The 51,886-nt window shown below is 42.0% G+C and overlaps 1 protein-coding gene and 1 long non-coding RNA gene across 2 annotated transcripts; one reads left to right on the top strand and one right to left on the bottom strand.

The window, feature by feature from the left end:
- The first annotated feature begins 23,093 nt into the window (after positions 1–23,093).
- Positions 23,094–24,282, top strand: LOC109200447 (uncharacterized). The gene is made up of 3 exons (XR_003220029.1): positions 23,094–23,344; positions 23,552–23,657; positions 24,268–24,282. It is a non-coding gene; the product is annotated as an uncharacterized LOC109200447 (long non-coding RNA).
- A 3,258-nt stretch (positions 24,283–27,540) lies between these two features.
- LOC100693669 (G2/M phase-specific E3 ubiquitin-protein ligase) lies at positions 27,541–49,942 on the bottom strand. Its single transcript, XM_019355999.2, has 14 exons — positions 49,820–49,942; positions 49,382–49,508; positions 48,937–49,037; positions 48,536–48,845; positions 48,344–48,426; positions 48,128–48,171; positions 47,940–47,973; positions 44,436–44,497; positions 29,912–29,995; positions 29,318–29,529; positions 28,960–29,141; positions 28,568–28,740; positions 28,077–28,291; positions 27,541–27,960 (listed from the first exon to the last, which is right to left on the bottom strand). The coding sequence occupies exons 2-14, from the start codon at positions 49,500–49,502 to the stop codon at positions 27,725–27,727; spliced, it is 1,857 nt and encodes a 618-aa protein (XP_019211544.1). The 5' UTR covers positions 49,503–49,508; positions 49,820–49,942; the 3' UTR covers positions 27,541–27,724.
- Positions 49,943–51,886: the final 1,944 nt, after the last annotated feature.

The following is a 51,886-nucleotide window of genomic DNA, read 5'->3' as shown; positions in this document are numbered from 1 at the left end:
CGTGACTTTCATTCTCCGAGCAGATGCTGGAGCAGATCCAGGCAGCACAGACCCTTCAGGTCAAAAAGCTCAAAGTGACAAATGTGCCCACAAAGCATCGACCAACATCGAGTCCCAGGAGAGAGGAAGAAGGTGGTGTTTGAGGAGGGGACATTTGTTCCTCCACCTGTACTCATTCTCCAGCTTCAAAGAAGGCATTAGCCACTCCCCAAACTGTGTGCTCCAGCCAATCACAGAACAGACTGTGTTCTGAATAAAGCTGTCCCAGTTTGTACATATGTACACATTATGAATCCAGAATCCAGCGCACAAACAATCCTGGATGTTCAAACAGAAAAAAGGTATTAGCTGAGAGCTTCCAAATCTGAGAGCTTTCAATACTTCTGGGATCCTCAGGCTGGAAATTCCAGTCATGATGTGTGGAGCACAAAGGCCGGATCGACTTTAGTGACTAAATCAGTCTTTGGGAGCACTAACGAGGCCACGGCAGAAGGTCTGAGGCAGCGAGCGGCTCATGTAGTCTGCGTCTGTGATACAGGCAGGAGCCTGTATCACAGATGCAGGGCTTTTAGAGATACGTCTTTACTTGGATATCAATGAAAAATCCTCATCAATACAAAGCAGCAGACATCAGCAGCATCAAATGAATGCTGCAGTGTTTGATGTCAAAGGTTATATAGAAGCAGCACGTCAGCTCGAGGGACTCTTTGGTCCAAATGTTTGGGAGCAGAAACTCTCAGCTTTGCCCTCAGTGTTACTGATGTGTCACTTTAACCTGCTGCTAAATGAAAACAACACATTTATGTCTATGATTCAAAGGCAGCTTTGCTTCCTGTGCTGCTGCTGTGCTCCTGGATAATGCACATGTGGATCTGAATGCTTCTCAGACTAAAGCTCAGTTTGGATCACAGTTCAGTCACTAGTCTGACAAATTCTTGCTTTGGCCAAGTGCCACAGTTTCATCATCACTTTTAAAGAGGGAACTTCATCTGACACATTTTTACACCTTTGAAGTGGAAATGATTGAAGTGATGAACAGATCAGTCCTGTGTTTACTGCCATGGAGCTGACACGTGTCACACAACTCTGAGTCCTCTTGTTCTCCACTCGCTGCTTTGAAGCCGCTAGTTTGGAGCCACAGGCTGGATGCACTTTCAGCCAAACAACTGAGACGACCAAACAATACAGAAGCTTTGAAGCTGGCTGTTGTTAAAAATTGGGTTCAAATATTGAGGGAGAGCACAAAATCAACAACTGGTCCAGAAGAGTCGGTCAAACAATAATTTTAATGAACACACGCGTGGGAGATGTACACTGCAACATCAGCCGTAAATCTCGCCCCAAAACTGCACAATAATTTTTTTTTTATAACATCAGGGCAATTTTTAGTGACGCCCCCTCATGCGTCAAGAAGATACAGTACATACATGAGTTTCAAAAACACACATGTCCTGTTGACAACTTTTGACACATTTAAAAAGACATCTTCTTCTTCCCGAGGCCAGGTCCTTCCCGGTAATCTTCTAACTCTGCTTATCCCCTAGACAAACTGTCTCTACTGCAGTACATAATCTTACAGCTACAAGGTTTTGCAAACTATCATTTGAATATTTGAACTCTTACCTAAACATGAGTCTAACTACTGTCTGTGTGTGCATGTGTGTGTTTGTGTGTGCGTGTGTGTCTCGACCTCAGCATCCACTCGGCCTCCCTCCGCCCGTTGATGCCTCTGACCTTTTGCCGGACAGAAGCTCTCTGTGATATGTGTAATAATCTTAACTAAGAACATATTGTAACGTTCTCAAGAAGCAGACGTTTTGGTCTCACTTTGTCCGTTTATTCGGTGACAGGCAAACAGGCCGTTAACTCCGGGGAGAGTGCTCTCATACAACACCTCACTTCAGCCCCGCACAGTCACACACAACAACAAAGACCCCCCTCCCCTTCCTGCACGCATTAACTCCCTTTTTCCTGCAGCACAACCAAACATGTATCTTAAAGAAATAACAACAGTGTGCAGAGATAACCAACATGTCACTGTAAAATAACATTTAACCATCGTTACACTGCCCCCCCAGCAATAAGTTCCTCGTCCCCGAGGGAACAACACAGTCTCTGAGGCGGGGTGGTAGCCTACGTTCCCTCCTTGACCTCCTGAGCCCCTGGGGTGTACACGGAGCTTCGGGGCTTTGAGGTGGAGAGTACGAGGGAGGGGAACGCAGCTCCGGCCGGGGGTCCCTCTGTGCAGGGTCATGGGAGCTCTGTACACGTCCCTCAGGGAAGGAGGGGAGGGACTGCCCTCTATAGGGGGCCATCCGGTCTCTGTGCAGCGCCACTTTCCTCCCTCTAGGAGGCAACTGCACCCTGTAAACAACTTCCCCCACTCGCTCCAGGACGCTGCAGGGCCCCACCCAGCTGCTATCCAGTTTAGGACACCCTCCTTTCTTTCTCTTTGGGCTGTAGACCCACACCAGCTCCCCAGCACGGAAGTGCCTCCCCTTAGTGGTGATGTCATAATTCCTCTTTTGGCGCAGGCCTGCCTTCGCCAGCTGCTCCCGGGCATAGGAATGTGCAGAATCCAGCCGGTCCTGCAGCCTCCTTGCGTAGTCCCGGCCTGGTGGTGCCTCTGGCGCGTACGGGGGCTTCCCAAAAGCCAACTCTGCGGGAGTTCTCAGCTCTCTCCCTAACATGAGCAGGGCAGGTGTACATTGGGTGGAGTCTTGCACTGCCGACCTGTAGGCCATGAGGATAAGGGGAAGATGGTAGTCCCAGTCCTGTTGGTGTTCTGAGGTAAGGATGGCTAGCTGCTGGGCCAGCGTCCTGTTAAACCTTTCCACCAGTCCATCGCTTTGGGGGTGAAGTGGGGTGGTGCGGGTCTTCTTAATCACCAGGCGTTCGCACATGGCAGCAAATACCTTGGACTCAAAGTTACGCCCCTGGTCACTGTGGAGGGTCTCTGCTGTTCCAAAGCGGCTGAACATCCCCTCCACTAATACATCAGCCACAGTCTCAGCCTCCTGATCTGGGATGGCATATGCTTCCAGCCACTTGGTAATGGTGTGAATTTTCTCCTCCAAAGTGCCGATGCCCTCCTGACCCAGCTTGTGGCCCAGAAACTCCACCTCCCTCCTCATGAAGTGGCACTTGTCGGGGTGCAGCTTCAGGCCTGCAGCTGCCACCCTCCCCAACACTTGTCTCAGAGCATCCAGGGCAGCATCAAAGGAGCTCCCGTGTACTAGAAGGTCATCCAGGCGTGGGACACCAGCCAGCACACTGTCCATCAGCCTCTCAAAGGTAGCAGGAGCGTTACACAGACCAAAGCTCAGGACTTTGAACTGCCATAGTCCCCTGTTGGTGCAGAAGGCTGTCTTCGGTCTGAACTCAGGGGACAGTGGCACCTGCCAGTAGCCACTCCGCAGGTCAAGGGTGGAGAACCAGGAGGATCCGGCTACTAAATCGAGAGACTCGTCAATCCTGGGAAGGGGGTAAGAGTCCTTTTTTGTCACTTTGTTGAGTGGTCTGTAGTCCACACAGAAACGCATCCTTGGGCTGTTTTTCTTAGGCACCATCACCACAGCGGAGGCCCACGGGCTATCAGATGGCTCTATGATGCCCGCCTTCATCATTTCACACAACTCTCTGTCAGCAGCCTCCTGATGAGCCAGGGGCAGGCGGCGGGGGCGCACTTTAATAGGCTGGGCATCCCCGGTCTCAATGACGTGCTCTACCAAGTGTGTCAAGCCAACATCACTTTCTTTCAGGGCAAAAATGTCACTAAACTCTCTTAGTACCTGCCATAGACTCTCTTGCTGCTGTGGAGTCAGCCCCTCACAGTTCTTTGACCAGATGCTCCTCACTGCTGAGAGCCTCTCCTCCTCCCCCGCTTGCTGTTCTGCTGGCGGGTCTGCGGGGGTCTCCGAGGTGGAGGTGGATGCTGCGGCAGATGCTGGGCAGACCGGAGGAATAAGCTGCACCTTCTTCCCATCAGGGAGTATGAGGAAGCCTTTGCCCAAGTCCACTACACCGCCAATGGCTCGCAAAAAATCCAGCCCAAGGATGCAGGCGTCCTGCACATCAGCCACCCAGGCAGCATAAGGCACACCGAGGTCCCCCACCTTAAACTGGAACACTCCCCTCCCTCTAATTGGGGCCAGATCCCCGGTCACCGTCTTAAGTCGCACATTAGTCGGTTGCACAGCAGCTCCGGTTGGGACGACATCGGGTCGGACCAGCGTTGCATTGGACCCCGTGTCCAGAAGGGCCGTACAGGAAACCCCCGCAATCATCACTGGAACATGGCAAAAGTCGCCAACCTGGGTCCAGCCCACAGCGATGACCGCACTGGGTGGAAATGGCGGTGGTGTGGGGATGTCGTTCTCCCTGGCCCGTGTACTCCCACCTACACGGGCCCGTGGGCGTTTCCCTGAACCACTGCAAGCTTGGGGCACTGCCTGATGAGGTGTCCGACTTGTCCACATCCCCAGCAGCTCTGTGGTCGGCGACGTGGGCCAGCCCGAGGGGAAGGCGACTGCAGAGAAGCCATCTGAACCAAACTGCACGGGCCCGCTGGCATCTCCATCTGCTCCGCAGGTGCTGACATAGCCCTCACCACATGTGTGTCATCAGCGCCCCCAGAGGATCCTGCAAGCATCTCCCTCTCCAACGCTAGCTCCAGGGCCACACTGAGCGTGGCTGGTCGAGCAAGCTGAGTTTGCATACGGAGCTCTTTAGGGCTCAGGGCCTGCAGGAACTGGTCCCGAGCTAACTCCGCCTGCACTGATGGTGGCATGCTGTCATACGCCCTCCGGCAAAGACACTCGACTTCATGGGCCAAAATGCGAAGGGGCTCTCCTGGCAATCTGCGTCTGTTGTGGAACTCCGACCTCAGCAGCACCGGTTGGTTATACTGCCCGAAACGTCTCTGAAGTGCCCCAACCAGAGCATTATAATCCCCCCTTTGCTCCTCGGTCAGCAGCAGCAGGCATGCAGCTGCATCCTCACACAGGCACAAAGCCAATTGGAGAGCTTTATGTTCCTCAGACCAGCCAGCTGCAACAGCTAACAGCTCAAACTGTGCAATAAACACTTCCCATGGCGTCTTGCCGCCGAACTTAGGCGTTTTTATGTTCGCGGCAGCTTGCTGGGCGCCGCCATGTTTGTTTACATCACGTGATGGCGCGCCAAGCGAGGTCGACTCCCCCCACCGGAATCGCGGCCACGGTGTGAAAATGTCCCGAGCCTAGTCAAACCTGGAGAAAATCCAGCCTCAGCAGACAGCCGCAGCGCCGTTTCCCTCACTCTATGGGCAGGCGAGCGCGGACGAACCTCCCTCTCCTCCCTCTCCTCCGTCTCCCTCTTAATCTTGTCCGGCAACATCCTCTGGTCTCGTGACGGTCAGCGTCGCCAGCAACAGGGTGTCGGGCGTTTCGGGCGAACGTTCTTCACTTCTGACACCAGTGTAACGTTCTCAAGAAGCAGACATTTTGGTCTCAGTTTGTCCGTTTATTCGGTGACAGGCAAACAGGCCGTTAACTCCGGGGAGAGTGCTCTCATACAACACCTCACTTCAGCCCCGCACAGTCACACACAACAACAAAGACCCCCCTTCCCTTCCTGCACACATTAACTCCCTTTTTCCTGCTGCACAACCAAACATGTATCTTAAAGAAATAACAACAGTGTGCAGAGATAACCAACATGTCACTGTAAAATAACATTTAACCATTGTTACAATATGTAATCTATTGAATAAATGCTTTACCAAAATGCCCCTACTCAAAGCTTAATATAAAGGATATAAATGAATAAAGAAATGCTAATGGATAACCTGATATATGTGTTGTGTAAGCGTGTTCTCTCCATAGCTCAAAGTCCTTGACACAAGATTGTCTGGACGTAACGCCAAACAAAGCTTCCGACCCTCCACTAGTTGACTGAGCTTCCCTCTTTAGCAAGCACAAAAAATACAATGCGTGTATATAAAAAAGGATTATCACTGCACCTGTAATAGAAAATGTTAATATAGGATTATGACAATGCCTGTGATACAAGTTGTAACATAAGGCCAACAGCTTAAAGAAATGCTTTAATGAAATGATAATTAATGCAATGGTAATGATGATGATTAAATGAAATAATGATTAATGATGATGATTATAAACAGTAGCAGGAAAATATTTATCTAAACTCCACACTGTTCAAAACGCCGCCATTGTGCGCTCGTTTGAAGCTTTGAGTATTGTTGCTGCTTCATGTGGGCGCTCATTGGTTTCATTGGTTTGACAGCTTTGACTCGTTGCTGCTGAACTATACATGTGTAGCCCTCGATAAAGTCATTCATGTCTTTTGATGACTGAATAATTCATCAGAGTTCATGATGTGTTTAAATGTTCAAACATGCACATTAATGGTTCAAATACAGAGAGAAACAATTTAAAATGTGTTCAAATATTTAAAGTTATCCACAGTATTTCTGAGTTCACGCAATTACCCCTGATTCATAGCGGAAGATATTTTTTTACTTCCACTTGTTCTGTTGTTGACAGTTGTGTGTTACACCTTCACTGTTGATAAAGATTTCTCTCACTGCAGTTTCTTTTACCTTGTCTAAATGGCAAAACATCGAAGGTGGATACACAGTTGAGATGTTTTAAAAATCGGCGAGGACAGTTCAGTAGCAGTGCCTCACCCCTCACTTCTCACTGACGGGGTAGATGACATGAAACTATGGCCCAATGTTAGCTACATCCACATTATTAACTAACTTGTATTTTCTGAAGGCGTTGATGGTGAAGAATTGCGTAATTACAAGAGCACCGAGGCATATAATTACCTGCACAACAACAAAAAATTATAAAGTACTGCTCAACAAACAAGGTGACTTTATTTTTCTTAAAGCAGCCGTAAAGCCAGAGCGCTAACCAAGCTAAACACTTAGCATGGCTAATGCTAAGAGGAATTGGAGTAGTGGAGACAGTTGGCTGTTCCTGTATCGCTGGATTAGAGAAATCATGTAGCCATGTGGCTGCTGATCTGTGGAAGGTTCATCACTTATCTGGATATCACAATGTTTAAATGACTGAAACAGAAACACTGGACTGGTCGAAGGCTGTGATTGGGGAGTCACGCTACTGCCGTATAGCTAACTATTACATGGAGCTCTGTTTACTGTTTACATGTGAAAGCCAGTGGTTAACTTTGTGTGGGCTGTATGCTGTACAATCACACAAAGATTAAAATAATATTTAAAAAAATAAGAGACGATACATTAAGGGTAAATTTACAAGACAAGAAAAAAATGCAGTTATAAGAAGATATGACACAGGGTAGTATATATACGCACACACACTATGTTGAAAAAGATTAGACTGTTGATGTATATTTCTGCATCAAAAAGCAACTGACTATTAATATGAAATGGAAAATATGGGTGACCTTGCCAGTGTTTTTATTTCAGTGTGTTAGATATGATTCAGGTGTGATGACCCAGGGTTATGTCTAGGGGTGGGTACCGGTTCTGACATAAACGGTAGTAACCAGACCGAAAAGCAGCGCACATTTTGGTGCTTTATTTCGGTGCTTTTTTTCCCTGGGATGTCATACACTTTGGATTCTAGCCAATCATTTGATTCAGCCATGAGGCAGTCTCCAACATCGGCTGCAGACTCACCCACCCCCACTGCTGCTGTTCCACCTCAGACACTTCACACCTCCTCTATTCACCCTGCTCACTCCTCCCCACCCCCAACAACAGCATCCAATACACACTCAACACAAGGCTCCAGCCTGTCTCTCTCAACCACCCAGGTTAGGAGGGAACTGAGGAGGATTAAAGCCAAGAAGGCAGCGGGTCCAGATGGAATCAGCTCGAGGGTCGTCAGGTCCTGTGCGGACCAACTGTGTGGGGTGATGGAGCACCTCTTCAACCTGAGCCTGAGGCTGGGAAGAGTCCCACAGCTCTGGAAAACCTCCTGTGCTGTACCAGTGCCAAAGACTTCACGCCCCAAGGACCTCAACAGCTATAGGCCGGTGGCTCTGACATCCCACCTGATGAAGACCCTGGAGCGGTTGGTCCTGGCTCAGCTTCGGCCCCTTGTGATCTCATCACTGGACCCACTTCAGTTTGCCTACCAACCTGGCATTGGAGCGGATGATGCCGTCATTCACCTCCTACATCGTTCCCTCGCTCACCTGGAGACCACTGGGAGCACTGTGAGAATCATGTTCTTTGATTTCTCCAGTGCCTTCAACACTATTCTTCCCTCGGTTCTGAATGACAAGCTGGAGAACTCAGGAGTGGACCATCACCTCACTACCTGGATTTTGGACTACCTCACCGACCGACCACAGTATGTAAGGCTCAGGGCTGTGTGTCGGACAGGGTCATCTGCAGTACGGGGCCCCACAGGGAACGGTTCTGGCACCGTTCCTCTTCACCATCTACACTGCAGACTTCTCCCACAACTCCACCCAGTGTGATGGGTTTAGATTTTATTATTGTCATTTGTATTAAGAAATATTTAACCATATATGCTTAGAGGTATATAATCAATTGTGTAGTGATAGGATGTGTGATCTTCAGTAGGCTGTAAAAGGCTTTGTGTGCATTCCAGGGTGTTCTGGTATTCAAACCCACATCCTGGGAGCATGGGAGAGGTCGTACCTTGTTTTATTGTTTTATGGTAGGATAAACGTATCTATGTCTGTTTTAGGCTAAGTGCATTTTGTTTAGATGAACTGCTGGACTTCCAGGCCAGTAGGTTTAGGAAGTCATTAATGGGTTCACACACACACACATACACTCATACACACACACACACACACACACTGTATTCTTTGTTCACATCCATACCTATGTTATATGTTAATGACCCTATGCATATTCAAGTAACCACAATAAAAGGAGTGCTATGGGGAACCTGGCTGAGAGTCTGACGGAGGTCAAGTGGGTGGAACGACACTTGGCTCCAGACAGGCCTCCCCGTGCACGGAAACATAAGAACTTTGCCTACTTGTGTCTTGTTCTTTGCTGTGTAGCAAATTGTCCTGAACGTTCCAGCGAGTAGGTTTATGCTATGAACCTATCACAGTGCTTCCTGCAGAAGTTCTCTGATGACTCTGCAATAGTCAGCCTCATCACTGATGGGGACGACAAGGAGTACAGAGGACTGACCCAAGACTTTGTGGACTGGTGCCAGCTGAACTACCTCCAGATCAATGCCAGTAAAACCAAGGAGCTGGTGGTAGACTTCCGCAGGCACAAACATCCTCCACTGCAACCACTGAACATCCAAGGTATGGACATTGAGGCTGTGGACAGCTACAGGTGCCTTGGTGTTCATCTGAACAACAAACTGGACTGGACTCATAACTCAGACACCCTCTACAGGAAAGGGCAGAGCTGTACCTGCTGCGGAGACTCAGGTCGTTTGGAGTAAAGGGCCCACTCCTGAAGACCTTCTATGACTCTGTGGTGGCCTCAGCCATCTTCTATGCACTCAGAAAAATTATGGTTCTTAAATGGTTCTTCAGATGTCTTCATGGTTCTTTAAAGAACCATCATACGTCAAAGAACCTTTTTATTTTGTCCATGGTTCTTTAGCTATTACAAATGGTTCTTTAAAGAACAAAAGGTTCTTCATCCTTAGCTATCTAAGTTTGATGGTGTAAAATGGCATAAATATTTATTCACTATAATGAGGCTGTGAATTATACTGTGTGTTTTGTTTGTGTGCATTTGTGTGCGAAGGGGGAGGGCGGGTTACCTGGCAATTACCTAAGAGCAGATGGTAGGAAACTGAATATTCAAATAAAAGTTAGAAATACTTGCTTAAAAATATACTGGTGGCAGGGGTGGGGGCCAAAGCCTAAAGACCCCACCCCCCACATCCCTAACCCCGCAAACCCACTGATCACAAATAATGTGGTAATAGAATATGGAATTTATTATTAAGATGTTTATGAATATGGTGAGTTAACAAACAGTAGAATGTCGGTGAAGGTTCTCAGTCATCCAGGTCATCATAGTCAAAGGAGTTTGCAAAGAAAAGCGTCTGGACTTCTTTGAGTTGCTTGAAGACGTTTCACCTCTCATCCGAGAAGCTTCTTCAGTTCTAAGGTCAAATGGCCGAGAGTCCCAGATTTAAACCCAGTGGGAGTATCCCCCCAAGGAGGGACAAAGGACCCCCTGGTGATCCTCTAATCACATGCGCCAAGGTGTGAAAGCGGGTGTGGGACCTAATCAGCCAGGGTTTCGGGTGAGCCCATTGTGAAACCTGGCCCCACCCTATCATGTGATTTCCTGAGGTCAGATGGCCCAGGATGTGAGTGGGCGTTAAGGCGTCTGGGGAGGGAACTCAAAACTGGATTATAGATGGCAGACAGTTGGTGTCGTAAACCACCGCCTCTGTTCAAAGATGGTCGCTCACAGTGGACATAGATGGCCTCTTTCACTCCTCTTTCAAACCATCTGTCCTCTCTGTCCAATATGTGAGATGCAGCAGTCCACCTGCATCTTAAGGATAAAGGTCACTCTTTCGAGGATGCCAATGTTCACATATTGGACAGAGAGGACAGATGGTTTGAAAGAGGAGTGAAAGAGGCCATCTATGTCCACTGTGAGCGACCATCTTTGAACAGAGGCGGTGGTTTACGACACCAACTGTCTGCCATCTATAATCCAGTTTTGAGTTCCCTCCCCAGACGCCTTAACGCCCACTCACATCCTGGGCCATCTGACCTCAGGAAATCACATGATAGGGTGGGGCCAGGTTTCACAATGGGCTCACCCGAAACCCTGGCTGATTAGGTCCCACACCCGCTTTCACACCTTGGCGCATGTGATTAGAGGATCACCAGGGGGTCCTTTGTCCCTCCTTGGGGGGATACTCCCACTGGGTTTAAATCTGGGACTCTCGACCATTTGACCTTAGAACTGAAGAAGCTTCTCGGATGAGAGGTGAAACGTCTTCAAGCAACTCAAAGAAGTCCAGACGCTTTTCTTTGCAAACTCCTTTGACAACAAACAGTAGACACAATACACACATCCAAATACTGTACTTCAGTTTTAAATTTGAATAAAGTATTACTATTTTCTGCTTCAAGGTATTACTTTTGAGATTATTATATATATTAGAAAATATAGCATAATGAAAATACTAGTTATTGTAAACTTTACAAACCACCCAGCAGTATGTAAAGTCAAATTATAAAATACTAATAAATAACAATTGCACAACAGAATCTCAGTGTAATGAACATACTTATGTGTTCATTACAGACACACTTAGTTTTGACAAAGCACACTGCTTAGGTAAATGAGCTCAGTAGTTGTTTATCACTGAGCAATTTATGTGTTTCGAGCCAAATAAATGACAGTGAGAGAGAGAGAGTCAGTCGTTGGGTTGCGCATGCGCAGACAGATTGCGCGACCGGCGGGCCTTGAACTTTTTAAGGGAAAAAACACTTTCTCACGGACGGTGACAGCGAAACGGATAACAGTCTCGAGTACCTGCTGGTCTTTGAAGCTCTGGATTCTGGGACTGTTGGAAAAGGTAAAACGTTTTCATTAAAACCTTTTTACTGTTTTGTTTTTGTTACTCGTCATTGTAGCTTGCTGTTAATGCTGTGCTAACAATAACAGTTAGCTATGTTAGCTACGTTAGCCGTTGACGTTAACGCAATTTAGTATCGGTATACAGAACTGTTTTCCTAACAAAACCACTGTTATAAGTGAAGGTGCTCCCAACTAATTGGCTTCTAAAATATGTGGTTCTATTGCATGCTGTGTACATAACGTAATGTCAGCTAGACTGATTAAAATTTATAATATTGTTAATGTCACTAAAATGGCACCTGAAGCCTGTTGTGATGTGAGCTCTGTGTCTGCTCTAGAAACTCTGAAATTCAGTAGATCTGAGCCGTACATTAAATACTCACATCAGCCTGTACTTTGAATTCTGTAAGAGCTGTATAAAACACAGCAATGCATAAGTGTTTTGAATGAATAGAAATGTGACACATTAGAAGATGTGTCTGTGACTGTTCCTGTGTAACTAATTTTCGGACTAGTTGACAAGTTATGCTCCGGCCATTTGATGTTACCAAGATAGATGTCCTTTTGTAATATAGTTAAATTTTCTTTGTACGTAGAGCTGGGCGATAGAACGATAACGATATGTACTGCGAAATAACTTTTTCTCGATAGAAAAATTAAACTATTGCGATAGGCCTCATCTCTCTTGTCCTCTTAAAAAAAAAAAAAAAGAACAGCCAATCCAAATTAAGTAGCGCAGGGCCGAACCAATCACAGCCGCAGCGTCACGTCACGTGACTTGTTACGTACAGCACAAGCGCCAAGGCGCACATGTGTATTTGTTTTTGCAGCCGTGCAGCCCGGGTAATGAATGAAAGGAGTTTGCCGACTAGAGAAAAATCAACCGAGAGCGTGAGCGAAGGTTACCGAAGAAAAAACAGATGATGGTTCCAATGCGGGAGAGCTTGTCGAACGGAAGGGCCACAGAAGTTCCGTAGTGTGAAGGTATTTCGGCTATTTCAAGTCAGACAAAAAACAGAGTAGCGCGCACTGTAAATTGTGCCGGAAGCAAGTCTGGAAATACAATAAAGCGGTGCATGCTCAATCTCTGACTGAAAGCGCTAATTCGTCATTCGGCTTTTGTCAGACTAAAGTAACTGTTAAAACTGTTTGAAAAGCTAAGCTATACAACAAGGAGAGATTGAGAATTTCCTTTTAGTTCTCAGTTTATTTGATATTGAGAAAAGTTAGTCAATTTTGTCTGTTCTTCTGTAAAACGACCTAATATTTATTTTTAGAATTAATATTTTCTTTCTAAGTGGAATTGACAATTTAGTGGTCTGTTTTGTTTGTTCTATTTTGAAACTTAAACGCTTTAGCGGCTGCCTTTTGTGTAGTTTGCAATATTTGCCTTTATTTATCTGAAACTGAAGTCTCATGTTCCTTAAGTACATCTGCCCTGTTGAACTTATTATGGGAAATAAATATTTTAATTAAAACAAGCTGCTAATTATTTCACATTTTACTTGTGAGCAACGGCACATTTAAATCTTACAAATATAGTTATTTGGCTTATATCGTGATATATATCGTTATCGCCTGAAATGAAAAAAACATATCGTGATATGAAAAAATCGTATATCGCCCAGCTCTAGGTAGGATGTTTAGATGGCCAAATCACTCTATCAAAACATGCTTCCTGCTTGGTTTTATTTAGGTAGGATGTTTAGATGGCCAAATCACACTATCAAAACATGCTTCCTGCTTGGATTTCTTTAGGTAGGATGTTTAGGTGGCCAAATCACACTATCAAAACATGCTTCCTGCTTGGATTTCTTTAGGTAGGATGTTTAGGTGGCCAAATCACACTATCAAAACATGCTTCCTGCTTGGTTTTATTTAGGTAGGATGTTTAGATGGCCAAATCACTCTATCAAAACATGCTTCCTGCTTGGTTTTATTTAGGTAGGATGTTTAGATGGCCAAATCACACTATCAAAACATGCTTCCTGCTTGGTTTTATTTAGGTAGGATGTTTAGGTGGCCAAATCACACTATCAAAACATGCTTCCTGCTTGGATTTCTTTAGGTAGGATGTTTAGGTGGCCAAATCACTCTATCAAAACATGCTTCCTGCTTGGATTTCTTTAGGTAGGATGTTTAGATGGCCAAATCACACTATCAAAACATGCTTCCTGCTTGGTTTTATTTAGGTAGGATGTTTAGGTGGCCAAATCACACTATCAAAACATGCTTCCTGCTTGGTTTTATTTAGGTAGGATGTTTAGATGGCCAAATCACACTATCAAAACATGCTTCCTGCTTGGTTTTATTTAGGTAGGATGTTTAGGTGGCCAAATCACACTATCAAAACATGCTTCCTGCTTGGATTTCTTTAGGTAGGATGTTTAGGTGGCCAAATCACTCTATCAAAACATGCTTCCTGCTTGGATTTCTTTAGGTAGGATGTTTAGATGGCCAAATCACACTATCAAAACATGCTTCCTGCTTGGTTTTATTTAGGTAGGATGTTTAGGTGGCCAAATCACACTATCAAAACATGCTTCCTGCTTGGTTTTATTTAGGTAGGATGTTTAGATGGCCAAATCACACTATCAAAACATGCTTCCTGCTTGGTTTTATTTAGGTAGGATGTTTAGATGGCCAAATCACACTATCAAAACATGCTTCCTGCTTGGATTTCTTTAGGTAGGATGTTTAGGTGGCCAAATCACACTATCAAAACATGCTTCCTGCTTGGATTTCTTTATGTAGGATGTTTAGGTGGCCAAATCACTCTATCAAAACATGCTTCCTGCTTGGATTTCTTTAGGTAGGATGTTTAGATGGCCAAATCACACTATCAAAACATGCTTCCTGCTTGGTTTTATTTAGGTAGGATGTTTAGATGGCCAAATCACACTATCAAAACATGCTTCCTGCTTGGTTTTATTTAGGTAGGATGTTTAGATGGCCAAATCACACTATCAAAACATGCTTCCTGCTTGGTTTTATTTAGGTAGGATGTTTAGATGGCCAAATCACACTATCAAAACATGCTTCCTGCTTGGTTTTATTTAGGTAGGATGTTTAGATGGCCAAATCACACTATCAAAACATGCTTCCTGCTTGGATTTCTTTAGGTAGGATGTTTAGGTGGCCAAATCACACTATCAAAACATGCTTCCTGCTTGGATTTCTTTAGGTAGGATGTTTAGGTGGCCAAATCACTCTATCAAAACATGCTTCCTGCTTGGATTTCTTTAGGTAGGATGTTTAGATGGCCAAATCACACTATCAAAACATGCTTCCTGCTTGGTTTTATTTAGGTAGGATGTTTAGGTGGCCAAATCACACTATCAAAACATGCTTCCTGCTTGGATTTCTTTAGGTAGGATGTTTAGGTGGCCAAATCACACTATCAAAACATGCTTCCTGCTTGGATTTCTTTAGGTAGGATGTTTAGATGGCCAAATCACTCTATCAAAACATGCTTCCTGCTTGGATTTATTTAGGTAGGATGTTTAGGTGGCCAAATCACACTATCAAAACATGCTTCCTGCTTGGATTTCTTTAGGTAGGATGTTTAGGTGGCCAAATCACTCTATCAAAACATGCTTCCTGCTTGGTTTTATTTAGGTAGGATGTTTAGATGGCCAAATCACACTATCAAAACATGCTTCCTGCTTGGATTTCTTTAGGTAGGATGTTTAGGTGGCCAAATCACTCTATCAAAACATGCTTCCTGCTTGGATTTCTTTAGGTAGGATGTTTAGATGGCCAAATCACACTATCAAAACATGCTTCCTGCTTGGTTTTATTTAGGTAGGATGTTTAGGTGGCCAAATCACACTATCAAACATGCTTCCTGCTTGGATTTCTTTAGGTAGGATGTTTAGGTGGCCAAATCACACTATCAAAACATGCTTCCTGCTTGGATTTCTTTAGGTAGGATGTTTAGATGGCCAAATCACTCTATCAAAACATGCTTCCTGCTTGGATTTATTTAGGTAGGATGTTTAGGTGGCCAAATCACTCTATCAAAACATGCTTCCTGCTTGGTTTTCTTTAGGTAGGATGTTTAGGTGGCCAAATCACACTATCAAAACATGCTTCCTGCTTGGGTTTATTTAGGTAGGATGTTTAGATGGCCAAATCACACTATCAAAACATGCTTCCTGCTTGGATTTCTTTAGGTAGGATGTTTAGATGGCCAAATCACTCTATCAAAACATGCTTCCTGCTTGGATTTATTTAGGTAGGATGTTTAGGTGGCCAAATCACTCTATCAAAACATGCTTCCTGCTTGGTTTTATTTAGGTAGGATGTTTAGATGGCCAAATCACACTATCAAAACATGCTTCCTGCTTGGGTTTATTTAGGTAGGATGTTTAGATGGCCAAATCACACTATCAAAACATGCTTCCTGCTTGGATTTCTTTAGGTAGGATGTTTAGATGGCCAAATCACACTATCAAAACATGCTTCCTGCTTGGATTTCTTTAGGTAGGATGTTTAGATGGCCAAATCACTCTATCAAAACATGCTTCCTGCTTGGATTTCTTTAGGTAGGATGTTTAGATGGCCAAATCACACTATCAAAACATGCTTCCTGCTTGGATTTCTTTAGGTAGGATGTTTAGATGGCCAAATCACACTATCAAAACATGCTTCCTGCTTGGATTTCTTTAGGTAGGATGTTTAGATGGCCAAATCACACTATCAAAACATGCTTCCTGCTTGGATTTCTTTAGGTAGGATGTTTAGATGGCCAAATCACTCTATCAAAACATGCTTCCTGCTTGGATTTCTTTAGGTAGGATGTTTAGGTGGCCAAATCACACTATCAAAACATGCTTCCTGCTTGGTTTTATTTAGGTAGGATGTTTAGATGGCCAAATCACTCTATCAAAACATGCTTCCTGCTTGGATTTCTTTAGGTAGGATGTTTAGATGGCCAAATCACACTATCAAAACATGCTTCCTGCTTGGATTTCTTTAGGTAGGATGTTTAGATGGCCAAATCACACTATCAAAACATGCTTCCTGCTTGGATTTCTTTAGGTAGGATGTTTAGGTGGCCAAATCACACTATCAAAACATGCTTCCTGCTTGGTTTTATTTAGGTAGGATGTTTAGATGGCCAAATCACACTATCAAAACATGCTTCCTGCTTGGATTTCTTTAGGTAGGATGTTTAGATGGCCAAATCACACTATCAAAACATGCTTCCTGCTTGGATTTCTTTAGGTAGGATGTTTAGGTGGCCAAATCACACTATCAAAACATGCTTCCTGCTTGGATTTCTTTAGGTAGGATGTTTAGGTGGCCAAATCACACTATCAAAACATGCTTCCTGCTTGGATTTCTTTAGGTAGCATGTTTAGATGGCCAAATCACTCTATCAAAACATGCTTCCTGCTTGGATTTCTTTAGGTAGGATGTTTAGGTGGCCAAATCACACTATCAAAACATGCTTCCTGCTTGGATTTCTTTAGGTAGGATGTTTAGATGGCCAAATCACTCTATCAAAACATGCTTCCTGCTTGGTTTTATTTGGGTAGGATGTTTAGGTGGCCAAATCACACTATCAAAACATGCTTCCTGCTTGGATTTCTTTAGGTAGGATGTTTAGATGGCCAAATCACACTATCAAAACATGCTTCCTGCTTGGATTTCTTTAGGTAGGATGTTTAGATGGCCAAATCACACTATCAAAACATGCTTCCTGCTTGGATTTCTTTAGGTAGGATGTTTAGGTGGCCAAATCACTCTATCAAAACATGCTTCCTGCTTGGATTTCTTTAGGTAGGATGTTTAGGTGGCCAAATCACTCTATCAAAACATGCTTCCTGCTTGGATTTCTTTATGTAGGATGTTTAGATGGCCAAATCACTCTATCAAAACATGCTTCCTGCTTGGTTTTATTTAGGTAGGATGTTTAGGTGGCCAAATCACTCTATCAAAACATGCTTCCTGCTTGGTTTTATTTAGGTAGGATGTTTAGGTGGCCAAATCACTCTATCAAAACATGCTTCCTGCTTGGATTTCTTTAGGTAGGATGTTTAGGTGGCCAAATCACTCTATCAAAACATGCTTCCTGCTTGGTTTTATTTAGGTAGGATGTTTAGGTGGCCAAATCACTCTATCAAAACATGCTTCCTGCTTGGATTTCTTTAGGTAGGATGTTTAGGTGGCCAAATCACTCTATCAAAACATGCTTCCTGCTTGGTTTTATTTAGGTAGGATGTTTAGGTGGCCAAATCACTCTATCAAAACATGCTTCCTGCTTGGATTTCTTTAGGTAGGATGTTTAGGTGGCCAAATCACTCTATCAAAACATGCTTCCTGCTTGGTTTTATTTAGGTAGGATGTTTAGGTGGCCAAATCACTCTATCAAAACATGCTTCCTGCTTGGATTTCTTTAGGTAGGATGTTTAGATGGCCAAATCACACTATCAAAACATGCTTCCTGCTTGGTTTTATTTAGGTAGGATGTTTAGATGGCCAAATCACACTATCAAAACATGCTTCCTGCTTGGATTTCTTTAGGTAGGATGTTTAGATGGCCAAATCACTCTATCAAAACATGCTTCCTGCTTGGATTTCTTTAGGTAGGATGTTTAGATGGCCAAATCACTCTATCAAAACATGCTTCCTGCTTGGATTTCTTTAGGTAGGATGTTTAGATGGCCAAATCACTCTATCAAAACATGCTTCCTGCTTGGATTTCTTTAGGTAGGATGTTTAGGTGGCCAAATCACTCTATCAAAACATGCTTCCTGCTTGGTTTTATTTAGGTAGGATGTTTAGGTGGCCAAATCACTCTATCAAAACATGCTTCCTGCTTGGTTTTATTTAGGTAGGATGTTTAGGTGGCCAAATCACTCTATCAAAACATGCTTCCTGCTTGGATTTCTTTAGGTAGGATGTTTAGGTGGCCAAATCACTCTATCAAAACATGCTTCCTGCTTGGATTTCTTTAGGTAGGATGTTTAGATGGCCAAATCACACTATCAAAACATGCTTCCTGCTTGGATTTCTTTAGGTAGGATGTTTAGATGGCCAAATCACACTATCAAAACATGCTTCCTGCTTGGTTTTATTTGGGTAGGATGTTTAGATGGCCAAATCACACTATCAAAACATGCTTCCTGCTTGGTTTTATTTAGGTAGGATGTTTAGATGGCCAAATCACACTATCAAAACATGCTTCCTGCTTGGATTTCTTTAGGTAGGATGTTTAGGTGGCCAAATCACTCTATCAAAACATGCTTCCTGCTTGGATTTCTTTAGGTAGGATGTTTAGATGGCCAAATCACTCTATCAAAACATGCTTCCTGCTTGGATTTCTTTAGGTAGGATGTTTAGGTGGCCAAATCACTCTATCAAAACATGCTTCCTGCTTGGTTTTATTTAGGTAGGATGTTTAGGTGGCCAAATCACTCTATCAAAACATGCTTCCTGCTTGGTTTTATTTAGGTAGGATGTTTAGGTGGCCAAATCACTCTATCAAAACATGCTTCCTGCTTGGATTTCTTTAGGTAGGATGTTTAGGTGGCCAAATCACTCTATCAAAACATGCTTCCTGCTTGGATTTCTTTAGGTAGGATGTTTAGATGGCCAAATCACACTATCAAAACATGCTTCCTGCTTGGATTTCTTTAGGTAGGATGTTTAGATGGCCAAATCACACTATCAAAACATGCTTCCTGCTTGGTTTTATTTGGGTAGGATGTTTAGATGGCCAAATCACTCTATCAAAACATGCTTCCTGCTTGGATTTCTTTATGTAGGATGTTTAGATGGCCAAATCACTCTATCAAAACATGCTTCCTGCTTGGATTTCTTTAGGTAGGATGTTTAGGTGGCCAAATCACTCTATCAAAACATGCTTCCTGCTTGGATTTCTTTATGTAGGATGTTTAGATGGCCAAATCACTCTATCAAAACATGCTTCCTGCTTGGTTTTATTTAGGTAGGATGTTTAGGTGGCCAAATCACTCTATCAAAACATGCTTCCTGCTTGGTTTTATTTAGGTAGGATGTTTAGGTGGCCAAATCACTCTATCAAAACATGCTTCCTGCTTGGATTTCTTTAGGTAGGATGTTTAGGTGGCCAAATCACTCTATCAAAACATGCTTCCTGCTTGGTTTTATTTAGGTAGGATGTTTAGGTGGCCAAATCACTCTATCAAAACATGCTTCCTGCTTGGATTTCTTTAGGTAGGATGTTTAGGTGGCCAAATCACTCTATCAAAACATGCTTCCTGCTTGGTTTTATTTAGGTAGGATGTTTAGATGGCCAAATCACTCTATCAAAACATGCTTCCTGCTTGGATTTCTTTAGGTAGGATGTTTAGATGGCCAAATCACTCTATCAAAACATGCTTCCTGCTTGGTTTTATTTAGGTAGGATGTTTAGATGGCCAAATCACACTATCAAAACATGCTTCCTGCTTGGTTTTATTTAGGTAGGATGTTTAGATGGCCAAATCACTCTATCAAAACATGCTTCCTGCTTGGTTTTATTTAGGTAGGATGTTTAGGTGGCCAAATCACTCTATCAAAACATGCTTCCTGCTTGGATTTCTTTAGGTAGGATGTTTAGATGGCCAAATCACTCTATCAAAACATGCTTCCTGCTTGGTTTTATTTAGGTAGGATGTTTAGATGGCCAAATCACTCTATCAAAACATGCTTCCTGCTTGGTTTTATTTAGGTAGGATGTTTAGGTGGCCAAATCACTCTATCAACACATGCTTCCTGCTTGGATTTCTTTAGGTAGGATGTTTAGATGGCCAAATCACTCTATCAAAACATGCTTCCTGCTTGGATTTCTTTAGGTAGGATGTTTAGGTGGCCAAATCACTCTATCAAAACATGCTTCCTGCTTGGATTTATTTAGGTAGGATGTTCAGATGGCCAAATCACTCTATCAAAACATGCTTCCTGCATGGTTTTATTTAGGTAGCATGTTCAGATGGCCAAATCACTCTATCAAAACATGCTTCCTGCATGGTTTTATTTAGGTAGCATGTTCAGATGGCCAAATCACTCTATCAAAACATGCTTCCTGCTTGGATTTCTTTAGGTAGGATGTTTAGGTGGCCAAATCACACTATCAAAACATGCTTCCTGCTTGGATTTCTTTAGGTAGGATGTTTAGATGGCCAAATCACTCTATCAAAACATGCTTCCTGCTTGGATTTCTTTAGGTAGGATGTTTAGGTGGCCAAATCACTCTATCAAAACATGCTTCCTGCTTGGATTTCTTTAGGTAGGATGTTTAGGTGGCCAAATCACTCTATCAAAACATGCTTCCTGCTTGGATTTATTTAGGTAGGATGTTCAGATGGCCAAATCACTCTATCAAAACATGCTTCCTGCATGGTTTTATTTAGGTAGCATGTTCAGATGGCCAAATCACTCTATCAAAACATGCTTCCTGCATGGTTTTATTTAGGTAGCATGTTCAGATGGCCAAATCACTCTATCAAAACATGCTTCCTGCTTGGATTTCTTTAGGTAGGATGTTTAGGTGGCCAAATCACACTATCAAAACATGCTTCCTGCTTGGATTTCTTTAGGTAGGATGTTTAGGTGGCCAAATCACACTATCAAAACATGCTTCCTGCTTGGTTTTATTTAGTGTTAGTGAATAGTTAAACATTTGTCATTTTTATGTTTACCATTTGTCCATTGTTTTAACTCTGTGAAAGGAATTCTTTCTTTCCTCCCATCCCCAGATTCTCGAGGTTCTGGGTGCGAGGTTGAAGTGTTTTATCACAGGAACATCCTTTTGAAGGTCTCTTTGATGTTTGGTGGAACTTCCTGCCCTTTGTATGGTTTCACTGTGTTACCTATGTTAAACCATACATTGGGTGTGGGGGAGACTACCCTCTTTAGGACCAAGGATGTTTCTCCTGCTTTTATGTTTTATGACCCTTTTGATCAGCAGGAGAACACACACACACACACACACACACCCACATTCTTGTATATACATTTACATACAGTGCCTTGTCTTTGTAACCAAAGGGGGTTGCGAGGGGAGGTGTTTTGTAAACTATTGTTTGAAGTTTGTCAATAAAAGCCAGCGAGAGGAGGCCCTCATCGGGGTCATTTTCGTGCTGGACACAGAGGAGGCCTCCCTTGCGCAAGTAATCGATCGAACACTGTTGCCTTGTTTTTCTTTCATGGGAATAAGTCCTGGATACAGCGGGGTCTGAGTTTAGACCTAACATTTAGGTAGGATGTTTAGATGGCCAAATCACTCTATCAAAACTTGCTTCCTGCTTGGATTTCTTTAGGTAGGATGTTTAGATGGCCAAATCACACTATCAAAACGTGCCTCCAGCACACAATCATCTAATGTTGACAAAGAATGCAAAGAGACATGGAGGGGAAAAGACAGCTGTTTTTATTAGAAGTTGTAATGTGTTTTCCTTACATTTTTTGCATTTATATTCTTGGTTGCTGTCTTTATATTTTGCACATGCAAAATGTGCCCATCTTTGGCAAGATTCACACTGCACCTGGAAAGGAAAAATATATAGCTCATATTATGTTTGGTGAATACTATTAGTCAACATTTTAAACATGATTAGCAAGTAATGATACTAAGACTTATGTTTTTCTTTTGTTTTGTTTTACCATTTCAATCATGCTGCGGTCAGCGTCAGCATCTAACATAGAGCAAACAATGCAGTAATCCTCAGTGTTTCCTGAAACACATTCATGGTTAGGTTTTAATCAAACATTATTGATTAATTAAAAAATAATAGTAAATTTTTTCCACAAATACTTCATGGCAAATTAGTCCCCTGAATTTTTTTAATTAGACTTAAAGATGGGTACTGTGCTGTTTAAAAAGCACTATTTAAATTGGAAGTACACACTCTAATGTGATAAGGACTTTACTGGACTTACCTCGATGTTCAAGTAGGGTGCAAGCTATCTGCATTCGCTCCAGCACAACTGCTTCTGTAGTGGTTAACACCTCACTGACCTCTCCAAAAGCAAGGTACTGTTCTGCAAACTGTGAGATTTCTCATTGTTATAATGTAAAGTCCTAATTGTAGCTAACAATAAATGGAATCATTTGAATAAGGGTTACCTTTAACAGCAAAACTCCGCAACTGCTAGAATCCTGTTGCTTGTTGTGTTGCATAGTCTGTAACTGCCACTCCATGGTGTCTTCATGCCCTCTCATCCTCAGAAAATTCCTAGTTGAAGAAAAATGTTTGTAATGAAACAAGAAATGTTTTATCTAAGAACAATACCTCAGTATCATACATACCTCCAGTTGCGCAGAATTTTCCTGTCATAAACACCTTCATTCCCCATGGTACAGTGGCCCTGAGAGGCCAAACGGACTGCAACTTCAGAAAACACTTGCAAAAAGAAAAATGCTGCAAAAAGGAAAACGCTGCAAAAAGAAAAACGCTGCACTGCAACTTCAAGAAAAACGCTGCACTGCAACTTCAGAAAACACCTGCAAAAAGAAAAATGCTGCAAAAAGAAAAACGCTGCAAAAAGAAAAGCGCTGCAAAAAGAAAAACACCTGCAAAAAGAAAAGCGCTGCAAAAAGAAAAAATGCTGCAAAAAGAAAAACGCTGCAAAAGCACACAAAGCACAACGCAAATAGGAAAAGACACAACGGAAATAGGAAAAGACACAACGGAAACAGGAAACGACACAACGGAAATGTTCCTGGGGAGACAATAAACCGACGGACCAGTTGCACGAACCAAAACATGCTAGCCAGTGCGCTGGGACTGCGAGACACTTCAAAGAAGTGGAGGAGAGGTAAATGTGTTTTAATCTCATGATTCTAATAATACTACAGATATCTGGAATATACATTCAAAGATAATTCTAACAAAGATAATGTTTAATGTAGCCTTAGAAATTAAGCTTTTTTAAACTCGAGAACAAATACTAATAAGTCAAAGTCATTAAGGAGTGTTGCAGTCAATGTGTTCAGGTTTTAATTTGGCATTGTGTCTTCATCAGGCAATGTATTGTCCATATTGTGGAATCCAGCTAGTGGGGCAAATTGGAGTTTTTTGTGGGTCCTGTGGAACTAACATTCAAGTTTTAGCACCTTTTATAGAGAATGGTAAGCACTTCACTTTCCTAAGTTCTAGTATTTATTGCTCACCTTTTAATTGCTTCATAACGACTGATATACACCACAGTAGCTTCAGTAGTGCGTGTTAAACTTTTTTGGGGGGGGGGCGGGGATTATTATTCATGTGCCATTCCAAAAGTACTATATTCATTTCCTTATTCTAAGGTTTTTGTATTGTTAAAGACTCTGTATGCAAAGATAAATCAGAATTCCAAAAACGCAAAGGCATGAACTGGTAGGTACTAAGAACTGTATTCTGGTTTAAGCCTACCACCGGTTCTATGGCATATTTTTTTAAAAATTGTTTATGACTTGTCTATAGCAATAGAGCATATGTACACAGTGATGAAATTCTTCTAACTTCTCTAATTTTGCTCATTTTGAGTTGTCAGCATAGAGGTCTAAGTCCTGAATCCTGGTCCATGTTCTTTGAGCTTTCGCTGGCCTTTATTTAAGCACACATCAAGAAGATTAAATACTTGAGTCATGTTTATTGAGAGTTGTTTCAGATGTGGTATTTTTTTAAAAACACTTATTAAGTGCATTTGTGGATTCCTGCGGTCGTAATGATCTTTTCACGTTTTCTCTTCAACCTTAGGCCCAGTCTCAGTCACAGACATCATCAATAAGTATTTCTCTGAGGGCCATACATATGAAGTGATCCTGGACTTTCTTGAAAACAAGCATAATATTTGTATGAGTCTGAGAACATTAAAGAGGAGGCTAAAAGATGCTGGAATGACTAGAAGGACTGACTTTACTCCCACTGACATTGTCATTTCCACTGTTACACAAGAACTGAGAGGCTCAGGTCAGCTTCTGGGTTACAGATCCATGTGTCAGACACTGCGACAAAAGTATAATCTGACACTTAAAAGAAATGATGTAATGCACATACTCTCAAGACTAGATCCATATGGTGTTAAGCGTCGCTGTAAACGCCGGTTTGTTCGAAGAGGATATTTTTCAGAAGGACCAAATCAAGTGTGGCATGTGGATGGATATGATAAGCTGAAACCCTTTGGTGTTGCTATTAGTGCATGTGTCGATGGATTTTCAAGGAAAGTTATGTGGCTCAACTGTGGCAGCTCAAATAATGACCCAGGTGTTATTGCAAAATATTATATGGAGTGCGTGACACGGTGTGGTCAACTTCCAGCATGCCTTCGTACAGACTGTGGCACAGAAAATGGCACAATGGCAGCCATTCACTGTGCTTTAAGATCAGACCATGGAGATGAACTTGCAGGAGCCCACAGTCATATGTATGGCACCTCAACTACAAATCAACGGATTGAAAGTTGGTGGTCTTCGTTCAGAAAGCAAAGGTACATGGCTTTTAAAATATATTCTGAAACTAAAATTGAATGGTTCTGAAGGTGTTTCGTGGTCAGCGATATACTTTTTTTTGTGGGTGGGGTTTTATACTCAAATATTAAATTACAGTCACAAACACACAAACAAAAACATAGTCACCTACACATTTTTCTCATGTGATGCAAGACTGCTTCAAAAACTATAATAAATGGTTTGGTATACCAGTGACATTTGTTTGTATTAAAACGACACACTCAGAAAGAAAATCCAACTCACACATTCCACAAAAGTCCTAAAAAGGCACTATGAAAAACAACAAACAAACTGACATTCAACATTTTAATAAATTATTATAAATCCTATAGGCAATGGCATCAGTAAAGATTGATCTATTTAAAAATGAGTAAAATTTATTCAATTTTGTGTGCCTACGTAGTACCAAACTAACATCTAGATCAAATAGTTTACCCGTAGGGAGTCATATAAATAAAAGAACAAGGGATTCTTCAAATTTGAGAACTGTAATAGGAGTAATATAAGAACATTGATCCAACATGACAGAAATCCATTTGTTATAGGAGGTCATTCGTTTCAGACATTTCTTCGACGTTGTGTGCCAAAAAAAAAAAATACTGATGTTTTCACTAGCTTTTGGATTTCTGTGTGGTATCTAACAAGTGATAACAGCTTCAGTGTTCATGTAGAAACAAAATAGTACATTTATATGGACAGACCTGTATATTACAACTTTTCTTAAGTTCAGCTGCCAAATGCAGGAATCACTGAAGGATTAATCATTTTGTTAAATTTTGTTATTTGTGGGAAGTTGCTTTTTTTTTCCTGCCTTCCTTGATGAAACACTTCAGAACATGTGAATAAGCTTTTCTTTGAACGAAATTGCGCACAGTTCAATATTCTTAAGATTACAACTTTTTTTAAAGTGGACAATTACAGTTAATTACTTGTGTTATTAAATTTTATATGCCTTGTCATTCCACCATTAGAACTCAGTTCTGGATTGAACTCTTCAGTGACCTGAGGGAGAGGCATCTTTTCAACGGCAGTCATGAACATAAATGCCTTCTACGATATGTCTTCCTCAATGTCTTGCAAAAAGAGCTTGACGAGTACAGAGATCTCTGGAACACTCACATCATCCGACCTGTGCGCCAATCTTGTTGTCCATCTGGTAAACCAGAAGCCATGTATCACCTACCTCATAGGTATGTATTTAGTCCATGTATTTTATTTCATAGTTTTACTAAAATTTTCTTCCTCAGTATAGTGTATTGTATGTGCAGGATACCTGTCCAGCTTGCTGTTATTCCACCTTTTGTTCATTTATATAATTGTTCAGGAACAGTCCATCCCTTATGTGCACTCTTTTCTTTCTTGACCTAACCACTTGAGTTAAGTAAGCAGTATGTCATTTAGGTTTAACAATTTACACTAACTGTTACTCACTTTAGCAATTGAATAGTGTGTTTTTTTTTGTTTTCACCTTTTTGCTGAATAAAAATTAAAGCTGCCACTTGTGTTTTGCCATTAGTTCTGTTCTCTGACTTCATGCACATACGTTTTATTTTTATATTTTTTTTCCCCCCAAAAAACAAAAAAACATGTTACACAATCATATTTTAACTTTGGATCACATCTTGGCTAAAAACAACAAATGTAGATATATGCATAATTAAGATTCTTTAAAATCACAATTTCCAGAACTGACTTTTAATTATAAGATTGACTTTGCGCTTTTGCTGTAACCTTGAAGGATAGTACCTGGAGAAGTGACTGAATTTGTTCATTTTTCTGACTGACCTAAGGTATGGTGGAAGGCAGTGTGGATTCCAAGTGCCTCAAGAAATCCTGCACCAGTTTGATGACATTCTACCTGCTCAGTACAGTCTATGTGGGGACGACAATCTCCAGGTTCATTTCACAAACTTGGAAAGACAGAGTGAGCTCCCTCGACCAGTCAACTGGACTACTGCAGTTGAAAATTATATAACACTCAAAAATATGACTGGACTTTAGAAGTCAATGTAAAATCATCTGCTAGATGTGGGTACAATTACCACTGACACTAATTGTCACAAACCAACTTTAATGAGCATTTAGGTAAAAAAAATAGTACCATAGTTTGTATATAAATAGTTTCACTACCGTCAACTTTACAGTGTGTACGCTTTCTACCTGAAGAAATCAAAAGACCATACTGTACAAAATAACTTGTTCCTTTTAATTAGGTACTGTAACAAACACGTTGATTAATTTGGAGATCTGTTTTACAAACGAAGGTTTACAAAAGCATTCTGCAATACCTGTAATTATGTGGGGGGGGGGTTTAACTCAAAGAACAACTTGCATATCTTACAAAAAATGGAATCAAAGTGTTTGATTAAATAAAGCCTTTTAACTGAATTTATCAGATTTTTTTTCCCTGTGTTATTATACTAGCGTGTCTCAGTACATTAGAATACTTCAGAAATGTTTTATTTTGTTACTTTCGCAATTTCTTAACACAGTGAAATATGTCTAACTTTTTCAGTTGTCCCACTATGATATTATGCTTTTGAAATTCCAAAACCTGATTGAACTTTCTGCGATGCATTAAACTTTATGTGATTTACAGAAATTATTATAAATTATTAGAAACAAAATTTTCAGATTTTAAAATCACAAACTTCAAATGTTTACTAAAACCATAAATGTGTCTTAAAAGCAAAAGGACTTGGACCTTAGGGAAGCCCAAACCCAGGAGAGTTCTGGATGCCATAATCCATGGCTTCTTGGAAGTCCTCATAACTGTGTAACACTGGGATCTTGATAGTATTTGCACAGACATCTGCTACAGGGAAGCGTGAAGTGGTCTGGAAAAGAAGCCGTGGCTTTGGCTGAATTGCTGCAGGAGGAATTTCCCTCAGTCCAGTTGCAAACATAAGAATGTCTTCAAGAGACAGACTTCCATTTCTCTCTGAAAATGTAAAGAGAATAAAAGTTATTTCTAATGATATTAAACAGGAAAAAGGGGCCATTACACTTTGCTGACATAAATGTACTCATTTCAACATTTCCAACCAAATTTAATACCTTCTACAGAAAGCAGATAGTCTTGCCAGTAGCTTATTACTCTTGTCTCCTCTTGACGCCTAGAGCTGCCAGGTGGACCAAATTGCACACGAAAGATGTTCTCCAGAAGATCAGCTGTCAGCCTGGTCTCAGTGTAGCACATGAATGAGAAGAAGAGTGAAGGATGCTGTTCCAGGGCGTTTAGAAAATCCAGTGTTGCTAGACCCTCTCTGAAACTAGAAAACAGTCTAATTTTTAATAAAATGTTTAATGTTATTTGTGCAAGAAAGCAAAACTTCACATCCGAAACTACTGTGTTAAGAAAGTAACCAACATTCTTATCTAGCTAAGATACTCATCCTGCTACAAAAAAGAAGTCCTCCTGAAAAAGGTCTTGCATTTAGAATATATTTTTTCCGTCCTTTAAATTTCACGGGAATAAAAAAAAACTAACAATTTATTCTTCTGAAAAGATTTTGTTGAATGGGCACATAATAGTCTGAATTCTATACCTTTGGATGGAAAGATGGTTTCGGTAGATGAAGTACCACTGAATGTAATCCGCTACTACCTTCTTCTTATCCTCCAGTGTCCTCATGAATCGATAGCATCCTGCTGTCTGGAGCATGCTTGAGTGTTTTTCTGTGATTACTCGGAGCTCACTTAGAGATGTTGCATTCTTTATCTAAAGAGAAAAATATATATTACACACACACACATACACATGCACAAGTGACATCCTTCGCATGCTGTCTATTAATGTGCAATTTAACACAGTCTTGGATTACACAATCAGTAATCATTTCAGGCATCAGTTAGTTACCAAGATTATGTTAAGTGGATAACTAAAACTAAAAATTTGCATTTATTGGCGTTTGTCATAATCATAACATCACAAATTTACCTCTAGTAGAGCCTTCTTGATTTCTTCATCTGGTATATCATCAATTGGTGCCTCGAATGTCTTGTCTTTTCCAACAAGGTACATAAAGAAGTTTGGAGATAAACAACATGGCCCTGGACCACCATGGACAATGGAAACTGCAATCATTCTTCCAATGTAGAAATATTCATTTTCATCTGCAGCTAAAGATAAAGACAAGTCATTATAATAAAGTAATTTTGACCATGGAAAAAAATGTGAAAAAAATAGATACCTTTACTATGAAATGTGAGATATTTGGCTTAGTCTTTTCCTTCGAATATTCTTCTCGTCCTTATGGCTTCCATCAAAAGGGTGAGAAATTCTCGAGTAGGCCCACCTGTGTCTATTGCCTCTTCAGCCAGCCCCACGTCATCAGAGAATTTCACCATCATGCCAGAGTTGGGACTATATGAAGACCTTCTGAAGCCTCGGTAGGCACCATCCCAAACATTGGCTCTGTTAATGTTGAATCTGCTACAGGAGGTTTTGTTGATCTTCAGAGCCAGATTTGAGATGACATCTGCAGCCGTCAATCCATCAGGTTCATCACTGTAGAATGAGTCAGTGAAAAGCAACAAAATATTTACACTATTTACACTTTATACATTTTTTTTGTTTAATATCTTTTAAGTAATTTTTCTTGCTTTATCAATTGGCCTTTTTCTGTTAATTCATTTTAAAAAGCAAAATAGTAATCTGAAGAACAATCATCAGCAACCAAATAATTTTAAGAATCTTTTTTTTTTTCTGAATACAATCATAAGCAGAATAATTTAACAGGAACAGTTAAGTTATGTTTGCTCCTGTAAAAGGTTAGGATCAGGAGCAGCAGTACCCAGCACTATTTTTAGTAAACAAATATTTGATAAATAAGTTAACTGCAAGTCACACATTATGGGTTTATTGTTCTTATTAAAGATATGAAAATTACCAGTTTTCCTTTTGCAACTCCTCTCCCTCAGCATCTGAAGAACTGCTGTCAATAATGACAGGTGCATAGATATTGGTATACATACTGTCAAAGAAGAGTAAAAACAGAAGATTAAAATACATTTTATGTAATAGTAATTCTGGCTCTACATTTGGCTGGGTTGGGTCTGAAGTACTTCACCATGACTGAATTTGTCATGGTCCTGGGCCACGCTGGCCCAGTATTCTTAGTTTTCATGTGTTTTGTACTGTGTTCTTTCATTATGCTGTGGTTCCTAGGTTCTGTTAAGATGTCCCTTATTTTGGTTACCCCCTGTGTGCTCCTCTGTGTATCTGTGAGCCCTCGTTTCCCCTCCTTGTGTTTCATTCCATGTCTCCCCAGCCCGCTACGCCTGTGCTTTCCCCGTGCTCTCCTGTCTCTCTCTCCTCCGGTCTGCACCTCTGTACTTCCTGTTTTACTTTGACAGTCTCCCGTCAGTGTCGCGTCTCTCCTGCCATGTCTTGTTACAATTATCTGTGTCAGCTGTGTTCCCCGTGTGTCCCCACTTCCCTCGTTAACCCTCTGTGTATTTATGTGCATGTCTCTCTCAGTTCAGTGTCGCTTCGTCAATGTCTCCTCCCGAACCTGTGTGCCTCCCTGTGTTCCCTCGGTCCTCAGCTTAGTTCTCCCAGTTTAGTTTTGTTACTTTGTCAGTCCTGCATTAAAGCAGCATTTTTGAGTTCCACTTCAGTCTCTGTGAGTTTTGCATTTGGGTCCTCATCTGCCTCCACACAGCGTGTCCATGACAGTACGAAGCGACCAGTAATGGACCCAGCAAACTCCCTACGGAATCGGCAGCGTGCAGACTCCGCCTTCCCTAGCGAGAGGAGAAGGCAGGAGGCTCGGCATGCGCGGGAGCGCGAGTCTGCCTTTTATGGGACTCGTTTGGCTCTAGGTGGGCCGCGCAGCCTCCAAACTGCAAACAGCACTGCCTTTCCTCCACCTCGTTCCCCGGTGATAAGAGTTGGAGGATTCAGCTTATCGCCTGCCACAATTCCTCCGACCTCCTCAACCTCCAGTCCACCTCCCCAATCACCGCCCACGTCCCGCGCAAGGAAGGGGGTTACCCAGCGGCCGAAGAGAGATTTCGTGCCTCCAACAAGCAGCCTATCTCCGCTACAGTCCTTTGCGCTCTTCCTGGGACTTCCACGCTCGGAGCTGCACAAGCTCCCTGTCTCTTCGACGCAGCTCGGCCCGTCATCGGCTCAGTCAGCCGACGTCTCAGAGGTGCCTGCGTCTACAGCCCCTGGATCTCACGGCACAGTTCCCAGGAAAAAACGACGCTCACGCCGTCGCCACCCTAAAGTTACTGAGCAAACTCCGGTGGTGAGTGAATCTGACTGTTCCTTCCATGCCACTTCCGAGCCGGACCGACTCGGACAATATTCTATTCCTGAGCCCGCAGTTTTCCATGTCTGTAACTCAGAGAGGAATAGTAAGTTTGTACATGACTGTGTTTCCAAGCCTCATAATGTGTCTAAGTCCACCTCTGCACCTATTAAGCATGAGACTGAGTTCATTGTCCCCCTAGAGACTGCTTTTCAGGCTGAATTAAATAATTCTGACACTATAGACTCTGTGCGTGTCATCCCAGAGGCCGTTAATTCAGTGTCTGGTAAATCTGGGTCAGTTAATCCAGAGCCTGCATTACCTACCCTCACGCCCATGTTTGAGAATGACTGTTTTTCCTTTGCTCCTCCCAGGTCAGCAGTAATTAACACACAGACTGATACTCACACCGTCGATAAGCAAAAGACTGTTTTTGAGGTGCATACCTGTGAACTAAATATTAAAACAAACAGTCCTGAGATTCCTCTTCCTGCTGAAACCGGAGAGGACCCCCTGGTGAATGAACTGTGTGTCTTCCAGCCTTCAAGGGTTGCGCTTTCTGTTCTTCAGGTTGCTTTTGACCCTCTGTCACATGTAGCTTTACCTACCATGTCTGTTAGCTCTGAAACTGTATCTCCAGGGGTAAACAATGGTGCTCCTCTCGAGTTAACTATAGCTGCGGCGAGGTCTGTCAACTCCGGTTTTGCAAATACTAAGACTGTGCATTCAATTACTGTTGTTGAGGTTAAGGGCAACAAGTTACCGTCCGTCATGTGTAAACTGCTAAGGGAGCCCGAGTTGCCTATTCCTGAGTTAGTTTCGCACCCAGTTGCTTCAGACACCACCTGTGTTAACTCCCCTACTCCTGTACCTGCTGAACATGAGACTGTGAATGGTGTTTCTTCACTCCTGGACTGTGTTGCTCACCAGCCTGCATACGTAGAAACAGGCTATGTGAATGCTCCTATTTCCATAACGGCTCCTTCTGAGCCAAGGATTACAGACTCTAACTTTGCTAAGCCTGGATCCTTCTGTAGAATGACTGTTTTAAAGACTGCTACTTCTAACATGGACAGATTAAGAACAGCAGAGTTGCTAAAATTGGCCTGCCATAAGTCTCTGTTTTCTGAACCTGTGTTTGGCGCCATTAACTTGGTTTTCCCAGTGTCTGTTACTGTTCCTGTGCTTCGCTCTCCACCTCCAGTTCCTATATCCAGGGCAGCTCGGGCCCAGCTTCCCCTTGCACCCGTATCAGTTCCTCGGGTGAGGGTGGCTGAGGTCCAGCTGGTCCCTGCTTCTGTCTCCAGCCTGGCAGAGGCTCCATTCATCCCGGCACCCGTACCTGCTCCTCGGGTGGGGTTGATGGACACCCAGCCATTGCCAGCACCTGTTCCGGCTCCCCGGGTGAGGTCAGCTGTGACCCTGCCGACTCCTGCACCCGTCTCAGTTCCTCGGGTGGGAGCAGCAGAGGTCCAGCTAGGTCATGCACCTACGCCGGCTCCCAGGGTTAAGGCTGCAAGAGCCCAGTTCGTCCCTGCACCCGTATCTGTTCCTTGGGTGGGGATGGCTGGTGTTCGGCCAGGGCCTGCACCCGTTCCTGTTCCCCGGAGGAGAGCAGCCAAGACTCAGACACCTGCTCAGTCACAAGTTCAACTACCTGCTGTTTCACCATCATTACAACTCGCACTTTTGTCCATAGCGCAGTCATTAGCTCAGTTAGTAGCACAGTTTCCTGTTCTGTCACCAGCTCAGTCTATAGCACAGTCATCACCTCCATTATCTGCCCAGTGTGAAGGGGAGAAATATTTTACTGCTATTACTTGTTGCTATTTTGAGAATCATCATTACCATTTCAGTATTAATAGGGATGTTACATGCAGATGCATTCAGATGTTCCAATATATTGGTATTATATTAACATGTTTATTACAGGTTGTTCTAAAATTTAAAGGTTTTGGAATGTTTTTATATTCTTACACATAGTCTTCAGTGGGGGAGAAGCTGACTGCAGGCTGACAGGAAATGCGTCTGCAGAGCATGTTTTGCAGAAGTGAAACTGAAACTAGAGTTAAGTGCAAGCCAAAGAGCAGGGTGTTAGTATGCATGTATCGTTGAAACACACACACTTAGGTAGAGGGATCACTGATAGGGGAAAGTTCAAATTGCTTTGCTTGGGGTTACTTTTAGACTATATTAGGAGGAGCAAACATATTGGCAGATCTGAGAAGGAAAACCTGTGTTATGAAAATGATTTTAATCTTTTATACATGATTGCATTTGAGCTTATTAAAGAGCTGTGGCTCCTGGTCAAGTGAAGGTCAGAAACTCTTGACAGGCGTTAATGATCAGCCAATACACGGTGAGGAGGACAGGAGCTCTGAAAGAAATTGCAACACACCTGCTTACAGAACAGGTGCCTGGAGGTATATCCTTATATTCTTTAGAGCTAAGAGTTAAGTTTGTATCATTTATTACTTATATCCTTTTGAGTGAGTTTTAAGTTTCAGTTATGTTTAGTTTGAGTAAGTTTCCTTCATGGTTCGAGGGTGACATTTACCCTAGAAGTCACACAGAGTTCAGCTGTGTATGTGCACAGGCCTTATGTCTGGCTAAGACGAGAGGTGTGAGGTGAGATGGGGAAGCAGACGAGGTCATGACACGTACATTGTCTACACAGCAGGCACCCACACATACACACACTCACACACACACATACACACCATGGTAGATCTATTTTGGTAGGGCAGAAATGCAGAAGGGTGCCGACGTACTTAGAGGAAGTGCACCAGACGAGCGACAGCGAAGAGGGGAAGCACCGACCCGAAGACAATGTTTTTTAGAGCGATGTTAAGGTCATGGAACATTTTGTGGTTTGGATTGACGTAAGCTGTACTATTGTCTATTTTTGTAAAAGAGGGGGGCTTTGTTATTGTATCTATATAAAACCTTGTCTCATGATTGTAAGTTCAGTTCGACGCTGAAATCTGCACAGCGTTCGGACTCCGCACGTGTGTGTTCATTAAAATGCCGTCTAATTGCACACGCCTGGATCTGTGGTTATTCATGGATTTCTTCTCTCAACATTGAACCCTAACATTTGGGGGCTCGTTCCGGTGAGAGAGAGGTAGAGGGGTAGATGGAGAGATCCGGGGTTCGTGGTAATTGGACGGGCAGACGGTAATCAGTGGTGAAAGTGGGCAGGCATTCCCCGGGGCATTTAAAGGTAAGACACTGCCTGTTGAAATATATTTCCAAAAGGTGTCACATTGGGCATGTCAAATTAAAAGCCTGGTCGCTGTAATTACTGGTGAATGTCTGTTTTTTAATTTTGGCGAAATTTTCATGAAATGATAAGGAAGTATAAGTGACAGTACTGAGTAATGAGAATAAAGGAATGAAAAGAGAATTAAAGCAGTTGGACTGCTAAGTGAACTCTTAGAATGATAGGGAATTTGGTCATTGTGTGGGTTCAAGTCCCATTGGTTATGCAACCCTTAAGAACTTTCTCGGAGGTGACGCTCCCTGCTGGATAGAGAAATCTATCCTTCACCTAGCGGCGACTAGGGATAGTTTCGGGCAACATTCGAGGAGGACTCGGGAATCTCCAAAACTGTTGAGGGTTGTCCTTAATCTTAATCCTGTGTTGGGTGTAGATTGTTGTTTCAAATTATTCTAAATTTGTCTAGGACGACAGCGGCGTCTGTTAAGAAGCGCATAGCCCGGACGTTGCGATCCCTCCTCGATGTGGACGCGCATTGTTGACCTATCACAGAGTAGGGTTAGCTCGGTTTGGCTTGACCGTGGGGTACAGGGCATCCTGAGATAAGCCAGTGGTTGGACCACTTTACCGTTTGGAACGGTATCTGCGCTTTTTTGGCTACGATAAATTTGGTTAGGGCATTAGCAATCGGGCCACCGTCAGGGACGGAATACTGGCTAAAATTGGTCGCAAAAAAGTCAGGGACTTTATCGGTCGGACCGTTATTGGGTAAATTTGTCGAAATTTATAGGATTTAAGAGGCCTAAAATCTGTGCAGTTGTAATTAATAAGACGTCTGTAATATAAAATATGAGATCTATGAGTAAGATCAGTCTCTGTGCCAGTAATGCACAGCCGGATGTGCACTGATGGTGTGTAAATGCAAATGAGCAGCAGTGACGCGCAGAGAGGGTGGTTTCAGATTTCGAGAGGACTGAGAGCTTTTTGCTAAATGCCTGTATATAAGAGGTTGGTTTTGCTGATTATGAGAGTGTAAATACAGTTTGAATATATTAGTGTGGATGTATAGAAAATGATTAGAAAATGACTGAATTTTGATAGATGTATATTTCGTGAGCCATAAATGTTGGTGTGTTTTATTTGTCAGTTATGTGTGTGTGTGGAGAAGCGGGGTGTGAGACGACGAGAGGTTTCAGTTTTCTTTTTCTTTTTTCTTTTGACTTGCTCTTTCTGATCATGGAAGGCATGTCCAAAATACTCGTATGAAAGCGTATTTTGTGTGATTTTAACTGTGTGAATGCTGTCAGTATTTGATTTAAGTGACTCTGCATGATTTGTCTGAGTGTAAAATGGAAGTTTGAAAGAAAAGGCAGTGTGTGAGACGATTACTGAATGACTAAAGAGGTTAGAACCTTTAAACGTGTGTATGGAATAAAGGAGTGTGAAATATATTTCTTGTGTGATGAAAAGTAGGATGTGCTAAAGTTTGAAAGTGCTTTTAATTCAAGAAAACAAAAAACAAAGGAGTTAGATTAGTTTGAGGAACAGGAAATATGGCTCTGTGTACCGAGGCTGCTGCAACAGGAAGTATGTGTGTGTGTGGGACAGGAAATGCATGCCCATAAAAAGGGAAGCTCACGGTGACAAGTGTGCACCCAGAGTAGAGAGAGAGATTTAACTCTGGGCAGATGAAGCAAAAGGGAGGTTTTAAGATAAAAATGAATATGATACTAATTATATGCTTTAGTGTGTCAATACAGGTGGACTCTCTCAACATTGCAACCTTGAGTTCAGCAGCAGAAAAGTAGATTAAAAGAATTGGGAGAATAAGCCAGTTTTTGGCTCGAAATTGTGCGGCGGGATCTCTCACTTTGTCCCTGAAGCGGAGAAGAAGTTCAAAGGCCAGTCAATCGCCTGATGAAGACCGATAGAACATCGTGGACTTGAATACAGCAGGCAAACGACAGTGCCACTGATCCATTAACACTGATGACGACTGACGACCAGCAGCAGCATGTAAGAGTACTGCAACATGTACTGTGAAAATACAGGCTGGGCAGTTGAACAGTGGGATAAAGAATTGTGGAAGAGCACTGGACATTGAGTGATATTTTGCCATGCTGGGACTTAATCTAAAAGAAAGACTGTAAAGAAACAGAGAAGAAGACAACAGCTGAGTTGAGACTGTGTTTGCGGGAGCTTTGAAGCCCGAACAGGACATTGTGCAGAGAGGACCGGTGAGAGATGAAGCTGGACGAGTTTGACTGCGAGAATATAGGATATAATTGGATTGAAAATTGAAACCTGAACTCATGAATTGTTTAGGGATGTCCACCCCAGCATAACAAAGAGGTAAACATTAGAAAAGGTAAGAATAATGAACGAAAATAATTGTCATTACCTTAATGAATAGAAAACACACATATACAAATTGTTACATGTGAGATTATTTTTGAAATGAATCAGAAGTGAGATAGTTTGAATCTAAAGCTCAGTGGTGAAATGCATAAATTAAATATGAATATATAGGATGCAATGAAGAAACAGCTTACACGTAGTGTACATTAACATGAATACATAGAAATGCAATGAAGAACTCAATGAATTAATTTAATGAAGAAGCAGTTTACACCCAATTAACATAAAATGCAGGGAAGAACACGCTTACATGCCTGGCATAATTGGTATTTCTGACCAGAGACAGAGAAATGGGTTATTTAACCACTGGTGATAATAATGAAAATGTCTTAGTTTTGTTATTTTCAGGAGTAAAGCAGACTTGGACCGGCTCTCCAGATCCAGCAGTCGGAAGAAAGTTAGAGGTTAACATCTATGGATAAGTTAAGGCAAGTTTCTGGTTGAATTGTTCACAGCATGATGTGTCCAGGAACCTGAAAAGCAAGCCCCAGCTCCTGGCTGAAGACCAGGAGGGCGGTAATTTAAGGGGGGAAATCAAAATGTGGGTTAGTAACTCGGGGAAAAAGAAAACTGACTGCTTAACTGGAGAGTTGGGAAGAAGTCTGGGAGACTGTGAAGTCATAGATGCAAAATAACATATACCCATACACACACAAACAGAAAATGCATTAACCTTATAAAGACAAGCTCCTGAAGCTTAATGAACAGATATTGATTTAAAACCTGGCTAAGAACATAAGCATATGCAATGAAGATCTGCTTGCTGCTTGTATGAGCGAGAGAATGGTGTGAATGGTTAATACAATTGATGGAAAGATTTAAAATAGATGGAAAAAACAAAAGAAAAGTCTCTATAAGAGTGACTCAGGAGTGCTCTCGCACTGATTTATCAAAGTAAGTGATTAGTATAGAAAGAAAATGAAAATAATTCAATAATGTGATAAGGTTTAAACATGTATTCCTCTTGTTAAGTTGGCTGTTGAGCTGTGGGTTTATGCAAATTAGCTGGAGCAGAGACACTTCCTGTGTGCGTGTGTGTCGGAGGCTTTCAGTTCAAGAGAGAGAGCAGGGGCTGTTGAAGAGCATTTGGCGAAATATATAATGGTAAAGTATCAGGATATTTGATTACGGTGGTCAGGTCTGTTCAGAGGGGCAGATTTGGACAGGAAATTTATAATTTAAGGATGATATGTGGTTGAAATTGGTTTTTATTTTGTGCTGAATGAACACATGGTAAAGTGAGGAAGGGAGACATTGTGCAAACGGTCTTTGATCTTTTGACGAGGTTTTCGGTGTGTTGAATGGGTGAAATTTAAGATTGTTTTAGATTTTTGAGGCTGTTGTTTCTATTTCAAGAGAGGGAGTTTTGATAAACATGGACATGTCTAAAAGGGCCCATAATTTTTATAACAGTGCACTTAGAGAAAAAACCTGTCAGGTGATTTTGTTTTGTACTTTGATGAGCTAATAATCAGCTCTCTTTTTTCTCATTTTTGTTCTAAGCAGGCCTGGAAGAGAGTGAACGGACGGCGCTGACAAAATTACCAAGTACGGAAAGCAGGTGGGCAGTACGGATTATAATTGATTACAATCAGAGACTGATCGGCGGCGAGTCTCTGTCTAAAAATGGATTGTGTTGATTCAATCCAGTCAAAAGTATAGCGAACTATTTTCCTAAAAAGGAAAACGAAATAAAACAAATGATTGAGCTCATTTTGCTGATGTGGAGCATCTGATGACGTGCGCAGAAGGCTGCAGATCAGCAAAAACATCAGGTGTGAGTGCATGTGAGTGAATGTGAGTGATGGGACCAAGAGGGGAAATAAATGAAAGGACAAGTGGGAGACTTAAATCTGGGGATGCTGATTTTGGGATATTGATGTGTGCTGTGAGGTAATTATTTACTGGGGTTAGAGTATGGGATTACATTATATTGTTGGGAGAATGCGAAATGCTAAAAGGGAAACATTGGTTGATGAGATTCAAGTTACCATTAACTGAGGTAACTCAGGATTAAGAACTGTTTTGTTTAAGGTTATTTTGTGTTATAACACAGACTGGATCATAGAGGGAGAATATGAAATGTAAAGTACAGGTTTTGTTTCCAGGAAGTTCCAAGGATCCAGACTTTGCATGGAGCAACGATTTGGAGGAGATTTGACATGATGATTAAATTGATTTTGTTCCTTAAACACAGGTTTTCAGGGCTGGAGCAAAACACCGGAGAGGAGAATTGCTGAGCTGTTCTGAGAAATGAAATGACTAACCTTTTTTCCTTTTAATTGGTTAAGCTTGGGTGGAGCATTTTGAGTTTTTGCCACATGAGATGTGCCAAAAAAGAGAGGGGTTTAAGATTTAATTTAAAAGGGGTTTTAGTATGATTTTATGACGATTGGGGTTTTGTTTGATAATTTAGAGATGGGAAAATTTACTTTAAAGAGAGGCGTAGAATGAACTGAATTCGGTTTAGAAGATAAATTGCTGGTGTTAATAAGAAGTTGTACACCAAATTTAAAGGGGAAACTGTGGGAATAAAGGATATGCTTTGGGGAAAATAGTGAACAGTTGATGAGTAGAAAATGTGGGATAAGTTGTAACAGTGACATAATGCTAGAATGTTGTTATAATGGAGGCTTTAGAAACAGATAGTAAATAGATTTATTTTTAGGGTAGAGGAGAGCTTTTATGAGGATGTTAAAAGTCTCGCTGACTCAAATGAATAATATTGGAGATTATATATGTAGAAATGATTTTCTCATACACATTGCATTTTGGTGCCTTTAACGGAGTTTTGGCTCAGAGAGTCGTCTCTTGAGGGTCACAAACTTTTGGTTAACGTTATGATTAGCCAATCTACTGTGAGAATGACCTGAGTTGTTGAAGGATCGCACACGCTTACAGACATATAGAGTTCATCAACGCACCTGATAGTATTGATTCCAGGCAAAAGGCCTGAAATCCATTTAGCATTTAACTGAATAGGAGTTTCGTTTGTAACTAAATTGGGTGACATGTAAAATATTGAAATAACACATGCAGTTCTAACTTAGTCCTCTTATATAAAATGCAGTTACAGAATAACAAATGCTTGTTGAAGTAAAAAAGTTGTTGTTTAGAACAGAAGCAAAGGGAGAAACCTTATATATTTTGGTTAAGTCTGATAAAGTTTAAGTTAGGAGTCATTACATTAAGAGTAGCAAAATGAAATAAAATGATAGATTCAAACAGGTTATCACCCAGGAAATGGGAGTTCAAAATACAGTTAGAGTTCAGCTTTTAGCTATGATGAAGTTTATCTAGGAGCAATTAACTATGTGTTTACATGTAATGATTAAAGTGGTTGTTTTTTATCCTTTTAGTAGAATAAGCCGTTATGATGATTTCCTTGATACATTTTCTTGTGATAGGTGACTTTAGGTGAGAGGAACTTGCAGCAGCAGCGACAGTTTGTGCACAGGATGTTGATGATCAGATAAGGAGCAATAGGAAGCACATGCAGAGACGTGCTTCCTTTGATCCTCTTAAAGACAACGCTTTCAGAGGTTCACAAATGCTGAGTAATGTTGAATAAGATATAAAAATAAATGTCGAAAAACCAAATACGTAATTAGGTTCATGTTTTGAGTAACATTAGGTTGAGTAACATTAGGTTTGAATAAAGAAGACAACTGAGGGACATAAGGCAGGGAAGCCGTACTAGGGAGAAAGTGTTTTGTTTCCTTTGCAGGTGGCCAGATTTCCACTAGAGTGGGACCTAGAAGAGGAGCGGAGACCACTTAAGCATGAAGTGTTCTCAAGTGGGAGCGGGCATTTTATAACTAAGACCACCTAGATGACATGAGGTTGTCTGATTTGTTAAGTCACAGGATGCCAAGAGAGGGTCAGAGCTAAGAACAGTGATCCTAATGTCCATGACGTCAGGGGTGGACAGGGAAGCAGTTGAATGGGCCAAGGAGTGACCCAACATAATGTATGGCGACCTCTGGTGTGCCAGAGGTCGAGAGTGGGAGTGTGAAGGGGAGAAATATTTTACTGCTATTACTTGTTGCTATTTTGAGAATCATCATTACCATTTCAGTATTAATAGGGATGTTACATGCAGATGCATTCAGATGTTCCAATATATTGGTATTATATTAACATGTTTATTACAGGTTGTTCTAAAATTTAAAGGTTTTGGAATGTTTTTATATTCTTACACATAGTCTTCAGTGGGGGAGAAGCTGACTGCAGGCTGACAGGAAATGCGTCTGCAGAGCATGTTTTGCAGAAGTGAAACTGAAACTAGAGTTAAGTGCAAGCCAAAGAGCAGGGTGTTAGTATGCATGTATCGTTGAAACACACACACTTAGGTAGAGGGATCACTGATAGGGGAAAGTTCAAATTGCTTTGCTTGGGGTTACTTTTAGACTATATTAGGAGGAGCAAACATATTGGCAGATCTGAGAAGGAAAACCTGTGTTATGAAAATGATTTTAATCTTTTATACATGATTGCATTTGAGCTTATTAAAGAGCGGTGGCTCCTGGTCAAGTGAAGGTCAGAAACTCTTGACAGGCGTTAATGATCAGCCAATACACGGTGAGGAGGACAGGAGCTCTGAAAGAAATTGCAACACACCTGCTTACAGAACAGGTGCCTGGAGGTATATTCTTATATTCTTTAGAGCTAAGAGTTAAGTTTGTATCATTTATTACTTATATCCTTTTGAGTGAGTTTTAAGTTTCAGTTATGTTTAGTTTGAGTAAGTTTCCTTCATGGTTCGAGGGTGACATTTACCCTAGAAGTCACACAGAGTTCAGCTGTGTATGTGCACAGGCCTTATGTCTGGCTAAGACGAGAGGTGTGAGGTGAGATGGGGAAGCAGACGAGGTCATGACACGTACATTGTCTACACAGCAGGCACCCACACATACACACACTCACACACACACATACACACCATGGTAGATCTATTTTGGTAGGGCAGAAATGCAGAAGGGTGCCGACGTACTTAGAGGAAGTGCACCAGACGAGCGACAGCGAAGAGGGGAAGCACCGACCCGAAGACAATGTTTTTTAGAGCGATGTTAAGGTCATGGAACATTTTGTGGTTTGGATTGACGTAAGCTGTACTATTGTCTATTTTTGTAAAAGAGGGGGGCTTTGTTATTGTATCTATATAAAACCTTGTCTCATGATTGTAAGTTCAGTTCGACGCTGAAATCTGCACAGCGTTCGGACTCCGCACGTGTGTGTTCATTAAAATGCCGTCTAATTGCACACGCCTGGATCTGTGGTTATTCATGGATTTCTTCTCTCAACATTGAACCCTAACACCAGTCATCCATTTTGTTACCATCTCAGTTCCTTGCTCCATTGCCTGTTCAGTTATCAACTCAGTCATTAACTCTACCACCAGCTCAGTTATCAGCTCAGCCACCTGCTCAGTCACTGCCATCCTCTGCTGAGGGCTCTTGTGTGCTCACTCAGCCAGTTATGGACAGCGTCGTGCTGACAAAGCTTGGACAGACTGTTTGCACTGCACAGCCCCAGCCGTCGCATCCTAAGCCGGCTGCGTGCCCTGTGCCGCTACAATTAGCGTCCACTGAGCCAGGGGTCTCCGCACCTGCTGGCTCTGCACCCGTCTCCGCTGGGGGTTCAGGAGAACCTCTCCAGCCGTCCCTCGTCTCCGCTGGCGACTCAGGTCAGCCCGGCCAGCACCTCCTCGTCCCCGCTGGGGGTTCAGGAGAACCTCTCCAGCCGTCCCTCGTCTCCGCTGGGGGTTCAGGAGAACCTCTCCAGCCGTCCCTCGTCTCCGCTGGCGGCTCAGGTCAGCCCGGCCAGCACCTCCTCGTCCCCGCTGGGGGTTCAGGAGAACCTCTCCAGCCGTCCCTCGTCTCCGCTGGGGTTCAGGAGAACCTCTCCAGCCGCTCCTCGTCTCCACTGGCGGCTCTGGTCAGCCCGGCCAGCCGCTCCTCGTCTCCGCTGGAGGGTCCAATTCACCGTCGCCTGGTCCAGCCTCTGCATCTGCTTCGCCGTCGCCTGGTCCAGCCTCTGCATCTGCTTCGCCGTCGCCTGGTCCAGCCTCTGCTTCAGCTTCGCCGTCGCCTGGTCCGGCTCCATCGACTGCTTCTGCTCCGCCTACGCCGTCGCCTGGTCCGGCTCCATCGACTGCTTCTGCTCCGCCTATGCCGTCGCCTGGTCCGGCTCCATCGTCGCCTGTGGCTGCCACGCCACCGTCCAGTCCAGCTTCTGCTTCAGCTCCATCGTCGCCTGTGGCTGCCACGCCACCGTCCGGTCCTACCTCGTCTGGTCCTGTGCCCACCAAGCCTCGACCAGTACGCCCGATGCTTGAGAGCCGCCGCCGCCTTCCACGCGGTCGGCCTCCGGACCCGCTCTGCTGCCGCCGCCGCCTTCCACGCGGTCGGCCTCCGGACCCGCTCTGCTGCCGCCGCCGCCTTCCACGCGGTCGGCCTCCGGAACAGCCGAACTGAACTTTTGTGCTGTCGCCCCCCGGGTCAACCTCCTGTTCTCTATGGACACCGCTTCCCTGTTTTGAACTATTTTTGTGTGTTTGTGGACTCAGTTTTGGTCTCGTGCTCCTTGTCTTTTGTTTGGTTTCGTTCCCTCCGTCCTGGTCCCCCGCCTCCCGCCCTGGGTGGGTTGTTTTCTGTTTTTTCTTGTCTTTTGGTTCTTGGGTTTGGGCTGTCGGGAGCCAGCCCTTGAGGGGGGGGTGATGTCATGGTCCTGGGCCACGTTGGCCCAGTATTCTTAGTTTTCATGTGTTTTGTACTGTGTTCTTTCATTATGCTGTGGTTCCTAGGTTCTGTTAAGATGTCCCTTATTTTGGTTACCCCCTGTGTGCTCCTCTGTGTATCTGTGAGCCCTCGTTTCCCCTCCTTGTGTTTCATTCCATGTCTCCCCAGCCCGCTACGCCTGTGCTTTCCCCGTGCTCTCCTGTCTCTCTCTCCTCCGGTCTGCACCTCTGTACTTCCTGTTTTACTTTGACAGTCTCCCGTCAGTGTCGCGTTTCTCCTGCCATGTCTTGTTACGATTATCTGTGTCAGCTGTGTTCCCCGTGTGTCCCCACTTCCCTCGTTAACCCTCTGTGTATTTATGTGCATGTCTCTCTCAGTTCAGTGTCGCTTCGTCAATGTCTCCTCCCGAACCTGTGTGCCTCCCTGTGTTCCCTCGGTCCTCAGCTTAGTTCTCCCAGTTTAGTTTTGTTACTTTGTCAGTCCTGCATTAAAGCAGCATTTTTGAGTTCCACTTCAGTCTCTGTGAGTTTTGCATTTGGGTCCTCATCTGCCTCCACACAGCGTGTCCATGACAGAATTTGCTCAAGTTATGGAGTAGATAGAGAGCCTCTATAATTTAAAAACAACAACAACAAAACGGTTTCACTGGGCTAATTACTTTATAATTATTTTCAAGATATATCATTTTATATTCCTTAAATTTTAGAATCACAATCAGAATCATAATGCTTCATTGATCCCTAGGGGAAATCATGTAATTTTATAACTTAAGACTAACTTGTAACTTGTAGTATGTTCTCCTGATGTGGATGCCATTTGAGATTCTGTACCACATTGAACCTTCAGCATAAACACAAACATACGGTGGCCCTGAAGTGCAAACCACAAAAACAAATCACAAAACGCACAACAAATTGAAAAGCGCAAAAACAAATTGAAAAGCGCAACAACAAATCACTTAACGCAAAAACAAATTGAAAAGCGCAACAACAAATCACTTAACGCAAAAACAAATTGAAAAGCGCAAAAACAAATTGAAAACGCAAAAACAAAAACCAAACCGGAAGAGGTAGGTACCAATGCTGCAACAACAGGCATCACTGATTGGATGATGGATCCGGTAGCCTTTTGAACCGGAAGTTGTTCTGTTCGGAAGTTTGGTGACTGCTCTACCAACTTTTTTCCACAACTTGGACAAAACATGTTGGCTGTATCCCAATTCAGGGTCTGCAGCCTTAAAGGCTGCATTTTAAGGCCGATTACGTCACAGCGGCGCCCCGAAGGCTGTCCCAATTCAAAGGCTGCTCGAAATGCGGCCCTCAAATTCGGCCTTCATTTCCCTGAATTTTAAGGCTGTGGCGGTGTAGACTTCGTGGCCCAACATATCCCACAATTTATAGCGCGGCAGTCACTGTGGATAATTTTGCCGCAGACGGCAGAAGCGTAGCGGCCGAAGAGTAAACTGTTAAACGTAAGTACTGAATATGATGTCACTTTTTATGTGCAAATGTTTAATAATGAGGAACATTAAAACACTACTGTTGGCCACATGTCGGCAAAGTTATTTGCCATTAGCGATGTTTGTACTTTCAGCGTTTACTTTGTTTTAAAGCATTTAAAATATAATAATACAATAGTTGACCTTAATCTTACAGAGAATGTGATGATTTTATGGATAATTAAAGTCAGTCATATATCCACAAACACAACAAGCTGAAAGTCAGTGATGCTGCTCGGTTTGCAGTCCTGAATATGACGGCACAAGCAGGATTCACTGCACTGTTAATGTTAGCTATGTTATATTGCTGCCTCTGTTCGGTGGTGTCGAGCCAAACGGACTTTAACGTGTGTTTGAACGAGCTGACGGTTCACTCGTTAAGCTGAAAGAAAGATGCTTTAATCACAGGAGTCACACATGTGTCCACTGTACCATCTGGGAACTCTTGTTTAGCACTCATAATAACACAAACACTAAATCCTCCTTCTCTTGTGCTGTTTTGTAGCAGTGTATACACCTGAGACTGTCACCTGTCTGTCTGTCCTGCACTCTCTCTCTGTTTCTTTCTCTCTGATTGTGGAATAAAAGTATGAACATGTATTTATAAGTTACACTTGTGTTTGGATCCTGCAGCTTATCACACGTTTGATTTCCATGTGTGACAACTGCAAGTGTCCAGAGTGAGGACAGACTGAGGGACCCACTGCTGCACATCATCTGTGAGGCTTTGCACCCCTGATGATCCACCAGGACAGACTCAGCAGTGTGTGAGGAAGAGGAGGAGGAAGAGCCAGCACCAGCTGACAGATGGGGAGAATAGACAGACTGTTCCTGTTTGTGAAGGACTGCTAGGAAAGTTTAAAATAACTAATTGTCTGTCCTGAATCAGTCTTATTAGGTAATGTTCAGATAATTTGATCATTCCAGTGTTTTCAGTGTGGGAGAAAGTACTCAGGGCCTTCAAGTTACACACTATGAAAGGCAGCAACAAGTTTAATATTCAGAAACCTAAAGTATGTATCAGCAGCAGAATGGAGCTAAAAATAAATGTTTGTTTCAGTTCTATGAAGCTTTGAGTATTTTGGATTAGTAGTACTGCTGTGTTTGTTGCATCATATTGTTGTAATTGTTTATATGCTTTATATATTCTGAGGTAAGTTGATCTATAGTGTTACATCATATTCTATAAGGATGTTATGTGTTTGTATACTTTCTGCCAAGTTTGACCCATTTAGCAGAAGTCAGCCTGTTTATGGCTCTGATATCTATTCTGTATGACTTAAAGCAGTTATGACATGGTCTGATTTTCTCACCCAATAAAGGGATATTTAATATATCAGTCTACTCTTCATTCTATCAGACAGTTATCACAGCTCGTACATTTTCTTTTTACACATATATGTAAGCATTGAGCCAAATTTAGTAATGGCAACATATTACACGGACAATATTTGTCTCTTATGTATAATACATCTACATATACACTGTCAGAGATACTTGTCTTTGAGTGAAGATTTAAGGTGATAGGACATATAAATAACTGCAACTTGAATCTTTACTGAAGCTCAGTATTAGACACAGAGTTCACTCACATGAATTTCACTCACATGTGCTGTACCAGTGTACCTGCACATGTGATGTGACAATAGAAGTGATTTGATTTGAGAGTTCAAACTCACTGCTGTAATAACTTATGATTAATATAATAACTATCATATTGGCCATATCATATTTACACTGACTTTAGTCTCATGAACAACATTAGCTAATTGTTATTTACTAGCTAATCTTAAATGACTGTTCAGTACAGATATGAAGGCCAGCAATCATATTTTACAGTCCTGTGGTCTCAGCCTCAGAAACGTATTAAATCACACAAAGCTCGTGTAGAAACAAACACACGAACAAAATATGTTCTCCTTCATTTCCGTCAAAGCTGTATGAAACGTTTCCAGCGGTTGGTGTTATGGTTGCTAGGCAACCTGGGCAGCGCGACGGAGGCTAGACCGTCCCATTTCACAAGCCTCGCACTTCCGGCCTTAGCGTTTTTAAGTACGCGGCCCTTGAGGATCGTTGAGGCTGCGTACTTTAAGGCTGCAGACCCTGAATTGGGATACAGCCGTTGACTGCTCTTTCTCATAACCACGTTCGGCAGAACAACTTCCGGTTCAAAAGGCTACCGGATCCATCATCCAATCAGTGATGCCTGTTGTTGCAGCATTGGTACCTACCTCTTCCGGTTTGGTTTTTGTTTTTGCGTTTTGTGATTTGTTGTTGCGCTTTTCAATTTGTTTTTGCGTTAAGTTAATTTGTTTTTGCGCTTTTCAATTTGTTTTTGTGTTAAGAGATTTGTTTTTGCACTTTTCAATTTGTTTTTGCGCTTTTCAATTTGTTTTTGCGTTTTGTGATTTGTTGTTGCGCTTTTCAATTTGTTTTTGCGTTTTGTGATTTGTTGTTGCGCTTTTCAATTTGTTTTTGCGCTTTTCAATTTGTTTTTGCGCTTTTCAATTTGTTTTTGCGTTAAGTGAATTTGTTTTTGCGCTTTTCAATTTGTTTTTGCGTTAAGTGATTTGTTGTTGCGCTTTTCAATTTGGTTTTGCGTTAAGTGATTTGTTGTTGCGCTTTTCAATTTGTTGTGCATTTTGTGATTTGTTTTTGTGGTTTGCACTTCAGGGCCACCGTACAAACACAACACAATACCATAACAACTGCAGATGTAATGGCATGCAAATGAAACTTAACAATTAAATATGCAACATTGTTATACAAAAGAGTATTATATACTTGCACATCAGATGTTTGGGATATTGAAGGTGACCTATAAAATATAGAGCCAATGATTAAAAAGAAAATGTTATAAAACATAACACGCTTTTGTGGCCATCAAATGCTAACATTAAAGTGTTCTGAACATTAGATGTTTATATACCTGCCAGAGGCCAGATCAATGGTCTAGAAGGTAGCCAACTTACCGACGTATAGGCTCTGGTGTACTGCTTTCTGGACTTGACCAAAGCTGTCAGATAAAATCATCAAACACCAAACTCGTTGATTATGGCTGCTCAGATTCTTACCACTATATATACAACGATAGAATGATATTAGTCTTATTTTCAGACATTGAATGCATTATGCCGGAACTGAGAGCACTAACATCTCCAACTAATGAATCCTTGAGATTTACATACCACTGTGTCAGAGAGGGGTGACGTAACGGGTGGTACCCTAACGATAACTTCATCATCCTCCTCATCTTCTGAAGCACTAACATCTGTGGAAACGTATGAAATACTTTGGTTAAAATCTTCAACACAGTAATCACAAGATTCTTTAACAATATGACTATAAAAAAGAATTAATGGCAATTCTATTTAACTCACATTCTGACAAAAAGTCCTCAAGTGTGCAGACAAATAGTGTAATTCTTTGGTAAGACTTGCCAACGGCTTCTTTGTAGAGTTCAATCGTAAAGGGTGTGTCAGTTCCTGGAATATTTTTTATTTGAGAGCCATCAGGGTAGAGCAGGATGTATTCTACATCTTTCATATCTTGGTTGAAATCTTTCAGTTTTTTAATGGCAGCACCCAACAGCCTCTCAGATGACCAGCTTGGGTCAACATTTAATGGTAGTGATTTCCCTCTTATGGGTCTCATGCCAGTCTTTTGTTTGTTCATGATCCCAACAGAAATCTAGATTACATTTTAGGAAAAAAAAGTGGTCACATATTAGAAAAGTGTTGTCAGACAACAGATTAACATTTAAAAAACTTTTTATTTATACCTTCACTGTTTTCTTTGATTTCTTTTTGGATTTTGAGAACATCCTCCTTTCTGCCTCTTTACCTTCACGGTACTTGAAGAACTGCTGAACAACTGTCTTGGCTGAACAGGAAAAAAGGGTGAAAGACAGAGAGACTCTTTATTTGTCTATCGTTGTTTATAATTCAAAAGCAAACATGAAAAAGTCATTATTCAAAAAACTTATGAACATAATGCACAAAAACATCTACCTCTTCCCCACAGTCACATCCAGTAGAAAAATGTCTTTGCTTTCAGAAATGCAGATTTATTAGTCACATGACACCTAATGTCTATAATTTTCCAATTTTTTTTCATTTATGACACTATCTGTAAAGTACAAACACCTGAACAAATCTTGCCCTTTTAAATTTTTTCCGTATAGAACGAGTTGGAGTTAGAATAGCAGGAAGTTCAGAAAAAATTACCTCTTGAGTGTTCTTGTTCTGTGGAAGCATCTTTAGCTGGTACAAAACTTATGTCTTTTCCACAGGAACAGCAAAATTTTGTCAAGTTCTCAAACTGGAATCCACAGAATGGACAATACATCTTAACCTGAAAAACATGAGTTGTATGATTTTAGCAATTTATTTTACAAAGCAGTCATACATATATACATGTGTATATATATACATATACATACATACATACACATATATATACGCAGCTCTGAACTGTTGTAAAGGGACCTCTGGCTAATATGTCGGGTTCAGTGTCTGGCTCGCACCTGGAACTAGCTTTACAGTTTTGGTCAACTTTGTTAGTGACAGAGAGAGAGAGGCGTTGAAAGGCTGCTCCAACAGAACTTATTGTTTCGGAGGAAAACACGAACACAGTGTACAGTCGAGTCTAAATAGCTTACTTACATCTGGACTCGTCAGGCACTGTTTTTGGCTGCAGTGGTTATTATTATATTTACATGCTTCCAGCTCCCGTTTCTGCTTGATGACAGCTCGTACTTTTCCACTCTCCTTTCTCTCCCTCCCTCGCTCACAGACACTTAATGTTTATGGCAGTCCATTCTCCCTGCAGCACGAACTACACTGCCCATGTGGGCACATTCTTTATCGCTATGCCTGTAACACTCTGCCTATTGCCTTCATATTATTAAATAATTTTTTGAACAATAATTATTGAAAATATTTTGTCATGTCATTATACTGCCGCAAGTAGAGGTGGCATGGGCCGCGAAACTGAGACACAGGGATTAGAGCCTCTTAATGCTGTTTTGTTTGGGTTTCCACCAGAGTGGAATTACCAAAAATAGAGAGGGCATAGCCTAACATACGAAATAGGAAAAGAATGATGTGTAATCTATTTATTTCAACAAAGTAACTGTATTCTGAATACCACCTATTTAAACAGTAACTGTAACGGAATACAGTTACTCATATTTTGTATTTTAATTATGTGACAGTGTTACATGTATTTCGTTACTCCCAAACACTGCAAACATATCTGTAGTATTATTAGAATCATGAGATTACAACACATTTACCTCTCCTCCACTTCTTTGAAGTGTCTCCCAGTCGCACTGGTTAGCATGTTTTGGTTCGTGCAACTGGGCCGTCGGGTTATTGTCTCCCCAGGAACATTTCCGTTGTGTCTTTTCCTATTTCCGTTGTGTCTTTTCCTATTTCCGTTGTGTTGTGTGTGCTTTTGCAGCGTTTTTCTTTTTGCAGCATTTTTCTTTTTGCAGGTGTTTTTCTTTTTGCAGCATTTTTCTTTTTGCAAGTGTTTTTCTTTTTGCAGGTGTTTTTCTTTTTGCAGCATTTTTCTTTTTGCAAGTGTTTTTCTTTTTGCAGGTGTTTTTCTTTTTGCAGCATTTTTCTTTTTGCAGCATTTTTCTTTTTGCAAGTGTTTTCTGAAGTTGCAGTCCGTTTGGCCTCTCAGGGCCACCGTACTATGCCCAGTGTTGCCAACTTAGCGACTTTGTCGCTATATTTAGCGAGTTTTCAGACCCCCTAGCGACTTTTTTTCTTAAAAAAGTCGCTAAAAAAAGACGTGAAAGCACGTATCCCTTTTACTCTCAACAAGCAGCGGGTGCTGTAACACAGTCAGTTCTTCTTTTACTCTTATGCTGTTTTGTGGATCACAAGGTTTAAAACTACTTATAAACACACACACACAAAGTAACTCCACCAGAGTGCCTATTTCGGGTCACTTTTGCCGGTCCAAGCCCGGGTAAAGGAGCAGGGTTGGAATTGTGACATTAAAAAAAACAATAATTGCTAAAAGAAATTTAATTTGTAGTTCTAAATAAACTCTAAATGCATTTAGGACGTTTTTTACTCACTTTATGTCTCTTCCACGATGTTATTTCTCTCTCCAACAACATAGGTTACAATTATATTAGCATGACCAATTATGCAAATTAGGTGATGACGTCATTTAGCGACTTCTAGCGACTTTTAGGACAACCAATAGCGATTTTCCTTACTGAGGAGTTGGCAACACTGACTATGCCCCCTGAATGCACCATGGGTGCGCATGTCCGCAGCTTTAGTTCAGAGACAAACGGCAGCCGAACAACGGGCAGTGTGTGCGTTCATAAGACCATAAGTTAATGTTTTACTTCACTCAGTTACGTTGGTGTTCAGCCATGAGCGTATTTGATGACTTACCAGCAGTTTCTGCTTCTGTTTAAGTGATGTTATGTATCAGTGGCAGTTCGCTAGCATAACAGATTTGTTCGCTAATTAGCTGCTAGCAGGGAGATTCGTTGTTATCATGTTGTTGATTCTGTGCTCTGTGTAACAGATGATAAACCAATGTAAAGTTGCCTTCAGTGCATAGTTGTACGTGGTGTGTTAATGCATAATGTCTGACTTTAAGTTTATGTAACCAGTCTGAAGTATAATGTCAGTTTATTTAGTTATATACTGTACTTGAGTACACCTCAGCTGTATCTTTATGTTTATTATGTAATTTGA

The sequence above is a fragment of the Oreochromis niloticus genome, linkage group LG5 (assembly GCF_001858045.2).
Source record: "Oreochromis niloticus isolate F11D_XX linkage group LG5, O_niloticus_UMD_NMBU, whole genome shotgun sequence".
Classification (NCBI taxonomy): Eukaryota; Metazoa; Chordata; class Actinopteri; order Cichliformes; family Cichlidae; genus Oreochromis; species Oreochromis niloticus.
Note: the sequence above shows the minus strand (reverse complement) of the source record. Positions and strands in the feature narration are given on the sequence as shown.

Coding starts and splice junctions, on each gene's coding strand:
- LOC100693669 (XM_019355999.2), bottom strand. CDS start 49,502: ATGTATTGTCCATTCTGTGGATTCCAGTTTGAGAACTTGACAAAATTT. Junction 48,846..48,936: donor AATCAAAGAAAACAGTGAAG/GTATAAATAAAA, acceptor AATGTAATCTAG/ATTTCTGTTGGGATCATGAA. Junction 27,961..28,076: donor CTATCTGCTTTCTGTAGAAG/GTATTAAATTTG, acceptor TTACATTTTCAG/AGAGAAATGGAAGTCTGTCT.